Genomic DNA, 62,343 nt, shown 5'->3' with positions numbered 1-62,343 from the left:
TCGTGTGTGTGTGTTTAGGGGGGAGTTTTACACTTGTGTTTCCACGTCTCAACTTTTTTCTATGCACCATGTCTTTCTCCAATGCTTGTACACACACATCAAAGTCTTTGCACACACACACACACACACACACACACACACACGGCTGGAATATGTATGTATGGAAGTCGACATAGTCCCTAAACCTGTCGCCAGAGTCCCATATGTAGGAGAGTAGTTCGGGAGGCCAAGTGTCCGCAAGCAAATATTCAGGATCATGGATGAGGAAACATTTAGCAAGCTGTTTGCATCTTCCATTAGGCCAATAGAATCTCTGGTTCGGTCAGGTCACTGCACCTAATGGAAACATGATCAATGCAGACAGCAAACAGTTTTGAGTTAGTCTGATAGCAGAGAATCTTATAAAGACGGGGCCCTAAGTGTAAAACTCCCTCCTCCTACAGGACAGATAAGTAAACACACATCCCAAGCTAAGCCTAAGTATGTGTGTACTTTTAAAGAATGGCCGAGGCTAAACCTAGCACGGGGTTCTTGTCCACAATTACTTGTTCTTTGGGTGCCATTACTGGCACAATTCGTGCGTGGCTGAGAGTGTAGTAGGCTGGTGTAAGTGGATGTGCGTTCTTTTTTTTTTTTTAAGATCTACCTGCGACACGTCCTAATCTATCCACACAAGTAGCACAGTACTGAACGCAAAGAACTAATGAACTAAAGGTTCCTGAGGAGGACAAGAAGATTGGTATCAGAGGTAAGAGAGCTGAGTTACAATAAGTTAAGAAAACAGGCAAACAGAAGCTTTGACAAGATAGGCAACCAAACGTTCTAACAAGAATCCTGTTATAAAAGGGTGAGGAAAAGTCCTTACATTTTATCAGAGCAGTGAATGGATGGAATAAGCTAGTAGATGAAATTCCAAACACCGACAGTACACAGTTTGATAGCTGTGTTATGGAGATAAGGACACGCGGATGTAGAACCCCCTCTCTGCACTGGGCAGTTGGGTAATTACAGAGAATTACAGTTCATAATTGCTTTAACTTCAAAACTCTCCAGTTTGACATCGATTTCAGAGATAGAAAGTTACTCAAGGGAGGATTTACCTATGGCATTAAGCCTACCAACCCTGCACTGGCTTATGTCGTCATTTCTTCCACCCGCAGTAATAATAATTTGACCCAGATAATCGAAGCTCCCCATAAGTCAACCATATATAAAGTATCTGACATTAATCCATGATAATACTTTATAGATAGATCTCTTTAATAACTCTATAAACGCTCACACACGTTAGAGGTCGTTAATTTATCCTTCGTGGAAGAGAGCTGATCACCACCTTTTTAAGCTTTTAAACCCGTTTGATGTACATACACAAAGCAAGGACACAACAACTAGAGGCCATGATATGAAATTAAGCAATAAACTTTAAAAGATTTAGAGAAAACCACTTTTGTAACTAGGTGGAAGGGGACTTCGTGTAATGGGGAATGTAAGAGAAAAGAATTTGTGCTCAGCTTTAAGAGAGGCTGTAGGGACAATGCCATTAAACGCAGGCCAGTTTCACTGAGCAAAATGTTATGTAGCAACAAAAGAGAAACTAAATCAGAGGCAAAGTGGGTTCTATGAGAAAATTTCATATACAATTATTGCTGAATTTGTATAATAGAATGAATATTAGTCTTGGAAATAGAAATGGACATGTGGGTGGTGTGTTCTTAGACTGCTAAAGAAGGAAAAATATCTGATACCCTCTTACGAGGCCATGATGAAAAAGAATCTGGATTTTTCGGCAGATATGAAGAGGAGGCCTCCAGTGGATGGAAAGCTACCTAACCCTAATGGGATGGGAACAAAGGTGTTCATACCTCAGTGCTGCCAATTCGAAGCAATTAAAAGTAGTCTGGTGTTCCTCAGAACTTATTCTTGGGTCCACTGCTATTCATGGCCTGTGTGAATAATTTTAAAACTTAAATCATACTGTATTAGACTTCTTTGAAGAATTAGTTGCCTTCGGGATTGCAATGATCTATATAAAGATCAAGACAGTCTCTAAAAGTGGTCAGATATATGGTTAATGAGATTCATTTAGCTCAAAACTGTAAAGTGATGAAGCTGGGAAAGTGAAATGAGGCCAGACTATGGCTAGATAATGAGCAATTACAGAGCATCCTACTATATATATATATATATATATATATATATATATATATATATATATATATATATATATATATATATATATATATATATATATATATGTGTGTGTGTGTGTGTGTGTGTGTATATCCCTTCATGTAGGTATACACCTGTGCAGGATTATCACCTGTGGCCAAGTCGCCACGCTGACAGTATGCTGGAAAAGGCTCATCACCACACCTTTGCACATTTCCGTGACGGCCATCGCCATCAACCACACTCGAAATCAATCACACGCAGCCTAAAACAACCTTCCCATTGTGGAGAATACTGAAGAAAAAAAAAATCTTGAGGTTGTGAAATAATAGTTGGACGATAGGTTGTATTGTGGGCGACGATCTTCATTCCGTTTGTTATGTTGGCAGACAGGCAGACCTGAGGCAAGTGCGGCGGAAGCTGCTTCACGATAACACTTCATATATGATTTAACGTCGCTATAGAGACAATCTGACATTATGTGGTACAGTACTTTGTTACTGACTTTTTTAGTGCAAATTTCGTGGGGGTTTTATGTCCCCGGAGTAGCTCCTGTGGAGTTTCAACGGAAATCCCCAGTGGAGGTGAAGGCTGTCAAAATGACTAGTTCACAGACTCAACTCCCGTACGAGTATTACTCTCTGCGGTTCTGTCGACCGAAAAACGGCACGATATACAAATCCGAGAATCTGGGTGAAGTGTTGCGGGGGGACAGAATCGTAAATACACCCTATGAAGTGTTCATGGCCGTTGACTCGCCGTGCCGAGTCCTGTGCAATGACGTGACAAAACCAGTTAACTGGGATGAACACGACTCCAAGGAAGTGGCCGACAGGATCAGGCATGAATACTATGTTCACTTGTTGGTAGATAATCTGCCCTGTGCCACCAAGTTTGAGATGATGGACACCCATGAACAGGTGTACGAGCGAGGGTACAAGCTGGGTTACATGCATGACAACAAAGTTTACATCAACAACCACCTCAGGATCATCCTCTCCTACCACACTGATGATGATGTCAACTTCCGTGTGGTCAGGTTCGAGGTGGAAGCATCAAGTGTGGATGTCTCAGAATATAAGGTATGTATGTAATGCAATGTCTCGCTTAATTCTTTTTTTTTTTATTGCACCTGCAAAAGATGTGATATAGTGATATAGTCATTGACTTACTTTGTGCCACTTTCTTCCTATGTTTGCCAACAGTTGTCTAAAATAGCCTCAACGCAGTGTTAATTTTCAATAATAGCTGATTGTGGTTCTGCAGTACTGATAACTTGCGGAGCATAACTTGGAGCGTTATATTGAGTGTTATTGAAGAAAGTGACAAAGGTAATACCTGACATACGTATGGTATAATGAACAGTTACTTAAATCATGGAAAATATCAACTTAACCAGATTTTTAGTAAGTACTCAAAATGATAGTAGAAATATTCTATTGATATATTTGTCACCTGCTGGGAATGTTTTGGCATCCAGCACCATGTTTGCAGTGCATTTTCATGTGGTACTGGTATGATTTAACTACAGTTCTGAAAATAAGATAAATTGTGACTCAAGCTAGGGAGGTTGGGTTAATTTTTCAGTTTCTGTTAATTTTTAACAAATATTTCATATTTTCACATTAAATAACCCGTTTCCCTATTGCATTATAATAGTACTGTACTGCCTTATTTGAGATCTTTCAGTTTGAGAGATAAGATAGATTGGTCTGTCGCAAGAATTTCAGTAATCACGATGAACTGTTTAAAGTACCTGAATTATAAGTAGCTGTTTCCCAAAACTGGTTTCGATGTGGAGCTGAGGTAGACTTTTACCATTTTGTGAATCTGGTAATTATTAATTGTGCAGTGCTTTATTAATGAATTTTTTGGAAAACACTTTACAGGGCAGTTGTCTTTACGTATTTCTTATTTGACCAGACGGTCAGACATAATTTGGAGTGCTCAATTAGGAGGTAGGTAAGACTGTTTTATCTCTCTTAACTCGACACTCCATTGACCTCAGCATGGCACAGGGTGTGAAGTCTCCTGTGATCGTGGTGGAGTTAGTGAAAGTTAAATTGATCTTAGGAAGTTAACAGTTTGCCATATACACCTTTGGACATTCAATGATGTGGATCTGCAGTGCTAAGGTAGTATTCAGAGAATAGCAATTGTAAGAGTTGCGAAGTGTGACATTTTGTGTCAAATAAGGCAATACCAAAGTTATGTATGTCATGGTAAAATGTTGAGTAAATAAATGTGAAAGTAAGTAAAGTTTATAGAAAATCTGTAGAACCTATGACATCGTCATTTCAATTTGGTAAACAAGGTTGATCCTACTTTTTAATATTCAAGTCATAAGAAACCCTTCAAGCATGTGATTAAGCAGTACACCTTTTGCTCTTGAATTTCATCAAACAAATGATACCAAGTGGCCATTTTTGCCATCGCCTTACATCCCCACAGTGTACCCTTTTGTGCAATCCTTAAGAGTAGACTAATTTAATGTTGGTATCAGTATATTTTTATAATACATCTTGGCTACTAGAGGAGGTTAAGTGAGGTATTCATAGGTTCCTTTTTTCTTCTTTTTTCCAAACGCTTTACCAGTTTATAAGTGAAACCCCATTTTGCTGAGTTAGTGAGCCCATACTATTATCAGTTTGATTAACCTTATAGAATGAAATATGATTCTCCAAGTCTTGCTCTGCAGTTCATACTGTATTCTCCAGACTCTTCAGAATAAAACCACACAGTGTCCAGTGTACACTCGCAAAGTACGTTGTTTTTTCTTCTTTTTTTTTTTGCCAATTAGAATTAATGTTTAATGGATGTGAATCTCAATATTTGCTATAACTTTTCCTCTCGAGAAATTAGATAAATCCAGTAATAGAATAGAAATAATGCACGATTAATTCATCAGCAAAATAGCTGTTGAATCACTGGTAGGTGTTTTGGATTACACAAGTGTCATTTTGTTACAATAATTAACCAACATTTTCCTGGTCTTCATATCATTTCCCACTATCACCTTATTTATCATCACAGAATAAAAAAAGAATCTGGTCATGCTGTGCAGCTCTTATTTCTATAAACACTAAATAACCATTGCAAGACAGTATCATTCATATCCCAGAGTTAGTGGAGTGATACTAACACTAAATAACCATTGCAAGACAGTATCATTCAGATCCCAGAGTTAGTGGAGTGATACTAGTAGACTGATAATTTACCTACTGTTTGACCAATCAATGCCAATACCTAATTTGATAGAAAACCCACAGCCATACAGTTAATCCCACATCTTCCCCATCATCATAATTCTTAACATTTATTTATCTTTAGAGAATGATTATAAAAAAATTATCCCTATTACATAGTGCCAGGCTTATTCTATCCTACATGCACTAAACTACCATCAGAAAACGTCATGTATTTCAAAGGTACTACTGTGGTGCCTCAAAGCTGGTAATTACCATATTGTACTATTCCAACATTATTTATTTTCTTCTTGTGCTTTTTTATTACTGCATTTATTGACTCATAAAAGAAAAGTTTTTCATATGTTGAGAGTCAAACAAACATTAATTCAGATGAGTGAAACTGTGAATTCTGATTTCACTAAGTTTAACAGTTGTTGGATAGCTTTTGCCATATTGTACTATTCCATTATTATTTATTTTCTTGTGCTTTTTTATTACTGCATTTATTGACTCATAGAAGAAAAGTTTTTCATATGTTGAGACTCAAACAAACATTAATTTAGATGAGTGAAACTATGAATTCTGATTTCACTAAGTTTAACAGTTGTTGGATAGCTTTTACCTGTTGCCGTCTAGTACAAGAAAAGTGGTAGGTTGAAAAGAGTCAGACTTGTGAACGTTGTCTAACATGGGGCTCTTACCCTCGGCCACCTGTTTGGAGCCAGTTTCAGTGTAACCCAGAAGTGAACAACAGTCCAAAATATTGAATGAGAAGCCTGATAACTCCAGTGATTAAAATAGTGTGACACCATTTTTCTTGCTTCTGTCAACATATTAACATCTGTTAGCAAAATATCCACTCTGTGAATTTGCACCGAAACTACAGCTTCTTATTCACAGCCAGGCCCCACAGACCCTGGTTCTGTCCATTAACAGCAAGTCAACCCCATACACCACATTGCTCCATTTCACTTTATCCCATGCATATCTTTCACCTCCCTGCATGTAAAGGCCATGATCTCTCAAATTCTTTTTCACTCCATCCTTCCACCTTCAGTTTAGTCTCCCCATTCTCCTTGCTCCATGTTGCATTCTTCTACAGGTATTTAAAGGTTTTAGATGACTATGGGATTCTTTTGTGGTTTTCTTCTTTCTTTCAAACTATTCGCCATTTCCCGCGTTAGCGAGGTAGCGTTAAGAACAGAGGACTGGGCCTTGGAGGGAATATCTCTGTTCCTTGTTTTGGAAAATTAAAAAAAAAACGAGAGGGGAAGATTTCCAGCCCCCCGCTCCCACCCCTTTTAGTCGCCTTCTACGACACGCAGGGAATACATGGGAAGTATTCTTTCTCCCCTATCCCCAGGGTTATCTAGCTGATTTCTTGATTTATAAATTTTTATAGTGCTCTATTCTTGGTCTGTATAATAAATGAAATAATGGTAAAGGAATGTGAGTTACATGTTCACCAGATATGTTACTTTACTTGTAGGTTATTTAAGGCAGTGTAGTTCTGGTAAATGTTCTCATAGTTTCTGATATTCATTTTGGCAACAAAGTGTATAGTATTGATATGTGCATTTTTCCTGTATGTTACTGATATTTGTTATGTATCTATTACTTTTAAAGGGAACTGCAGACCATTGCTCATTCCCTGAGAAGCACAACCCCCAGGAGGTGAAGGAGACTGGGAACAACCTTTTGTTTACATATTCAGTGGAATGGCAGCGATCTGATGTGAGATGGGCATCTCGCTGGGACATCTACCTTCAAATGACAGATGTCCAGATCCATTGGTTCTCAATTGTCAATTCTTTGGTGGTGGTGTTCTTTTTGTCAGGAATTCTCACCATGATCATGATTCGAACTCTGCGTCGTGATATTGCCAGGTTAGTACAGTACTGTATGTTTCTCGTTTCAGATGTCAGTAACATTATATGCCAACTAATTTACCTTGAAAGAATTTTAGGAAAGGAAGAAGAAATTAAGGTAATGTTTATTGATTAAGAAGCGCATATTATCATTCAAATCAGAAGATTTTTTTGAATTTTATGTGTATGAGGTTGAGGAAAAGCTTCTACAAACTGTTGAGAAAACAGAGCATGACTTTTTTGGGGGGGATAATTATGGAAAAATACTGAAATATCTGTTGTTGCAATCACTGTGTAAGATATCCATAGTTCGAGTATTGATGGATTAGAATATGCGTGAAGGTTATAGAAGCTTGAGTTGTTACATAGTGTGATTTAACCAGTGTGCCTGATGTGAGGTTTGTAAGAGGGTAAAGTTGAGGGTGCTTTCAGTATTATATGTCGGTGATTGCTAGAGTTGGTCATTCATTTTACATGGTTTAGGACAAGAAAAGAGAATTGAAAAAATTGGGAGGATGATATCTAAGAAGAAAAGGGACTAAAATTAAAAACTTTTTTCAAGATAAGTTGAATGAGACCATGAGAAATATTGTTTAAACCACCAGTTGAAGTTGAGGAAGTATGGAGGAACTTCAAGAGTGTATTAGAACACTGCCACAGAGGTTTGTGGCACTGTAAGAACTGGTTGTAAAGAGAGGGAAGTGCATGCTTGTTAGAGGAATCAATATTTTAAGAACATATTTGAAGAAAAAAGCCTGTGGAAGGAGACTCTGACTCTTAATGAAAATGATGGTGAATGGAGGACAAAGAGTAGAATATAAACTACTGAATTAAAGAATCTTTCTATTTCTTTTTCATACATTTTTGCCGTTTCCTGCTTTAGCAAGGTAACACCAGGAACAGACTAAGAAATGGCCTCATTTGCCCCTATCCATTGGAGGAGTCTCCCCCTTACTCCTTCCTGGTTTTTCAGCTTCTTAATCATCCTCCCATCTGGTAATGTGTCAGATACTTTCTGGAAGTCAAGATGCAAACAATCTGCCCAGCCTCCCCTTTTGTCTAAGACAGAACTCACTCTCGCACAGAAATCTAAGAAGTTCATTACACTTGACCTTTTCCCTCAAATTGTTTTGCATCTATCTTTGATAATTTCTCACCTAGAGAAAGTCATTCATTTGCTTTCTGAGTAACTTTTCCAGTGTCTTATAGTCCACACACATCAAAGGGACGGGTCTGTACTTCACTGCCTTTTTTTTTTATCACATTTCTTAAAGATGGGTATAATGTTTGCTCTGCCACTCCCTTGGAATTTTGCCTTTCCAGTGACATCTTGGACAGTATTTCAAGAGGTCTGTCTAGTATGTGTGTGTGTGTGTTAGGAGGTTGGAGTTACTAAGAGTTAGTCAGGCCAGTGTGTGGCTGGTTTGGTGGATTCAAGTCATATACCTTGTGATTGGTGAATTCTTGATGACTGGTCAGTGAGGAGGTGCTAACTACTCTAAACACTGGTTGATATGCCCTCTTATGTATTTATTGTAATCCATCATTATTACAGGTTATGAGTTTGTAACTTGGTACAGCACTGTGTTCATTGTTAAGTACAGAAAGTCTTCTATATAAAAACTGAATTTTTCATTAATTTTCTTCAGTCCTACTTTATATTGTAATGTAATAACTGCTTCTTCTACTTGAATTGTAGTTGTATGTTGTATCTCGAAAATATTCGCTCTTCTGTCAGTTGTTACACTTATGAATATCTTTACTTACCAGGTACAATGCTGATGAGAGTCTGGAGGAAACATTGGAAGAATCTGGGTGGAAGCTGGTGCATGGTGATGTGTTTCGTCCTCCCCGCTATCCGAAGCTCTTCTCTGCTCTTGTGGGTTCAGGAGTTCAAATCTTCTGTATGGCACTCATTACCATTGTATTAGCTATGTTTGGTATGCTGTCACCTGCCTCACGTGGTGCCCTCATGACTGCTGGTATCTTACTCTATGTCTTTATGGGCCTCATCGCTGGGTATATGTCTGGTCGCTTGTATCGCACACTTCGTGGCCATCAGTGGAAGAGTGCAGCATTTTGGACAGCCACACTTTACCCTGCATTTGTCTTTAGTACTTGTTTTTTCTTGAATTTCTTTATCTGGGGTAAACAGTCTAGTGGAGCTGTACCTTTCACAACTATGATGGCTCTGTTCTCCCTTTGGATCTGTGTCTCTGTACCACTTACATTCATTGGTTATTATTTTGGATTTCGGAAGCAGCCCTACGAGCATCCAGTACGCACCAACCAGATACCCCGACAAGTGCCAGAGCAGGTCTGGTACATGCATCCTGTTTTGTGCCTACTTATGGCGGGTGTATTGCCGTTTGGAGCAATGTTTATTGAATTATTTTTCATCCTGTCCGCTATCTGGGAGAACCAGTTTTATTATTTGTTTGGGTTCTTGTTCCTGGTATTTGTGATTCTTGTGATTTCATGTGGTCAGATCAGTGTAGTGATGGTTTACTTCCAACTTTGTGGCGAAGACTATCATTGGTGGTGGCGTAGCCTTATCACTTCTGGAGGGTCAGCTGTATATGTTGCTGCTTACTCCATTTTCTACTTAACAACTAAGCTAGAGATAACAGAATTTGTTCCTCTCCTGCTCTATTTTGGATATACCACTATTATGGTTATGACCTTCTGGTTGCTAACAGGCACTATTGGCTTTTATGCAGCTTATCTTTTTATCAGGAATATTTATGGGGCAGTCAAAATAGATTGAGCGTCCCATTAGTCAAACTCTTAATAAGCCTTTTATGGGAAGTACAGATTACATGCTCATGGGTAGTTTTACATGCTCATTCTTTGCTATGCTGTAGACAAACATGAAACTCATTGAATGGTAACATATAAGTTTCTGAAATTTAAGTTCTTTAAGGACTCATTTTGATGTTATCATACATTACCATATTTTGTTTTGATTATGGCCATTTTGTCTTCAACCTGTATTTACATCAGAAGTTCATAATGCAAGTCCATAAGGGTACTTTCAATATGGTGTGTGAGTTAATGTAAAAAAGAAAAAGACATATATGAAGAACAAGTTATTCTTGTATCAAGATATGTGGTTTTGAAATGAGAATGGTGACAGCCAGATATAAGGCACAAAGGAACTCCCGAAATATTTAAGTACCACCCAAGGATTGTGTGTTGTACTCCTTTGGTTGTTCTTGTTAATGTAACTAACGTCTTTGTATGACCTTGCCATAATCTCATGCTGATCATTTTTTTTCCCTTGTAAAGAATCACATCTCTATTATGTGGCTTATACCATATGTTTAAATGATCATAAATAAAGTATTTCGATCTTTATTTTAACTAAGGACAGATTTTCTAAACAGAAAATTTATTGTTTCTTACATATGGTTTATTTATGTACAAATTAACAACACAAATCCTTACAAAGCCTTCACAACACCTTTTTAGACTGCTACACCTTCATGTACTGACCTCCATTGATTAAGGCAGCCAGCCATGTTAAGAAAAGATAAGTTAACCTTTAGATTTGATTGTATGAAATATCTAACCATAAATGATCCACAGTAGGGAATACTTCTAACTTTGATATAATACTTGCAAAGGTATATAATATTATACTCATTGGTGTATAATATTATACTCACACACACACAAAGCTAGTTAACAACAGAAAAATATATATTTCAGTCTCTTTCTATCGGAATAATTTCAGGATTTTATTATAGATTTACTCCAAACTTTATAGGAGCAAAGTGGACAGAATATGCTTTTGGAGGATTTATTATAATATTTATGATAATCATTGTGCATGTTTGAGGAGTTTTGGTACTTCGCTTTTTTCCATAATTCCTCATTTAAACTGAAATTTGACATGTAATTTGTTTTAATTGAATTTTTTGTTTGATGATATTATCTTCACATCATACATTTTGAACCATTGCACATTATTGATAGGTAGCCTTAACAGTAACATATCAATAGAAAAAAATTTAAGGTGTTAAAGTTTGTATTGAAGTGGAAGCCCCTCAGTGGTGCATACTGCAGCACACCACCACCACCATCTGGTGCACTCAAAATTTGGTTTGGCATGAGTAAGCATACTATATCTCAGCTTAGTATATTATCCTCAAAGACATCGCACTTTTGAATTGTAAAGTAAATCATATCGGGCTCAAATATTTTCTTTAGGATGTGTCTGCAGGTTTGCTTTAAAGGGTTGTTTGATCTAAGCTCATCACAATAACCATTTAACACCAGTGTCTTCAGTGCTATAGTCTTGTAATGTAATATTTTGCTCATGCCACTTGTGGTGGTTATTCGTCAAGAGTCAATAACTTTAACAAATTACCATTACAGACTATAATGAAGATAGTAAAAATTCTCACTAATACTTTTGCAAGGCTTTGAAACACTGAAAGCACTTTCCTTGTCATTACATCATAAAAGGTTATTAGTCAGAAATATGTAGTTCCTTGACTTCAGCATCATTGTCTCACACAGACTAAGTCTCTATTTCCCATGTTGCATCTCATTTCCAAACATGTTCTGTATGAGTATAACATGTATTTTCTTTTGTTTATCTTTCAGTCCAATTGATATTTTCTTTAGCTGTTCACTCTTTAAGGGTCATATTGAAAACGAAAGTGAGGGTTAAAATTTTGAAAATACTTCTTTGGTTGGTGATTGTTTTAATTCTCCAGAGATAGCAAAATAGGGCATTAATTTCCGGCACATAATCTGAAATGCTGCATCACCTAATTGAAGAATAAACCTTGTTAAGTGCTGCAGTGCTTGGATAAGCCTGTATGTTTCAGACAGTGTACCAACAAGAAATTTGAAGATTATTTATGCTGTTGTGTGACTGATTGTGCTTGGCAGTTTGTATAGGAAAGCTAAAGCTGAAGATTAGATATTCATAATATGTAGTGTGTCAAGTGAATATGCCTTTCTTTTTGGTTTTGATTATATACACCAATGCAAATTAATGTTGTGAAATATGGCATTTTTTATCACATACCTTGGTAACTTGTGGACACTGGCATGCAAAAAACTCATTTTGTAGTGAACCTGACTCTGTTAACATTTGCTCATTTCTTTCTTTGATGATTTTTTTCTTCATTCATTTTTACTGTAAAGCTGAAAAATGACACTGCACAGCATACCTAGAAACCACACTTACTTGTATTGAGTAAGTTTGGTGAATTATACACAATAGAAAATTAAGAGTAAAATTAAGTGAATGTTTTTTTTTTTTTTTTTTTAGCTTTTAATGTATTTATGTTACAAATTTTTTTTCATGTATGTAACTCCGGAGATTAAGTAAGTTGTGTCAGTTTAACCCTTAAAAGGAACTTACTGGAACTAATGGAGTTGCAGATAATTATTGTTCAGTCATGTAATGGATTATGCTGTCTTGTTACTGTCTTAGTGTGGAAAAAATAGTCATCAGTAACTGCAGAACATGAAGGAATGTGTCATTATACTGTAAACATTTGGGATATATTAGTTATTTGGTGACCAGATGATTGCTTTTCTAAATTCTGGCACCTGTGACAAGATGAAGATCCAATTTTTTATACCTCTGTCAGCATGAAGAGGCCATTTGAACAGTATTGTGGTGTCATGTTGTTGCCACTGTATATACTAGGATATGTTAAATGAACATAGGAGAGTGTTTTGAATTGATAATAAGACTTTATGTGTACTTCTGACAGTACCACTAAATAAGCATTTGTTTGTTTATTTACTTATATTTCATGATGTTCCAGTGTAAAATAAGTATTTTGCACATTTTAGGGTTTGTACTTTTATTTATTACAGTGTCCTCTTTTTGTATGTAGATTTTAATATTGGGAACATTTGTTTGCTCTAACTGTTCTGAACCTTCCATTAATAATTTTGCACTTTGAACAACTAATGCAGCTAACGATAGATTTGAGAGTTTACTTTTCCTAATGATACCTTTAATTCAAAGGCAGGTATTCTGTTTATCAAGCACTAGGGCCTATGTAGCAAATGTTCACAGAATTGTATCCACCTGATGCTGACTGTGTGAAATTGCATGCCTTTTGGAGCCCTTGCTTTAGTTTTAATTTTACCTATTATTAGTCTCAAGTGGATTTGTTCGAGTGATATTTCTCATAATGTAACCATACATTGAAATACGTACAGGTTTAATGATATATTTTATTATTATTTTTATCAGTGACATTCCATTTTTTTTTCCTTGGCCACTTTTTATTTTAGGATTGGTCTTTACAGTGTTATGGCACCAAAAAATGAAGCAAAATCTAAAGCAGTCATCCCCCAGCAGTTTGACTTTAGGACACCCAGTGTTTGAGTGTGTAAGCAAGTTCAGGAAAAAAGTATTTTTTGATATATAATTCATATATATATATATGTGTATATATATATATATATATATATATATATATATATATATATATATATATATATATATATATATATATGGAATACTTAATTGACTTGAATGAACAAGTATAAACTATCTACTAAACCCACATTTTAATTGGGTGGTGGAATAAGTTTTTCATACAGTGAATAGCAGAATTTGTTGAAGTATTTTCTATATTCTCATCTTGTAAGATTATTTACTATATTCTTTGATGCTTGAAAGAGTGATGATTTGATGAATCATCAAAGTGTGACTTTCACCAACACAGCACATTGTTGCATTTCAACCAATGGTGGTAATGTAGAATGTATAGTATATAGTGTTTGTCAACCCTTTATTTTACGGTATTGTATACAACTCAGCCTTCTCGTACTTTATGCTATATTATTGTAGATAAAAATTTTAATATCTTTAATGGATATGATCTTAATTTTCAAGTTATGGTATTTATTTTGATTGGTATGGACGTGTGGATTCTTTTGGGGTGACTGTATTGTGTAGTGTTAATTGTTTAGGTTTTTGTTGATTTTCATGCACTTTGTGATAATAAAAGGATTACTGATAAAAATCTTATGATTATCCTTTAATCTTTGGTACATTTTAGTGTAAAGATGTGTTTTACAAGACTCTGCCTGCATGAAGTTACACTGAAGTGAAGAGTCACTGTTGTTGAGGTTGCATCTATGTCAATAGACAAAAAGTACAGTCAGTGTGTGATCGTTAGTGTTTATGTACTTGGTTATGAGAAGAACGAGAAAGAGACAAGTATTTTGGGAGGATCTGTGCGAGTATGTCAGCAAATTTTGATGCTAGGGATAAAGTAATAGTTTTGTGTGACTTGAATGCACGAGTTGGGGATATAGCAATTGTGGGTATAACTGAGGGGCATGGGGTACCCATTATAAATGAAAATGAATAACTTGTTAAGTTATGCAGAAAAAGGACAGGTGATTGGGAATACCTGGTTCAAAAAGAGGGACACACATCACTTTACATAGCTGAGTGGAGTTAGTGGTAAGTGAGCGTTACTGGATTATGTTCCAATAAACATGCTAAAGATAGACAGATGTAAATCTGCTGATGGGATATCTAATCACTCCATGGTGGGGGTTTGTATGAAAGTTTGTAGAGGCTTCAGGAAAGGAGGAAATGTTATGGTTTGGAAGAGGGTGATGAAAGTGAGTGAGCTTGAAAAAGAAGCTTGTGTGAAGAGATGCAAAACAGATTGGGTGAAGAATGGCAAAAGGTGAGGGCAAACAAAACTAGGGAGTGGGCAGGGAATGGAAGGTAATTAGTGAAGCATTGCTTATATATGCAAGAGAAGTGTGTGGAAAGTGTGATGTTGATTTGCAAGAAAAGGGTGGTGAGTGTTGGGATGAAGAAGATAAGTTGTTGATGAAAGAAAAGAGAGGTGTATGGGGTTACCTGCAGGGAAAGAGTGCACATTATTGGGAGATGTAACAGAAAGCCAAAAGATGAGAAGAGGCGGCAGGGGCTGAGAAAAAGGGCAAATAGGAGTTGGGTGAGTAAGATTAAGCAAACAGAATGAGGAAAGCAAGAGAACAAGTGGGAATATTGGTTAAGAAGTCAGATGTGGAAGTGGTGACATGCAAAAAAGGATTAAAGAAGAAAGCTGTTTGATGGATAACTAACTGTGACAGGCATGTTATCAAAGGACAATCTGTATGAGATACTGTCAAATATACTAGAAAATATACTTTTGTAATGAGACAACCAGGTCATGTGAAACATCTGAGGTAAACCATAGAAAGGTCTTTGGGGCCTAGATGTGGATAGGGAGCTGTGGTTTCGGTGCATTACACATGACAGCTAGAGACTGAGTGAAAACGAATGTGGCCTTTTTTGTATGTTTTCCTGGTGCTGCCTCGCTGAAGCAAGAGGTAGCAATGCTGTTTCCTGTTGGGCGGGGTAGTGCCAGGAATGGATGAAGGCAAGCAGGTATGAATATGTGCATGTGTATGTATATGTTGATATGTATATGGGTGTTTATGAATATATATGTGTATATGAGTGGATGGGCCATTCTTCGTATGTTTCCTGGCACTACCTCGCTGATGTTGGAAACGGTGATCAAGTATGATAAAATATAGATAACAAAAATGATACACAGCTCAACTTGGTGAGACATTACGTATGCCATGCATCCTTCAATTCATGCAGCTTCACTCGTTATATGAGGCTTTACAAAAGTATATTAAGGTTTCAGATGTGTGGTATTTTGGATTTTTTTTCACAAATATGATAATGAAGGATTTTCATAAATATCTATCGTAAGAGAAACACAGCTTCAAAGATTATTATATAACAAAAGTGCAGATTTCATAAGGCTTCCATGACATCACATATACTGATCAGTGTATGGAAGAAGTTTAAGTTGAAGTGTGTGGAGACTGTTTGTGATGCCACTACATGCATTAATAGTCGTATATTTTGCCCTGAAGCAGAGATGGCTGATTAGGAAATATGTATGCCCCTTTTGCAGTGAACTGATAAAAACTACTGTGATGGCCCACCCTCAGTGAAAGGCCTAAATGACTACCAGTCCATCATTAGAGATCTTGAGGAATACATGATTAATGTTGACAAGCCAACTGGCCATTCAAACCTATTATGTTCTATGACCTACACCAAGAATGGCATTTAATACCTCTGCAAAATAGACATTGAATGTCACGAGACAAACATGTATCTTCCTTCTAACTTGAAAAATAAGGCTACAGTAGCCTAGAGCTACTGAAAAAGGTATGTACCACCATTCCTTCCTCTGTGAAATACAACAATGTTCCTAAGTCAAGTATTATGGGCACATACCAAGTAGATACAACAGCGAGCAAGCCAAAATATTTCTTTGTCTTGTAATAATGATAACTGAGTGAATGCCCTAAATATACGATTTAAAAATCAAGGCAAGACTGATTGACGTCCTTTTTTAAATTGAACAACATGGCATAAGCAAAATATATGCTCATCAAGGCCATTTTGGATGAAAAGAGTGAATGAAAAAGATACTGAAGAAAATTGAACCAGCAACTAAAGTGTTTGTAAAAAGTTAAAGATGAGGGAAAGACTGAAGAAGGAAGAAAATTTCACAACTCTGCTGTTTGAGGAAAGGAGGAAGAGGTTTTATAATAGTCAAAACTCATTTGGTTGGTCTCCATCAAAAAACTAGCTGGCAGGTGCCAAACAGCATACGGGCACAAGCCTTGGTGGCATAGCTCACGACTCACGAGAGTAGTGGTCAAAATATCACTTGTAGAAGAAGGTGAGGGTGGCAGCAACAACTTTGTGGAGTGAATGGGATGGTCAAAGAGTTATGATGGAAGGCCTCTGATTCTACTCTGGCTAAAAATAAATGTGAAATACCCTAGATATGCGAGTCGCGTTCAATGCCCGTGAAATACTTCCGTAGTTTGTCACTAATATTTATTGTGTTAATTCACATTGTAAAGTAATCACAAGCAAGCGGCATCCAATAACACACAACAAAGTAGTGAATAATACAAAAAAAACGTTACAAGAAAAGGTTAAAGGCTTTGAATATGCACACTCTGGTCAAGAGTGAGGGGTGACATTATCACAACCTAATGTTTTACATCAGCTTGACATAAATCATGACCATTTTACGAAAGATTCAAGGATAGGAGAACCATAGGCCATGACAATAAGCGGAAACTTGTTAGAAAGGATGTAAAGATTACTTTCGCAGTATGAGCCGTGGATGAATGAAATAAAGTTAATAATGGAACAGTGAATGTGGGCAGCATACAAGATTTCAAACAGTTGTATGGGAGTAAAGTTCAAGAAATGGGTCTCCACGAGAACAGAGCTCCCTTCCCGTACAGTACAAATCATTAAGGAAATGAGAGAGAGAGAGAGAGAGAGAGAGAGAGAGAGAGAGAGAGAGAGAGAGAGAGAGAGAGAGAGAGAGAGAGAGAGAGAGAGAGAGAGAGAGAGAGAGAGAGCATATATTTACAAAGCGGTCACGATTGGGAAACTTGCAGTAACCTGAAATATCCCAACATTTCCAAATGGAACCTGTGTTCATGATCACCTACTTCAAGCATCATCCACTGGAATCCTGTTTACCATCTGTAATCACAGGTGTAACTTCTTAGTATTAACGGTTGCATCTACCCTCCCATAATCCCCAATTTATTTATGGATTTACTAATTTTGCACTCCTATCTACATACAGCAGCCCACCTACCGATCACCATCCCTTTCTCTGTTCACTGTGAACAGCAAGAAAAAAGAAATTGTGAAATAGTAAGATTACGTGGACTCTCCCTGCCTTTGGCAAAATGTCATCGTAGATACTCGTATTTGGTATGAATTTTCTTTGAGTTGGTTACTTTTAATTAAGGCCACAAAGCTCCATACCAAAAGTTAAAACAGAAGCAAGAATCCTCAAATGGTCAGTGACCTGGATGGTATCCCGTTTTCTGCCCACCGTATGGAAACCTAAGAAACGAATGTGGATTTTTGCACAGGGTTATTTAATCTTTGCAACGATGTGGATCGTAATTTCTGAATGATTAGAAAACAATCGCGATGGAGAATGAGAAGAAACCTATACCTAAAAAAAAAAAAAACGTTAGTTATGCCACATCTCATGCATGTTGGATGGGAAGCGTCTAGGAAAAAAAAAAAAGGAAAAGCAAACAAGTTCCAGTGATGCCAGTTTAGCTGAAAAGCTGCTATATGGTGGATAGCAAGGTCTCTGCTTCCTTTCAACGCTTGAAACTCTCGAGAAGGAGAGTAAGAAATCGTCTAATGTTAATAAGATAGCACGCACTTTCACTACAAATTTTATAAGTCTTATAGACTGTAACACATTAATCAGATACTAGAGAAAGATTAGGAAATCGAGCAAGTTTGACTACAGCGTTGTGTTTTTTTTTACCGCTACGTATAGCGATACCTCAGTTATAGTTGGCATCAGTGAAGAAAACAGTGGAGGCTGATCGCCTCGCTCCCCCTGCTATCAGGAATACTTTATATATTTTGTCAACTGGCTTCTCCCTCCAATTTCTTGTCTGTTCACCGTCTGGATCCTGGTGTTTCATCATGACACATTTATGGAGCTGTATAGTGGGCCCTCGACTCTATAAGATCTACGGGAAGATTCCTCATCATATTGAGGTGAGAACACATACCAGGACCTAATTTAGTCTCGTGTTAATTTCAGCTTATGTTCAGACGTAAACACCAAATGAAATCCAGTTTCATATCTCTGGGCTGTGTATGCTTGGCCTAATGGCATGCTGCAGTCATGACAAGGGTTGTTTGTACATTGTGTTATTGACGTTGGCCAGGTAAATGTCACATGAGAAGCCCAAATTAATTATTTACCTGGGAGAGTCATACGGGTCCTGTTGATTAAAGTGGTTTCACACGTTTGGGAAGGGTTGTCATTTCATTTCTACCTATGGAGGGACCAGTATAACTGCTAAGGGATGAGTAGACAAGAACCTTTAGCTCGATATAAAGATTGAAATAAGGTTAAGAGCATGAGGTCATGTACACTTACACTAAAGACTTTTAAAAAGGTTTGTATTGGCAAATCATGATATTCGTCCTAGAGTAGTCGATACCTATCAAGTCTGTTTTTTTAATTCATTTGCAACTTTGGTATCACTTACATGTTATGGTGGACCTCCGTTTGGGTTCAATTCTCTGGTTGAAGAAATCTTGTCTCAACTCTAGTTTGAACCTCTCCTTGTATATTTTCATTGAGTTTCCTTTTCAATTACTGGAATTTTGCCAGTTTGAAGAGGACATAACAGTCAATTTCCACTCTAGCTACCTGTCACATTTCCTCCCAGCTTTTGCTTTGTAGCCCAACAGCAAGTTTGATAGATTTCCATTGGATGTTATTCAGATGAGTACCAGTAATATTGGTACCATTCTTGTACAGTGGCCTAGCTTGAGTTCAGTATTTGATATGACACATAAATGTTTTTATAACAGAAATCTTATTTCCATCTGATTTGAAGTTTTCCTTACAGAACTCATAATACTGTCACTCTTCAGGCAGCTTTGATTCATTACATTTTTTGTTTCATGTTAAGTATCCACACTCCACCAGTGTACTTCTCTTCACTTCATTCATTATTTCCTGTTGTCTCCGTATGTCAGTTTGCATACATTACTTTCATTTTCTCTCTCAGTATGCATCCTTTCTTCATTTTCTTTCATAGAATTTCAGGTACAAGTCTATGGACCAGTCACTTGTCTAATTCATCCTGTATCCACCTATCGTCATTGATACTCTTAATTCCTTTTTAGATTTTGGTGTCATCCACATTCCAGTTTACAATATCATTTCTGTCATTTACGTATACTAGAATCAAAATAAGTCCCAAAACTGATCCTTGTGGCTTATCAACATCTGTTACTGTAATGTGAGTTCTCTCCATGTATTAAAACATTTTTCTGTTAGTCAGAAAGCTCTAAGTCCATTTTAGTATTTATGGTCTGAGTATCATATCACTGTTTCATCCTTTGTCTAATGTTGACATATTTACAGAAGTATCTGACAGGTTAGTGATACAACTTTCATTAAACATGAATCAAAGATGATAAGTTATAAACCACTTGTTCAACTGCTGGCTTCATTGCTATGCACACTTTACATGTTAATGCTACTGGTCCATGGTTTTTTGCAGTAGACCCTTTTCCTTTCTTGAAATTGGTGATACCTGTGAGAGTTTCTAATATGTATATATATCTTTCATACTATTTGCCATTTCCCGCGTTAGCAAGGTAGCGTTAAGAACAGAGGACTGGGCCTCTGAGGGAATATCCTCACCTGGCCTCGTTCTCTGTTCCTTCTTTTGGAAAATCAAAAAAAAAAAAAAAACGAGAGGGGAGGAAAGGGAGCTGTGGTTTCAGGCATTATTGCACGGCAGCTAGAGACTGAGTGTGAACGAATGGGACCTTTGTTGTCTTTTCCTAGTGCTACCTCGCACACATGAGGGGGGAGGGGGATGGTATTCCATGTGCGGCGAGGTGGCAATGGGAGTGAATGGGGGCAGACAGTGTGAATTGTGTGCATGGGTATATATGTATGTGTCTGTGTATGTATATATAAGTGTACATTGAGATGTATAGGTATGTATATTTGCGTGTGTGGACGTGTGTGTGTGTATACATTGTGTATGGGGGTGGGTTGGGCCATTTCTTTCGTCTGTTTCCTTGCGTTACCTCGCAAACGCGGGAGACAGCGACAAAGCAAAATAAATAAATAAATATATATATATACTCTGTGGAAGGTATTAAGAATATATGGTGTGGGAGGCAAGTTGTTAGAAGCAGTGAAAAGTTTTTATCGAGGATGTAAGGCATGTGTACGTGTAGGAAGAGAGGAAAGTGATTGGTTCTCAGTGAATGTAGGTTTGCGGCAGGGGTGTGTGATGTCTCCATGGTTGTTTAATTTGTTTATGGATGGGGTTGTAAGGGAGGTAAATGCAAGAGTCCTGGAAAGAGGGGCAAGTATGAAGTCTGTTGGGGATGAGAGAGCTTGGGAAGTGAGTCAGTTGTTGTTCGCTGATGATACAGCGCTGGTGGCTGATTCATGTGAGAAACTGCAGAAGCTGGTGACTGAGTTTGGTAAAGTGTGTGGAAGAAGAAAGTTGAGAGTAAATGTGAATAAGAGCAAGGTTATTAGGTACAGTAGGGGTGAGGGTCAAGTCAATTGGGAGGTGAGTTTGAATGGAGAAAAACTGGAGGAAGTGAAGTGTTTTAGATATCTGGGAGTGGATCTGTCAGCGGATGGAACCATGGAAGCGGAAGTGGATCATAGGGTGGGGGAGGGGGCGAAAATTTTGGGAGCCTTGAAAAATGTGTGGAAGTCGAGAACATTATCTCGGAAAGCGAAAATGGGTATGTTTGAGGGAATAGTGGTTCCAACAATGTTGTATGGTTGCGAGGCGTGGGCTATGGATAGAGATGTGCGCAGGAGGATGGATGTGCTGGAAATGAGATGTTTGAGGACAATGTGTGGTGTGAGGTGGTTTGATCGAGTAAGTAACGTAAGGGTAAGAGAGATGTGTGGAAATAAAAAGAGCGTGGTTGAGAGAGCAGAAGAGGGTGTTTTGAAATGGTTTGGGCACATGGAGAGAATGAGTGAGGAGAGATTGACCAAGAGGATATATGTGTCGGAGGTGGAGGGAACGAGGAGAAGAGGGAGACCAAATTGGAGGTGGAAAGATGGAGTGAAAAAGATTTTGTGTGATCGGGGCCTGAACATGCAGGAGGGTGAAAGATATATATATATATATATATTCCCTGGGGATAGGGGAGAAAGAATACTTCCCACGTATTCCCTGCGTGTCGTAGAAGGCGACTAAAAGGGAAGGGAGCGGGAGGCTGGAAATCCTCCCCTCTCGTTTTTTTTTTTTTTTTTTTTTTTCCAAAAGAAGGAACAGAGAAGAGGGCCAGGTGAGGATATTCCCTCAAAGACCCAGTCCTCTGTTCTTAACGCTACCTCGCTATCGCGGGAAATGGCGAATAGTATGAAAGAAGAAAAGATATATATATATATATATATATATATATATATATATATATATATATATATATATATATATATATATATTTTTTTTTTTTTTTTTTTTTTTCAAACTATTCGCCATTTCCTGCATTAGCGAGGAAGTGTTAAGAACAGAGGACTGGGCCTTTTTTGGAATATCCTCACCTGGCCCCCTCTGTTCCTTCTTTTGGAAAATTATATATATATATTATCCCTGAGGATAGGGGAGAAAGAATACTTCCCACGTATTCCCTGCGTGTCGTAGAAGGCGACTAAAAGGAGAGGGAATGGGGGGCTGGAAATCCTCCCCTCTCGTTTTTTTTTTTTAATTTTTCCAAAAGAAGGAACAGAGAACGAGGCCAGGTGAGGATATTCTCTCAGAGGCCCAGTCCTCTGTTCTTAACGCTACCTCGCTATATATATCTATATATTTTTTTTTTCATATGACTGTGCAGTAGAGGGTTGTATCAATGGATTGTGGTTCCATTTCACTCCTTTAGTAACTTTTGGGGAGGTTTTTAGAGATACTTGTTCTCTTATTGGAACTTTGCATGTGCATAGTAGGAAGTGTATATATAATGTAATCTTAAGAAAGAGGATTACCCCATAGAGAAGATATTAAGAACCCTGTGTTGGTATAGAAGTCAATGTTCATTTAAGCACAGATGGTATGAGCAGGATAGGCATGAGTTAAGTGAAAGGTTTTATGCACTTAATGTACCACAGGTAACTGGGAATGTAGTTAGATATAATTGATAGATAGATATTTGATGAACTTTTCGTGCATCCTAAAGTGAGGAAATACACTTTAATCATAATTATCTAGTCATATAATTTGTGTTTACTTCTCTATTCCAGAGTCATGTGTATGTACCTAATGCTTTGGAGAAGATAGGAAACAAAATTATACAAGGGGTAAGTTTTAGATTGGCTTCCACAGTATGTCAGTCTTGTTAACACATTTTAATAGAAGAGCATCTCTCGTAGTGTAATAATATCTTCATTGAAATATAACATGATGTTTATGTGTATATTGCTCATGTTATTGTATTTTTAGAATGTGCATTAAGTTTATAACATAATAAGACATGTTTTAGGTGGAAAACACTGATATATCTGCTTTTTGTATGACAGATCTTTCCTTAGTGTTTATATGTATAAGGCACGATGACCCACTTAAAATCCAAGCATTTACAGATATCTTCAAGATCGGGATACATAACCTAATCCCCAGTATATTGAAATTTGCCAACATAATACCTGTCCCATCTCATCCTCCTACTTCAGTCCCCAGTATTCAAATTCTGTGTAAAAATAATTGTGGACACAATCAAACATAAATCCCAATCTCACCCACACAGCATGGCTTCATACCCAAATACTTCACCACCACACTGAGATCAAACAACATATACTAGATGGAGTCAACCAACCACAGCCTAAATCCATCAAACCATTATTTATTTATTAGTATATTTATTTCATTATACTTTGTTGCTATCTCCCGTGTTAGCGAGGTAGCGCACATATACATACATATACATTTCAACGTATACATACATATTCTTACACAGACATGTACATATATACACATGTATATAATTCATACTTGCTGCCCTTATTCATTCCCTTCGCCACCCTGCCACACATAAAATGACAACCCCCTCCCCCTGCATGCGCGCAAGGTAGTGCTAGGAAGAGATAACAAAGGCCATATTCATTCACACTCAGTCTCTAGCTGTCATGTATAATGCACTGAAGCCACAGCTCCCTTTCCACATCTAGGCCCCACAAAACTTTCCATGGTTTACCCCAGATGCTTCACATGCCCTGGTTCAGTCCATTGACAGCATGTCGACCCCGATATACCACATCATTCCAATTCACTCAATTCCTTGCACGCCTTTCATCGTCCTGCATGTTCAGGCCCTGATCGCTCAAAATCTTTTTCACTCCATCTTTCCACCCCCAATATGGTCTCCCACTTCTCGTTCCCTCTGCCTCTGACACACATATCTTCTTTGTCAATCTTTTCTCACTCATTTATTTGTATTATTTTTTTACAAGTGTGGATGAAGGCAAGCAAGTATGAATATGGACATGTGAGTATATGTATGTGTCTGCATATGTGTATATGTATGTATGTATATGTGTGTGTATGGGCATTTATGTATATGTCTTGTATGGTTGCGAGGCGTGGGCTATGGATAGAGTTGTATATATATATATGTATATATATATATATATATATATATATATATATATATATATATATATATATATATATGTGGCATATGAGTGGATTGGCCATTCTTTATCTGTTTCTTGGTGCTACCTCGCTGATGTGGGAAACGACGATCAAGTATGATAAATGATTAGTGAATACATATATATTTTTATATATTCTATTTTTTATTTAAAAACAAAGATATGTTTTAACTTTCTAAAAGGGGAATATATATTTGTTTATTTATTTAATATACTTGATCGCCGTTTCCTGCATCAGCGAGGTGGTGCCAGGAAACAGCCGAAAGAACAACCCATCCAATCATATACACAGACATATACATATATACATATGTACATATTCTTACTTCCTTGCCTTTAATCCATTCCTTGGGCCACCCTGCATAGGAAACAGCATTGTTGCCCTTGCTTCTGTGAGGAAGCGCCAGGGAAACAGACAAAAAAGAGGCCTCATTCGGTCGCACTGAGTCTCTAGTTTTCATGTGTAATATACTGAAACCACAGCTCCTTGTCCATGTCCAGGCCCCACAAATCTTTCCATGGTTTGCCCCAGACATTTCACATGCCTTGGTTCAGTCCAGTGACAGCATGCCATCCCCAGTATACCAGTTGTTCCAGTTCACTCTATCTCTTGCACGCCCTTCACCCTCCTGCATGTTCAAGCCCTGATCACTCAAAATAGTTTTCACTGCATCCTTCTATCTCCAGTTTGGTCTCTCTTTTCTCCTTGTCCCCTCCACTTCTTACACATTTATCTTCTTTGTTAGCCTTTCCTGTCTCATTTCGTCTATATTTCTGAACAATGTAAGCACACCATCTCTGTCAACCTTGCCCTTTTTATAATCACATGCCCCTCTTACACTATCATTACTTATTTGATCAAACTACCTCACACTACATATCGTCCTCATACTTTCCAACACATCTACCCTTCTCTGCACAGCCTTATCTCTAGCCCAAGCCTCATATCCATATAATATTGTTGGAACTACTATTCCTTCAAACATACCCCTTTTTGCCCTTCCAGATAACACCCTTTCCACATTCTTCAGTGCTCCAAGAGCCTTCACCCCTTCCCCCACCCTGTGATTTACTTCTGTTTCCATGGTATCATTTGCTGCCATGTCCACTCCCAGATATCTAAGTTACTTCACATCCTCCAATTTGTTCCAATTTTTCTCGTTTTCCCTCCACTGTGGTGACCAGTTGAGTGCCACTCCACTGGTCACCTCGACCCATTTGGAAAAGGCTCCTGTGGTGTGTGTCCTTTCTCTTGCATTGAGATAATCTACTATCCTTTGAAGGAAAAACCCCCTTATCCCTGCCTGATGATTCAGCTTGTTAATCAGCCTCCCATGTATTACTGTCAATTTTTGTGTGTGTAATTACCTGTTTATTATTACCTATTTGTAATTGCCTATTTTGTATTGTAAGGTAAGTGAGGAATTTTACACTCATGGGGCCCCATCTCTTGAAGATTCACCACTATCATACAACTTTTTAAGATTTATGTATGCTGTCTGCAGTAACCATATTTGCAGTCATGTTGTTCCATTCATCCACTACCCATGAAATATAAAAATACATATTCACTTTTTTTTACAAGTTTCTTGCATAATTTCATGTTATGTCCTCTCTCAATATGTGAGTGTGTGTGTGTGTATGGTAATCGTAGTCAAAAAGGTTGAATTCATTAATTTTTATATATTTCCTACCATTTCAGTTGAATATCTTGTACAATATTGGCTTTTACACTTCACCGTTTCTTGTGCTGTCTTTGTACCGATGGGAGCATTTCACCAACTCCTCTGTGGCAAAGGTGAGGTTTCTTTTCCCTGATGCAGTATATTTGTGTTAGCATAATAACTTAAGGTGTTGAAGTGATTACATTTTGGGCAACATAGTTGCATAAATTTGTATGTTGATCAGGGAAAATTATGAATTTCTGGCAAGTGCTATAACTCAGGAGTGCTGAATGATGGCAGACATGAATATCATCACATAAGAATTAAAAATCTTTCTAAACTGATTATTTTTTTCTTTTCTCTTAAAGAACATTAGGCTTGACAAGTGCCTCTTGCTTTCTATAAGGATAGTGGGTGATTTGTTTGGGTATGAAGAAGTTTTAAGTTAATAAAAACTCACACATGTTAGATTTATTGCTTGTTATGTGAGCCTAGATGACTACTTTTAATAATCTCTGAGTTTCTTTATGTAGATTTTTACCATCTGTTGTTTCTGTATGTTGGCATGTATTTAATTATAAGATGAGTACCACATTTATCAAAAAAGTTTTAGACATGTTAATAACAGTTTCCTTTCGAAGTACAAGAGTTCAAAGAGACTGTCTAAGAGTAAATATGTTGTGGAAAGCCCCTTTTTGGAAAGAGAATATCAGTATTTCACTTTATCTCTTCCTTCTCCAGTTAGGCCACTGACATGTTATTTAAGCTCTTTATTTTGGAAGAATTCATCTTCTTACAGCCAATCCAATTTGAACCATCTTTGCTGTGGTGTTCATACATTATTTGCCCTCCTTCCCAACACATCCTTTGTCTACTTACAGATTTTCTATTTGGACTTCACTCATATCTTGCCTCACCAGTTGGCTTCATATGGCTTGCCATTGTAGTAATCCTATCCATAGAGTTCAAGATAGGCTTCACTTCATTTAATCTCGGTTCTGGTTCTATATTAGAGTTGTAGTGCAGATATTTCTGCTGCTAACTTATTACTGCCAGTTTTTCCTGTAAGCTTTTACATGTCAGATCTAATTCAGATGCAAGCAGTTGATGTAATATCCAGTATGTAATGCCTTCACCCATTTCAAAACATTTTTATTGCTCTGTAAAGGGTATTGCAAATATAACTCAGTTATCTGTACATGTCATTTATTTCTGTACCTATTATCCATCTCTGTTAAAGCTTACTTCCAGATTTTTGAAGTCATTATTGTTATTCAGCTTTCCACACTTGCCCAGATCTCATGATCTGCTTTCATGTTATTGATAGCACTGCACCTGTATAAATTCAGCTTCATTTTAGTCCCTTCTGTTTTAGCATTCAAGCCATCCAGAGCACCTTGAAGGTTTTGTATGTCTTTGGAAATCCTTGTGATGTCATCTGCATAAGCATATGTAATACAGTTTGGATCACCCTGGCATGATAATATATTTCTTCAACAGTAGCTATTAACCTTCTTTTGAAATAACCCTAACTTAGGCCTTCCATAATTCTTTGGTGAAGTTGCTATCTTACATCAGGAAGTTTCAACCTTCTATCTCGAAATGTGTGTATTTGGGTAAGGAGTTGATTTAGGCTTCATGATCTTTACTCATTTTACTACAAGTCTTTAAACAAATTACATCACTAAAGGAGTAGTAATTTTTACATCACTTATAGTACTCTTGTCACATGAATTTACTCATATATATCTTTTCTGCTGCACACCATATGTACTACTACTGTTTGATGAGCTCTTTGTGCTTATTGAAATTGTTTATGATTGCCTGGCAATTCGTCATAAAAAATTATTTTGTCATCTTCCAAGTTTTTGCCTGTATCAGTTCCAGCACATACATTCAGGTCTCCAATGAAGATTAATATTTGTAGATAAAGAACTCACAAATTTTTTTAAATTGATCATAATTTTAACTTTTTTCATTTGTAAAAAATTACTTTAAAGAATTAGTTTGATAGTAAAATATTCATTCCTGCTTAGTATCTGAGTAAGAAAATTCTTGAGAATTAGTGTACATGACCAGGGTTCCTTTTACAGTTCACCAGTTTTTATTGTCTTTGCAGATTTGTGCTAAAATTTAGAAAATTTTTGATATAAATTTTGAAATTTAAAGGATGTGCTTCTAATTTAATAATTTGGTGTTGGCAATGCAGTGTGGAACCGGTTTAGGACTACTTTTGATAGTGGCCCTGGTCTTTCGAGGTATTGGTCGCAGACTGAACCCCACCTACATCACCTTCATGAACACCTTGGCAAGAGTTCAGTTAAACAGACCATCAATGGAAGTAATGGTATGTAGAAATTGTATCATGTATTTTATATTAGCTGAACATATCTGCTATACCTGCTCATTTGATTAGATTTACTTTTGCATTTGTGATTTTGTTTTTCCAAAGACTGTATTTCTCCAAGCTTGGGAAGATATGTACTGTACAGAGAATTGTAAATGGTCGGATAAGGTATCTGGTTCTGTTTGTTTTTATATATCTGGTTGTTCACCAGTCTGTCTGCCTATTATTTATCTGTTAGTTGATGTATATAATTTTTATATATTTTTATTTATTATATTTATTTATTTTGCTTTGTTGCTGTCTCCTGCGTTAACAAGGTAGCGCAAGGAAACATGAAAGAATGGCCCAACCCACCCACATACTCATGTATATACATACACGTCCACACACACACATATATACATACCTATACATTTCATCGTGTACATATACATACATACACAGACATATACATATATACACCTGTACATAATTCATCCTTGCTGCTTTATTCATTCCCGTCGCCACCCTGCCTCACATGAAAAGACAACCCCCTCCCCCCTGCATGTGCGTGAGGTAGCACTAGGAAAAGACAACAAAGGCCATAATCGTTCACACTTAGTCTCTAGCTGCCATATATTGTGCACCGAAACCACAGCTCCCTTTCCACATCCAGGCCCCACAGAACTTTCCATGGTTTCCCTCAGACGCTTCACATGCCCTGGTTCAATCCATTGACAGCACGTTGACCCCGGTATACCACATCGTTCCAATTCACTCTATTCCTTGCACTCCTTTCACCCTCCTGTATGTTCAGGCCCCGATTGCTCAAAATCTTTTTCACTCCTTTATCCACCTCCAGTTTGGTCTCCCACTTCTACTTGTTCCCTTCACCTCTGACACATATATTCTCTTGGTCAATCTTTCCTCATTAATTCTCTCTATGTGACCAAACTATTTCAAAACACCCTCTTCTGCTCTCTCAACCAGACTCTTTTTATTACCACACATCTCTCTTACCCTTTCATTACTTACTCGATCAAACCACCTCACACCACGTCCTCAAATATCTCATTTCCGACACATCCACCCTCCTCCGCACAACTCTATCTATGGCCCACGCCTTGCAACCATACAACATTGTTGGAACCACTATGCCTTCAAACATACCCAGTTTTGCTTTCCGAGATAATGGTCTCGCCTTCCACACATTTTTCAGTGCTCCCAGAACTTTCACCCCCTCCCCCACCCTGTGACTCACTTCCGTTTCCATGGTTCCATTCGTTGCCAAATCCACTCCCAGATATCTAACACACTTCACTTCCTCCAGCTTTTCTTTATTCAAACTTACCTCCCAGTTGACTTTTCCGTCAACCCTACTGTACCTAATAACCTTGCTGTTATTCACATTTCCTCTCAGCATTCTTTCACGCACTTTACCAAACTCAGTCACCAGCTTCTGTAGTTTCTCACCCGAATCAGCCAACAGCGCTGCATCATCAGTGAACAAGAAATGACTCACTTCCCAAGCTCTCTCATCCACAACAGAGTGCATACTTGCTCCTCTCTCCAAAACTCTTGCAGTTACCTCCCTAACAACCCCATCCATAAACAAATTAAACATCCATGGCGACATCACACATCCTTGCGTGATATATATATCGTTATTATTATATCTATTATACTTTCTCGGTCTCCCGCATTAGCGAGGTAGCGCAAAGAACAAATGAAAGAATGGCCCAACCCACCCACATACACATGTATATACATACAAGTCCACACACTCACATATGCATATATGTATATACATGTGTATGTAGGTGGGTTGAGCCATTCTTTCGTATATTTCTTTGTGCTACCTTGCTGACGCAGGAGACAGTGAGAAAGTATGATGAATAATACAAATAAGTATATACAAGCATTTCATTAACTTCCTGGGCAAGATATTAAATGTAAGTTTGCTATTTCAGAGACCTTTGCGAGAGTATGAGTTTGATTTCTCAGCATGGCCCATTAACTTTGATTGGAGTGATGCTGAAGCGTAAGTTTGTGTTTATCTTTCAACTGTATGCATTATTTAGATAGGCTGACAAAGTAATTTTTTCATGTATATTAACACACTGCTACCTGCCATACAATTGTAAGCATTTTGCATTCATTTTATGTTTCATGGTATCATTGTGAAATTAATTTAGCATCTGTCATCAAGTATTTGGTAATTTTAAGTAGCATGTTCATCAATTGTCCATCTTATTCTTTTTCCACATGTACATCAAGGGGTAGCCATGATGCCACTGTATTGTTAAAGCTGAGTTATCACACTGTATGTAATTAGATGTAACACCAGTCCTACATGAGTTATATATGATAATCGTATCTGAATAGCCAGAAATGAATTATCTAAGACACTCATGGAAACCTCTTTAACAGTGGTTCCCAGTCTGGTGGTTGTGACCATGTGGGAGGTCATTTGGCAAATTCTTGAGGGGTGTGATGCTGGCCTAACAGATTATCCCATGACTTCTTTGTAAAAGAGTCCAAATATAACCGAGTACCTCCTTCCAGAAGCCATTGTGGCCCAAGGCTGCACTACTTTCAGTAGCAGGAAATGTGGACTTTGGTGTGAAACTTTCTTTCATGAGACTACTCCTACTGACACAGCCTTGCCAAAGGTGGTTTTTTGCTCACATTCTAAGAAAGAGTCATGATGTTATCCTGGAATGACACAAAGATCTTCCTAATACAGTTCCGCCTCAACATGCTTGGCATACAGATTTATGCAGACCACGATAACTAACCACCAAGCCCTAAGTAGAAATAAAAAGTGTGCCCTTGCCTCACATTTGAGTAATCTGTATGCACAGATCCCACTACCTTCAGCTGACAGATTACATACACACTGAAATAATCCAACAAGCACTAAACATTGTACCTCCCAACTCTGTCTTAAACTCCATCTCACCGGACATACACCTTTCACACATCACTCTCCCCAGACACAGAAATCACATTTTTCTAGCTATTCTCTGGATATCACCCATCTCATTGCACTCTGAAAATGTTCTGCTGCTTAAATAGATGATGTACAGGTACAGGTTTTCTTATTCCATATTCTTTTTCAGAGATGACCGTAAACCTCGTGTATATGTGGACAGAGGGTTGGCTCGACGGAAGGGTGGGATTATCAATCATGTCATGATGTTACCATGCCAGGTAATGGCATGGATACTCACTTTTCTAATTGGGAAACAGTTAGTTTATCCTGGCTGCATACAGTTACTTCAAGTTGCTCTTGGTAAGTACCATATAAAGATGAAACCTGAATAAATTTGTATCGTTTACAGCAGACTTGTACATATGATAATGATAGCAGATAGGGAATAGGTGACAGGCAGAAAAGAGTTAAAGAGGGTATAGATGGAATACTCTGAAGGAGTCTTGAATATATTGATGAACAGAATGGCAGTTTTGGGATATTTGGGATGAGGAGATATACAGAGCAAGAGTGTCACGACAAATGGTTCAGTGAAAAGAGAAGAGGTAGTGAAAGCCCTATGTAAGGTGAAGTGTGGCAAAGCAGTTGGAGTGGATGGCATTGCAGTTGAATATTTCAAGAAAGGAGGTGACAGTGTTGTTGATTGGATAGCCAGGATTTTCATTGTATGTATGGCCCCAGGTGAGTTGCTTGTGGACTGGCAAGAATGCCTGTATAGTGCCACTGAATAAAGGCAGATGGGTCAAAAGTAATGCCTATATTACATAAGTATATGAGTCTGTTGAATATACTTAGTAAGTTATATGTGAGGGTGGTGGTGTGCACATAGCATTAGAATGGTGAGGAACAGTGTTGCTTCAGGAGTGGCTTTGGGTTTGTGGACTAGGTTTGTTTTGATGAATTTGTGTGAGAAATATATGGGGAAATAGAGGGATTTGTATTTGGCATTTATGTATCTATAGAAAGTATACAATAGGGTGACACAGATGCTTTTTGGAAGGTGTTGCAAATATATTGTGTGGGAGGAAATTTGATAGATGCAGCGAGGAGTAATTATAAAGAGAGTAAGGTGTGTGTTTGTGTGTAGAAAGGAAGGAGAGTGAGTGGTTTCAAGTGAAGTTGGGTTTGCTTCAGGGGTTTATGATGTCTTCATAGCTTTTTAGTATGTTTATTGATGGACTGGTGAGGGAGTTGTATGGAGGGATCTTAGAGGAAGGGGATGAGTTTACAGTATGCTGGTAGTGGGGGTGACATGGGAGGTAAGTCAGTTGCTTTTTACAGATGATATGGATCTGTTAGCAGATTCTAGAGGAAGTTGATGTCTCAGTTTTGGAGAGTGTATGAAAAGAGAATGTTGAGAGTTAATGTGACTAAAAGTAAGGTTAGATTGATTTGGGCGTGAATTTGAATGGAGAGAATCAGAAGGAAGTGGGGTGGTTTAGATACATGGGTGTGGAAATGGTAGTGGATGGAAGTACTGAAGCTGAATTGAACCATAAGGTAGATGAAGGTGCAAAGGTCCTGGGAGCAATGAGGACTGTGTGGAAAGATAAGATGGGTATGTTTGGTGATGTGGTATTTCTGATATAATGTTTTTTTGGGTGTGAGTCATAGGCTGTTCTCTTAATTCAGAAGAATGGAAAAGGGTAGGTGTGTTGGGAATTAAATGCCCAATAAGGGTGTTTGATGTAATGAGGGTTGAGCATGTAAGGAATGACAGTGTAAGAGAGGCAGTTAAGCATGACTGAAAGAACTGGAGGATTTGCTGAAATGGTTTGGATGTTTGGAGGGTGTGCATTATGAAATACTAAGGGGATAAATTAGTCAGAAGTGGTGGAAGCAGAGGGTAGGAGAGGTTGAGAAGATGGAAGAATAGGATGAAAGAGGCTTTGAGTTATTGTAGTTTGAATATTCAAGAGGGGCGAGAGGTATGCATAACATAGAATGGATTAGAGCGATGTGATATATAAGGGTGGGGGAATGCATTGCTATCAGATGGCTAAACCAAAGCATATGAGCCAGTCAGAATAAACTGCTGAATTGGTGTGTGGGGCTTTGTTATGGATTATTGGCTCTGGTCTCTAATTATACATGATAGCCAGAGTGTAGATGTGAGTAAATGAAATCTTTATTCATCTATTCCTGATGCTTCCTCATTAAGATGAGAGAGGTACTTGTGTGTAAAATGTAAAGCATATTTTTTTCTTCATTTACAACTCATAGAGCTGGATTACCTGCACACAACAACATGATTTCATTTTTCACAGTTATATAGTTTTACTCTTTTTACTTCTGTGAGGAGAAAGTTTCTCTGCAGGAAAGTCTTATGACTTTTTATAACATATTTCTAACAGTTCATGTCTGTTTCATCTTGGAGTAAAGAATTATTTCATTACAGAACAGTACCTTCTCCAGGGAAGAGAAAAATTGATACGAGAACAGAGTGGACTTCGCAATAAGGTCACGTCAAGAGATGGAAATAGCATTGACACAATGCTAGTAGACAGGAGAGAAAGGTTAGTTTACGTACTCTTTTAACTTTCTTTTACTTGGACTCAGTGGACAGACTATCCTTTTTGTGGAAGGGATGTATTATAGCAAAAATCAATGCTAAAAAGCAGTGAGATTATGATTATCCCTTGAGGACTTGACTTTTTGAGAGAGAAGTTTCTTTTACTGAAAAGTCCTTGTTGTGGGAAAGTTTTTGTGGCATTGGTATTGTTCGGGTCTGCATTTAAGTAATGTATCATATTTTTTTTGTTTATGTGATTTTTTGGCATAAGTATTGAAGTGTAGTAAGCGTTGATACCTGAGATATGAGGGGTAAAGCAGAAGTCATTACATTGGGAAGTATGTTGTAAATAATACTTATTTTAATACTGTTAGGAATTGTGTATATGTAAATGAGTGAGTGGGTTAAATGTGATTGAAAGGCACATCAAAGCTTGGTATGTTAGCAAGTGTAAGATCTGTGAAATTTTCAATTATATTTTTTTTCACCATTTCAGAAGTCAGTACCCAAATGGGAAGACCCTAGTGGTTTGCTGTGAAGGAAATGCTGGTTTCTATGAGGTTGGAATAATGGCAACCCCACTAGAGGCAGGTTACTCTGTCCTTGGTTGGAATCATCCAGGATTTGCAGCCAGTACAGTAAGTACTATAAATGAGTTATACCTAATTTTTGCAAAGTTCCTTTTGAATTTCTTGATTATCATAAAAAAGAAAAAAGATGCAAGGAAATGTCTCAGAGTTGGTGACAGCAGTTCCTAGAAAATATAACTAAGTACAGTCACTCATTATAAGGGGTACTTTTACATTATAGTTGAGTATTATGGTTTGGTTCAGCACATTATGAGACCCATTTTAGTTGTCTTCTATGACACACAGGGAATACATAGGCAGTATTCTTCCCCCATCCTGAAGGGCAATATATATATGATATATATATATATATATATATATATATATATATATATATATATATATATATTTTCTTTCTTTCAAACTATTCGCCATTTCCTGCGTTAGCGAGGTATATATATATATATATATATATATATATATATATATATATATATATTTTCTTTTTTTTCTTTCAAACTATTCGCCATTTCCCGCATTAGCGAGGTAGCGTTAAGAACAGAGGACTGGGCCTTTGAGGGAATACCCTCACCTGGCCCAGTTCTCTGTTCCTTCTTTTGGAAAATTAAAAAAAACGTGAGGGGAGGATTTCCAGCCCCCTGCTCCCTCCCCTTTTAGTCGCCTTCTACGACACGCAGGGAATACGTGGGAAGTATTCTTTCTCCCCTATCCCCAGGGATATATATATATATATATATATATTTTTCTTTCTTTCAAACTATTCGCCATTTCCCGTGTTAGCGAGGTAGCGTTAAGAACAGAGAACTGGGCCTTTAAGGGAATATCCTTACCTGGCCCCCTTCTCTATTCCTTCTTTTGGAAAATTAAAAAAAAAATAATGAGAGGGGAGGATTTCCAGCCCCCCCGCTCCCTCCCCTTTTAGTCGCCTTCTAAGACACGCAGGGAATACGTGGGAAGTATTATTTCTCCCCATCCCCAGTGTTTTAGATATCTGGGAGTGGATCTGGCAGTGGATGGAACCATGGAAGCGGAAGTGAATCATAGGGTGGGGGAGGGGGCGAAAATCCTGGGAGCCTTGAAGAATGTGTGGAAGTCGAGAACATTATCTCGGAAAGCAAAAATGGGTATGTTTGAAGGAATAGTGGTTCCAACAATGTTGTATGGTTGCGAGGCGTGGGCTATGGATAGAGTTGTGCGCAGGAGGATGGATGTGCTGGAAATGAGATGTGGGCACATGGAGAGAATGAGTGAGGAAAGATTGACCAAGAGGATATATGTGTCGGAGGTGGAGGGAACGAGGAGAAGTGGGAGACCAAATTGGAGGTGGAAAGATGGAGTGAAAAAGATTTTGAGTGATCGGGGCCTGAACATGCAGGAGGGTGAAAGGCGGGCAAGGAATAGAGTGAATTGGAACGATGTGGTATACCGGGGTTGACGTGCTGTCAGTGGATTGAACCAGGGCATGTGAAGCGTCTGGGGTAAACCATGGAAAGTTGTGTGGGGCCTGGATGTGGAAAGGGAGCTGTGGTTTGGTGCATTATTACATGACAGCTAGAGACTGAGTGTGAACGAATGGGGCCTTTGTTGTCTTTTCCTAGCGCTACCTCGCACACATGAGGGGGGAGGGGGAAGTTATTCCATGTGTGGCGAGGTGGCGATGGAAATGAATAAAGGCATACAGTGTGGATTGTGTGCATGGGTATATATGTATGTGTCTGTGTGTATATATATATGTGTACATTGAGATGTATAGGTATGTATATTTGCTTGTGTGGACGTGTATGTATATACATGTGTATGGGGGTGGGTTGGGCCATTTCTTTCGTCTGTTTCCTTGCGCTACCTCGCAAACGCGGGAGACAGCGACAAAGCAAAATATAATAAATAAAATATATATATATGTATGTAGCATTTATGGATCTGGAGAAGGCATATGATAGAGTTGATAGAGATGCTCTGTGGAAGGTATTAAGAATATATGGTGTGGGAGGCAAGTTGTTAGAAGCAGTGAAAAGTTTTTATCGAGGATGTAAGACATGTGTACGTGTAGGAAGAGAGGAAAGTGATTGGTTCTCAGTGAATGTAGGTTTGCGGCAGGGGTGTGTGATGTCTCCATGGTTGTTTAATTTGTTTATGGATGGGGTTGTTAGGGAGGTGAATGCAAGAGTTTTGGAAAGAGGGGCAAGTATGAAGTCTGTTGGGGATGAGAGAGCTTGGGAAGTGAGTCAGTTGTTGTTCGCTGATGATACAGCGCTGGTGGCTGATTCATGTGAGAAACTGCAAAAGCTGGTGACTGAGTTTGGTAAAGTGTGTGAAAGAAGAAAGTTAAGAGTAAATGTGAATAAGAGCAAGGTTATTAGGTACAGTAGGGTTGAGGGTCAATTCAATTGGGAGGTGAGTTTGAATGGAGAAAAACTGGAGGAAGTAAAGTGTTTTAGATATCTGGGAGTGGATCTGGCAGCGGATGGAACCATGGAAGCGGAAGTGGATCATAGGGTGGGGGAGGGGGCGAAAATTCTGGGAGCCTTGAAGAATGTGTGGAAGTTCTCGACTTCCACACATTCTTCAAGGCCCCCAGAATTTTCGCCCCCTCCCCCACCCTATGATCCACTTCCGCTTCCATGGTTCCATCCACTGCCAGATCCACTCCCAGATATCTAAAACACTTCACTTCCTCCAGTTTTTCTCCATTCAAACTCACCTCCCAATTGACTTGACCCTCAACCCTACTGTACCTAATAACCTTGCTCTTATTCACATTTACTCTTAACTTTCTTCTTCCACACACTTTACCAAACTCAGTCACCAGCTTCTGCAGTTTCTCACATGAATCAGCCACCAGGGCTGTATCATCAGCGAACAACAACTGACTCACTTCCCAAGCTCTCTCATCCCCAACAGACTTCATACTTGCCCCTCTTTCCAAAACTCTTGCATTTACCTCCCTAACAACCCCATCCATAAACAAATTAAACAACCATGGAGACATCACACACCCCTGCCGCAAACCTACATTCACTGAGAACCAATCACTTTCCTCTCTTCCTACACGTACACATGCCTGGAACCACTATATTATATATATATATATATATATATATATATATATATATATATATATATATATATGTGTGTGTGTGTGTGTGTGTGTGTGTGTGTGTGTGGAAGTCGAGAACATTATCTCGGAAAGCAAAAATGGGTATTTTTGAAGGAATAGTGGTTCCAACAATGTTGTATGGTTGTGAGGCGTGGACTATGGATAGAGTTGTGTGCAGGAGGATGGATGTGCTGGAAATGAGATGTTTGAGGACAATGTGTGGTGTGAGGTGGTTTGATCGAGTAAGTAACGTAAAGGTAAGAGAGATGTGTGGAAATAAAAAGAGCGTGGTTGAGAGAGCAGAAGAGGGTGTTTTGAAATGGTTTGGTCACATGGAGAGAATGAGTGAGGAAAGATTGACCAAGAGGATATACGTGTCGGAGGTGGAGGGAACGAGGAGAAGAGGGAGACCAAATTGGAGGTGGAAAGATGGAGTGAAAAGGATTTTGTGTGATTGGGGCCTGAACATGCAGGAGGGTGAAAGGAGGGCAAAGAATAGAGTGAATTGGAGCGATGTGGTATACCGGGGTTGACGTGCTGTCAGTGGATTGAATCAAGGCATGTGTATGGGGGTGGGTTGGGCCATTTCTTTCGTCTGTTTCCTTGCGCTACCTCGCAAACGCGGAAGACAGCGACAAAGCAAAAAAAAAAAAAAAAATATATGTGTATATATATATATATATATATATATATATATATATATATATATACACACATATATATATATATATATATATATATATTCCCTGGGGATAGGGGAGAAAGAATACTTCCCACGTATTCCCTGCGTGTCGTAGAAGGCGACTAAAAGGGAAGGGAGCGGGGGGCTGGAAATCCTCCCCTCTCGTTTTTTTTTTTTTTTTTTTTATTTTCCAAAAGAAGGAACAGAGAAGAGGTCCAGGTGAGGATATTCCCTCAAAGGCCCAGTCCTCTGTTCTTAACGCTACCTCGCTATCGCGGGAAATAGTGAATAGTATGAAAAAAAAATATATATATATTATCCCTTGGGATAGGGGAGAAAGAATACTTCCCATGTATTCTTAGCATGTCATAGAAGGCAACTAAAGGGGTGAGAACAGGAGGGCTGGAAATCCTCACCTCATGTTTAACTTTTCCAAAAGAAGGAACAGAGAAAGGGACCAAGTGAGGATTTTTTTCCCTCTAAGGCTCAGTCATTTGTTCTTGATGCTACCTCACTAATTACTTATGTGTGAGTAAGTGTAAGAAAATGGTTGCTTATCAGTAGCATATAAATTCATTCAGGAATGAAGGTGATGCCAAACTACCTCAGATTTTCCCAGTGGGCAGCTGAGGTTGTGACACCTTAGGTTTCTGATGGTTCAGTGCTACACAGATTTTGTATCATGAACAAATTTATTAAAAATATTGTATGAATTACCTTCAGGCTATGTGTATAAGGTGTATATGAAACAAATGGATTTTGCATATACTAGTTAGGTTGATGAAAAAAATTAAAGTTTTATCAATACAGCAAGAGGACTGAAGTATTGCATTGTATTTCCAGGGTTCCCCATATCCAAACCAAGAGCAGAATGCTGTAGATGCAGTGATGCAGTTTGCAATCCATGGTTTAGGCTTCAAAGAAGAGGATATCATCATCTACGGTTGGAGTATTGGAGGTTACACCAGCACTTGGGCAGCCATGAACTACCCTCAGGTACATTCTTTACATGACAATTTTCAAGTATTTAGACTTATTTGAACAAGCTTTCATGTTTATTTTTAATGGCCAAAAGATGAATGGTATACCGGGGGTGACTTGCTGTCAATGGATTGAACTGGGGCATGTGAAGCGTCTTGGGTAAACCATGGAAAGTTTTGTGGGGCCTGGATGTGGAAAGGGAGCTGTGGTTTTGGTGCATTACACATGACAGCTAGAGGCTGAGTGTGGATGAAGGTGGCCTTTATTGCCTTTTCGTGGTGCTGCCTTGTGCCGTCACCCCGCCATTTCATGTGTGGCAGGGTGATGAAGGGAATGGATGGGGGCAGCAAGAATGAGTGTATATATATGTATATGTTGAAATGTATAGGTATGTATGTGTTGAAATGTATAGGTATGTATATGTGCATGTGTGGGCGTTTATGTATATACATGTGTATGTGGGTGGGTTGGGCCATTCTTTCGTCTGTTTCCTTGCACTACCTCACAAACGTGGGAGACAGCAAATAAGTATAATAAAAGAATGATGATAAGATGAATTTCTCCTGTGTGTTGTGAAATCCCCCTCCACCATGCATTTTACTTTTTAAAAGTTGGAACAGAAGTAGCAGCCCCTCCACCATGTATTTTACTTTTTAAAAGTTGGAACAGAGGAAGCTAAGTTATGTCTAACCGTTTTTGGGCTTGACTATTAATCCCAACTCTTTGTTTACTGCCAGTTAACCAGTTTCATATCCACTGAAGTACAACTCCTTCACTGCCATGTGATTTGATTATTGCTGGTAACCTTTGATGCAGAGCCTTATCACAAGCTTTTTGAAAGTCTAGGTAGATATCATCAAGTGCTTTACTTTTGTTTCCTACTTTTGTCTTACGTATTGATTATGTCAAAAAAGAAATCCAACAAGATTTGTCGGATGAGCGATTTTTTTGAAAACCATGTTGAGAATCATTTATCTTATTAAGTGGTGGTCCTTTAAATGGTTTACAATTCTATCTCAAATGATGATTTTCATAAGTTTTCCAACTACAGATGTTAAGCTAATAGGACGATAATTTCCAAGCACTGACTTATTACACCTTTTGAATATCATTGTTACTTCTGCAAACTACCATTCCTGTAGGACTTTTCTGGTAGCAAGTGACTTATTGAAAAGGGTAATCAGTGGCATAACTACCTCATTTTTTGCCACTTTCATTGTTCTTGAATAAAACTTGTCGGCCTGCCGTTTTATATATTTTCATTCCTTTTTTTTTTTTTGCTGAAAGTTTGTCTTTCTCTTTTAAGTCAATTTGTTGAAGAATGTTCCTCTCCTATTAATGAAACTGAACTGGGGACATGGGTTGTGTCTCTGATCATAAATCCAGATTCAAAAAGGTGGTTTGATATATTTGTCATGGTTTCATTGTCTTGAACCAAGTCACTGTTTTCTGTAATTGATAGACCTATTGACTGGGTGATGAATCTTGCTTATAACATAAGTGTAAAACTTCTTTTGGATTCTTTTGCTATTTTCAGCCGTATATGCTTCATATTGATGTTACTTTGTCATATAACTCTCTTACTTTTTTTTACAAAGTATATCTTTGATCTATATATCTATATCTCCAATGCTCATTCCCTCCAGGAACTCCCTTTAAGGTGTGGCCATGGCAAAAGAATCTCCACTTATCCCTGTACCTACATGCCTCCCTTGCTTACACCATTCCACACTTTCTTCCTCTGTTTCTCTCCCTCCAGTATTCCTCCATCGTATTTGCATATGTCACAGGTGGTCTTCCACTCACACAAACCTCTGTTATTGTAATATTATACACTCTTCTTGTAAACTCCCAGTCTTGCATTCTTTCCACATGCCCAAACCACCTCAGAATGTTATGTTTCACCCATTCTACTGCTCACAATTCACTCCCTTTGCATTTCTTGCCTTTCACATCTCTAGTACACCCTTTCTTTTCTTTCTTCATTCCATCTAGTTGCGCCACATACTGTTCTCGAATAGCTAATTTCCACAGCCTTCATTCTTGACCTCTGTGCCTCATTCCATGTTCATATTTTGGTTGCATAGGTCAGGGTAGGGGGGACTATGCTATTTTCCCTAATCCTCTCAATACTTCCATACTTACACCTCTACCCTTCATTATTTTATAAAGGGACCCAATGTTCTACCCTGTACTGATTTCTTATCTCTCCTTCCATATCACCACACCTACCTAAGACAGCTACCAGATACTTGAACTCCCCCACTTCTTCCAGTCTTCCCCCCCTTCCTCCCGTCCACAGCACAGTTTAGTACACTTTCTCCTTTCACTCTATATGGTTTTACAAAATCTATATTTCACTCCATTTCCTTTCAAACACCATTACTTTACTTGTACTTGCATTTACCTTATATCTCCTATACTTACACACATCATAAAACACACAACCTTTTGCAACTTCTCTTCACTCTCCACAGACAATGCAGTGTCATCTGCAAACAGGATTGCCACTAGCCACCATATCTCACTGCCATACTCCAATTCTGCACCTCTTTTCCTTAGTTTTGCTTTTGTCTTTCTTATCACTCCATGGTGACATCTTACAACCCTGCCTCACACCTACATGTATTCCAAAACTTTCTCTCATCTCTCCATCCACTCTTACACATATTTGCTCCTCAGTAGAAGGCTTTTACATCAGCCAACAGTTGTCCCCTTATACCATATATTTTTAACACATCTCACAAAGCATTCCACTGATCTCTGTCATACACTTTTTCAGGATCCATAAAAGCTGCATACTTCTTACCTTTCACTAAATACTACTCCCTGGTCATCTTTACTACAAAAATCTGAGCCACACATCTCTGACCTTTCCTAAAAACCCCTTGCTCTTCACTTATTCTATAAAATGATGCTGGCTTTCCCTACGGCTACATAATCGGGATGGATGTCTGTGTTTAATATGCCTTTCAGAATAGTAGTGGCAACCTGAGTGTAGCATAATACCACTGTCACTGGTAACTGCTTATTTGTCTTTGTGATTGGTTCATGATTGTTGAGCCATTTGCTGTTAGTCATTTAGGTTGGTTAGACAGTCATTATGTCTAGTGATCTTGCTCTTGTTTGATTTGTTGTGTATGCCACCTGTATTTACAGGTTTTAAAGGCTTATGTCTTCTCTTTTTATGTCAAAAAGTGTATTGAAATCTGAATTCATAATTTGACTTGTTTGTTTAGTACCTGAATTTGGTTGTTGTTATTGTTTATTTTTTTAAACTCTAATAACAGTTCTGGCATAAATGATTGTTTTGTTAGTCTGTCTATGAATTTTATATACTCCCACTCAAAAATTGATCAAGAATGACAGTATGATGAATGGTAAAACCAAACTCTCCTTGAAATGAATTCTGATTGCAAACTCTCATTTTTTCCAGTTTTTGTTTATAGAAGTTGATTATTAAGAATTTGTGTAAATTTCTATTTTTTTTATGTTAGGCATTCTTTTGATCATATAAACCAATACTTTACAGATTGAACTTGTTCAGTTGTCAAATATTTTCACAGAAGTTGTAGTTTCATGTGGCTTCATCAGTTATGTTTATTTGTATTATATTGTTTACCTGTATGATGCTGTTTCAGAAGTCTAATATAATGAAATAATACGTTTGTAATGTAGCCTGTATATGTAAAGCTTTTGAATAGATTTTTTTTTTTTTTGCAATCCCAGGTATGTGGGTTGATTCTTGATGCTACATTTGATGATATTCTCCCATTGGCTTTACCTCGAATGCCGTCATGCATGGGTAGCATTGTTACTTCTGCCATTCGCAACCACATCAATCTGAACCCTGGAGATCAACTCTGCCGCTACTTTGGTCCTGTCACCATAATCCGACGAACAAGGGATGAGATCATCACTACTGAGTGAGTATTTTCCTTTACTGTAGAGGAAATTTATCAAGTAAAGTAGAAAGGATGAACAGGATACAGTTTAGGGAAAAAAGTAAGGCACAAAGCTCCGTAAGGTCACCCATGAAAGTTTTCCTTTCAGACAATTGGTAAAGTTTTTTAGCAAAATTAGTTTAGTTTTGATGTAGTTGGATTTTTTGTATATGGATGTGAAATGTAGCAATAAGTAATATATGTTTCATTACTACCTAAAGTATCCATTATCTTTATGAAATTATGAATCGTTATGTTGTGATCATATATACCCATTACTTTTTCACACTGAATACTTTGTTAAGTTGCCCTCATCTGATTTTACCATCAGATTTCCTTTCTGGTGTTTCTGTGCAATTTTTTGTTGAATTAGAATAGTCCCTAACCCTCTGTTAACCTTGTTTTATAGGATCATTATAATAGGTAAAGAACCGGGATGTGAATGCTGTAAACACATATTTTGTTCTCCAGATAGATGATATTGTGAATTATATGTCATACTTTTATGTAATTGACACTTTACATAAAAGTATGACATGTAATTCACAATATCATCTATCTGGAGAACAAAATATGTGTTTACAGCATTCTTTCGTCTGTTTCCTTGCGCTACCTCGCTAATGCGGGAGACAGCGACAAAGTATGATAAATGAATAAATATAATAAGTATGCTTTTATGTAACTGAATAAGATAGTAGAAATTGAAAGTCATAATAGTTTCCACTGACTCAAAGGATGAAGCTGTTTATTTGTATACTGGAAAGTAAGTCAGCTTTTGTTTGCTGATGACACTGTGTTGGTGACAGATTAAGGTGAGAGACTGCAGAAGCTAATGTCTGAGTTTGGGAGAGAGTATGAAGGAGAAAGATGTAGATACACCTGATTAAGAGCAAAGTTATAAAGTTTAGCAGAGGAGGGAGACAGGTTAGTTAGGTTGTGAGTTTGAATGGCAAAAGCTTGAAGGGAGTGGAGTGTTTTAGATACCTGGAAGCAGCCATAGCAGCGCATGAAATTATGAGCTGAAGTGCGTCGTGGGATGGGGGAGGGTGAAGATGAGCACATTTGAAGGTTCGAGAATTTATGGAAGAGGGTTGATATGTTGGAAATGAAATGTTTAAGGACAATATATGGCATGAAAAAGGGTTGTGAAATGGTTTTGATGTATGGAAAGAATGAGTGAGAAGAGGTTGACAGAGATGTATGTGTCAGAAGTGAATGAGACAAGGAGACAAAAATGAAGTTGGAAGGGTAGAGTGAATATTGTTTTGAGGGGCCTGAACATGTAGGACGATGTAAGGCATACATTGGATAGAGAGAATTTGAACAGTGTGTTATACAGGGGTTGATGTGATGTCATTGGACTGAACCAGAGCATATGAAGCATCTAGGGAAACTACTAAAACATTTGTGGAGCCTGGTTGTGAATAGAGGGATGTTGTTTTGGTGTATTATATTTGATAACTAGAGAATGAATGTGAGCAAGTAAGGCATTTTTGTTTGTTTCCTGGCGCTACCTCGCTGAAGTGGGGAGCAGCGATGCTGTTTCCTCTGGTGTGGGGTAGCGATGGGAATGGACGAAGGCAAGTAAGTATGAATATGTCCATGGGTGTATATGTATATGTATATGTCCTCCTTGGTTTTATTTCTTGAGAAAACTCTCCTTGTTGATGTTCAGAGGCAGACATTTTCTAATGCATCCAAGTGGTGACTACTACATATGCATAAGTCAGACCATTATGTAGAGATTTGTCACTGAGTATTTCATCAAGAATAAGCATGGGAAAAAAAGAAGGGAAGCAGAAACCAAAAAGGAAAGTGGTAAAAGATGACGAAATGTGAAAATAGTTATCTTTGAAGAATGGTATAGAATGTGTAGCAGATTACAAAATGATACTGCACTTGAATGTAACCAAGACAGGAATTGCAGTGATTTAACATGGGTTAACTGTACCCAGTATTTAGATTTTAACTCCTCAAAAATATTATTCATGCACATGGCAACCCCCTTGCTTTTTGCATGATTATTAGTCTGTAAGAACTTAACCTGTACATGAATATATATGGTATATGGAATTTTTATTTTTCCAAATCCTTACATATTGATGTTATTGGTCTTTCCAGTGAAACTCAGTTACGCTGTAACCGTAGCAATGACTTGTTGATGAAACTTCTGCGAGCTAGATATCCAGAGCTGTTGTGCATTAAGTCGTGTGAAGTACTCATGCAGTGGTTGTCAGAGGACCCCACTTTTCAAGGTAAGGAAATAAGTGTGAAGATCAGTTTTGTTTGTAAAGTTTTGCATTTTGGTAATGTTACAGTATGGATGCAATTGCTATGATATTATGTCCAATGATTATAATGAACTTATCTATGTTCTTTCAACACATGAAGTGGATTTTTTGTTGCAAGTCTTACTATATTGATGGGCTGGTACTTCACAAATTTGCATCCCTACCATGCTTCCAGACATTGTTCCTGTAGGACATCTCCCCTTAATAGTACTTCATTCGAGTTCCCTTTGTTAGATTCTGTAAGAGCACACTGCTTCAGCCTTTCTTCTGTGTAATGTTTGTTGCAGTTGTTCATAAACTTCTTGTAAGTTTTTATAGAAGTTATCACACCTGCAAATTATGTGGTTTGTGCATTCACAAAGCTACGATGAAGTCATATAGTGAAGATTATAGATTTAGGTTGTGAAAGGATTATAGATTTAGGTATTGAAAGTATAGAAATTAAGGAAAACAAGTATGCACACTTTTCAACTTAATTTACAAAATTACCAGAATTTGAATCATGTTACGTGACATATTTACATGATTCCATAAATTGATCCCGGCTGCTTCAAAGTTTACAAATTACTGATGATGTGTTTTACTTTGATAGTGCTAAACTACATTTTGAAAAATACCTACATATGAATTGCTAACCAGTAATGAAATGTAAATTATGATAACTGAACCTAAATTGAATTGAATGTATTTGTGATTTTCATATATATGTCAATGGACTGAACCTGGGCATGTGAAGCATCTGGGGTAAACCATGGAAAGGTTTGTGGGGCCTGGATTCGATAGGGAGCTGTGGTTCTGGTGCATTATACATGAAAGCTAGAGACTGAGTGTGAATGAATGTGGCCTTTGTTGTCTTTTCCTAGCTCTACCTCGCTATATATTCGCCGTTTCCCGCATCACCGAGGTAGCACCATGGAAGAAATGAAGAATGGCCCATCCACTCATAAACACATATATATACATAAGCGCCCATACACGGACATATATATATATATATATATATATATATATATACATTTGAATACCAACATATACATACAAAGACATATATACACATGTCCATGTTCATACTTGCTTGCCCTCATCCCTTCCTTGCGCTACCCCACCCCACAGGAAACAGCATGTTCTTCAAGTCCTGCATGGTAGTATACTGGCACTGCTGTCTTCACCTTTCATTATGGAACTTTGTGTTTGGTACAGTATAGACTGAATTTAGTTTCACTGCATTCTCTTTGCTGTTGGGCTCTTATTACTTTACAGTCCTGTTTGGTTGCAGTTGAAGTATTCAGGTTGAATATTTTTTCTTAGATTAAACTGTGCATGGATATTTTTTTCTTGTCTTAGTTCTACAAGATCTACAAGATCTACAAGATCACAAGTAACTGAAATGTGATAAAGCATCATGAGTAAATCAGGACAAAAGAGATGCTTGTTAGGGTTTGGCTGTCAGGGAGTGTATCTTCAGTTTTGTTACGGAAGACATTATGCATGTCTGAATATAAATGTTTCTTTCAGTACTGATTTAAGGTATCTTACCCCTTGAGTTTAAAAGGTTTGCTACCTTATTATATCATTTGTGAAGTAGAGCACATCCATGTAAACACGAACATGAAATTCACCACGACTAATGTTTCATTTTGTAGTGATTTTAATGGAATTGATTTAGATATTTGAGGTATAAACAAGATAAAATGTGATTTTTATATTTTTACTCATTTTCAGTGATATTAGTACAGTTTATAAAGGTAGTTAAGGATTTTCATTTGGGGGTAACAGTTCGTTCCATATGGTTCATATTGGCCAAGTTGAAGTATATGATATCTCATAAATGTGGTATAGATTCCACAACATAAGTCATATACATATGACTCCTGGATTGGATATGTACCTATTAATTTTAGATCTCACAAATTATGTCATTTGTATAATGGCATAGTAATAACATTATGTAGAAAATTTGTAGGATTATTACAAGGATTAGCAATATTGTTGTGATTAATATTTTTCAGTGAATTAATTAGTCATAATCAAAACATTTACAGGTGTATTTATTTGGTTACAGGAGCCTTAATAAATGAATTTGGGGTAGATGGTGACTTGTGCTCAACCCTCCTTGCCACTTACATCACAGAGCATGGTGAATGTTACCCTTTCACAATTGGTGAGGATATGACTGATGATGACAAGACCAAATTACTGCTATACCTTGTAAGTTTAGGCATCTTGTTATAACTGTATGCATCATTTCTCTCCCCTCCACATGTTCAGAATTGTTTTTATCTAATATGAATGGTGAGCATTTAGGAACATTTCTAAAGCAAAATTCTTCATATGATATGTCTAACATTTCTTCATCCATTGTTCTTTGACCAGTATTTGTTAAAACAAGTTAGAATTGCTCAGCCATCATTGTACATGTTGTTGTGAGGCACATGTTCCATTTGAATGTTGGCAACATACAGATTTAAAGGCCTAAGCATTGCATCAAGGTTTAAGTATTTGTGATGTTTTAGTTTTAATTAGCTGTTGCTGTTTAACACATCATAGGCAGATGATATTTTTTTTATAAATCTGTGTAAGGCAGCATATTTTAGGAATAATAAAGTATCAAGGAGTAAGCCAATACATTCATAGATAGATAAAATTGGATGAAAAATGAAGGTAAGAGGTTTTACTTAGGTAATACTGCATCATAGCTGGCTGTGGGAGGAAGGGAGGACTACTAGACAGGGGAAAGCACAATCTAGGTGAGCATGGATGGCGGTTTACAGGTGTTTCCAAACAGAGAGCATGATAGTACATGTCAGAGATGCCACATCACCCAATTTCGCCATATGATTATGTTGCAAAAGGGCCCAACCTTACGTAACTTTGCCTGCCTACTTCTGTACAAACGTTAGATAACAGCTAATACTGGCACTGACCTCTGGGTAAACAGAGATCATGATTGTAGATGACAGTGATGACACATTGCCAAAATTCAAAAAACATTACAATGCAAAATATCACAATGTAACGTAATGTTGCCCGGCTTCTACTATGTAAACGTTAGATAATGTTGCCTACTATCAGTGGTTTAAATGGCTCATATTGTATTTCATTTTAGTATTTCAAATTCTGTTTATTTTGCCCATCATGGTGAGATGCATTTTTTACCCTGGGTAAGGACTCTTTCATTGGCAAGATTTTGATGTGCAGGTATGGAATTTATGATTCCTGAAACTGATGTGAGCAGCAGTCACCCTGCCTTCTTGCATCTGCCTTTTGATGTGCAGAGGAAATAATTTCAGAACCGTATAAGCTAAGATTTGACATAGAAATGGCTCATATTCTTGTGGATTTGGTGTCACTCAATTTACAGGGGCAAAAATTTATAATGCTATACATTTATGTTATATTATTTGACACACGTTGGTACTTAACGTATGTCACTTTCTGAAAGAGCCTTTAAGGTTTATCAATCTGCCTCTGGTTTTTTCATAGGCTAGCAAGTACCTGATGGATTTCAATAGTTCTCACAACAACCCTTTGGATCCTAGCTATTTCCGTAAACCATGGAGGCCACTCACTGATTCTTCATATGTGCAGGTCTGTGGTGTTTGTGTATTAAAAGCTTTTTTTAGAATTAAAAGACAAACATATATGTCTTCCATACTCAATGATTCCTTTCTTTATGTGCAGTATTTTACATCTGGTAAGGTCATTGATTTTATATTCATAAATATTATTCTATTCCCATTTTAGAAAGTTAATACAAGGAGGGGAGGATTTCTGGCCCCCCGCTCCCGTCCCCTCTAGTCGCTTTCTATGACACGCGAGGAATACGTGGGAAGTATTCTTTCACCCCTATCCCCAGGGATAATATACATATATATATACATATACACACACACACACACACACACATACATACGCACATATACACACACACACACACACACATACATATATATACATATGAGAAATGTAAGAAACAATTTTGAAAACTGAAACTTCTAGCTTGAAATGAATGAAAAAAATGAATGTCACATAATGGTTCAACCTCTGGCTATGGAAAAAAGGAAATGTATAATTTATTTACACCTCGCAAACGCGGGAGACAGCGACAAAGTATAATAAAAAAAAAAAAATTATTCTATATCTGATATTTTTAGATACTGTCTTCATCTTTCTTCAGTTTCTTGTACAATTTCTATGCAAATGATTACAAAGAGATGCAAACAACATTAGACCAGTGGTTCCTCTTGAGGCTCTCTGTGGTAGTGGAGGAGATCAGAAATATAAAGCTTAGTATAGTAAGAATAGGAAAGCATATAAACATGACATTAGGATACCTGTTAACTTTGTCTTTAGAGTTTTTATGTGCTATTATATAGGCCAACAGGCATCTCTTTATTTCACTGTTCCACTCTTTTGTCTTAGTTTTGAAAAATGACTGTCAGCAATGCATTGGCACATGTTTATTTTATTATACTTTGTTGCTGTCTCCCGCTTGAGCTAGGTAGTGCAAGGAAACAGACGAAAGAATGGACCAACCCACCCACATACACATGTATACATACACCACCCCGCCATCCATGAAATGGCACTCCCCCCTCCCCCCATGCATGTGTGAAGTAGCACTAGGGAAAGACAACAAAGGTCACGTTCGTTCACACTCAGTCTCTAGCTGTCGTGTGTAATGCACCGAAACCACAGCTCCCTTTCCACATCCAGACCCAAAAAAACTTTCCATGGTTTACCTCAGATGCTTCACATGGCCTAGTTCAATCCATTGACAGCACATTGACCCCGGTATACCACATCGTTCCAATTCACTCTATTCCTTGCATTCCTTTCACCCTCCTGTATGTTCAGGCCCCGATTGCTCAGAACCTTTTTCACTCCATCCTTCCACCTCCAATTTAGTGTCCCACTTCTCGCTCCACCTCTGACACATATATCCTCTTTGTCAATCTTTCCTCACTCATTCTCTCCATGTGACCAAACCATTACAATACACCCTCTTCTGCTCTCTCAACCACACTCTTTTTATTACCACACATCTCTCTTACCCTTTCATTACTTACTCGATCAAACCACCTCACACCACATATTGTCCTCAAACATTTCATTTCCAACACACACACACACTCCTCCGCACAACCCTATCTATAGCCCATGCCTCGCAACCACATAACATTGTTGGAACCACTATTCCTTCAAACATACCCAATTTTGCTCTCCGGGATAACGTTCTCACCTTCGACATGTTCTTCAACTTTCCCAGAATTTTCGCCCCCTCCCACATCCCGTGACTCACTTCTGTTTCCATGGGCCCATCCTCTGCTAAATCCACTCCCAGATATCTATAACGCTTCTCTTCCTCTCAGTTTTTCTCCATTCAAACTTACTTCCCAGTTGACTCATCCCTCAACCTTACTGAACCTAATAACCTTGCTCTTATTCACGTTTACTCTCAGCTTTTGTCTTGCACACTTTTTACCAAACTCAGTCACCAGCTTCTGCAGTTTCTCCCTCGAATCAGCCACCAGCGCTGTATCGTCAGCGAACAACAATTGACTCCCTTCTCAAGCCCTCTCATCCACAACAGACTGCCTACTTGCCCCTCTCTCCAAAACTCTTACATTCACCTCCCTGACAACCCCATCCATAAACAAACTAAACAACCATGGAGACATCACGCACCCTGCTGCAAACCAACATTCAATGAGAACCAGTTTTTTCTTCTAACTCGTACACTTGCTTCTAGCAACTTACCTTCCACACCATATACTCTTAATACCTTCCACAGAGCATCTATCAACTCATTCATATGCCTTCTTCAGATCCATAAATGCTACATACAAATCCATCTGTTTTTCCAAGTATTTCTCACATACATTCTTCAAAGCATACACCTGATCCATACATTCTTCAAAGCATACACCTGATCCACACATCCTCTACCACTTCTGAAACCACACTCCTCTTCCCCAATCTGATGCTTTGTACATGCCTTCACCCTCTCAATCAATACCCTCCCATATAATTTCCCAGGAATATACCTGTGTAATTTGAACACTCACTTTTATCCCCTTTGTCCTTATACAATGGCACTATGCATGCATCTCGCCAATCCTCAGGCACTTCACCATGAACCATACATACATTGAATATTTTCACCAACTAGTCAACAACACAGTCACCCCATTTAATAAATTCCACTGCAGTACCATCCAAACCCACCGCCTTGCCAGCTTTCATCTTCCGCAAAGCTTTTACGACCTCTTATCTGCTTACCAAACCATTCTCCCTGACCTCACTTTGCACACCACCTCGACCAAAATACCCTATATCTGCCACTCAGTCATCAAACACGTTCAACAAACCTTCAAAATACTCACTCCATCTCCTTCTTACTTCACCACTATTTGTTATTACTTCCCCATTAGCCCCCTTCACCGATGTTCTCATCTGTTCTCTTGTCTTACGCACTTTATTTACCTCCTTCCAAAACATCTTTTCATTCTCCCTAAAATTTAACGATACTCTCATCCTAGCTCTCAATTGCCCTCTTTTTTACCTCTTGCACCTTTCTCTTAACTTCGTGCCTCTTTCTTTTATACATCTCCCAGTCATTTGCACTATTTCCAAGCAAAAATCATCCAAATGCCTCTCTCTTCTCTTTTACTAACAATCTTACTTCTTCATCCCACCACTCACTACCCTTTCTAATCTGCCCACCTCCCACCTTTCTCATGTCACAGGCATCTTTTACGCAAGCCATCACTGCTTCCCTAAATACATCCCATTCCTCCCCCACTCCCCTTATGCCATTTGCTCTCATATTGGCACATATGTTCACTTTAATGCTTTGAATATCTTGTTGAACCTGTTACATGATAAGTCCATTTCATTTTCATTGATAATGTCATCCCAGCTTAGCCTGTCATGAGTAATGCAATTATGAAAATTCAGATGTCTAAAATATGGTATTTTATCATGATTATCATATCAATTAAAATTAAAAACAGTATTGGAAACCTGCCTCAAATCGTATCAGTCGGTGATTGCATGTATAAAAAATTTATTACCCATGACATTCTTGATGAGCTCCCTGTTTGTGGTTAGAACTATGTCCAATAATTCACATTAGGAGAAGGTTTTTCTCATAATTACATTGTCGCAATCAAGCAAGTTTTGGGGTATATTGGGCTGCTGGAAAGGAATGTTTTCCTTCTTTGATTTTGGAATGTTAATGAAGTCTCCCATTATTACAAATTGTGCTCATCGCAGATTTTGATTTACTGGTCATAAAATCTTCTGTGTACGTCTGGTGTCTGTGCAAGGGAACTTGTAAATTAATACATCTACCTACCTTTATTTCTCACACCTGTTCCCACCTGAAAATAAGGAGAAATTAAGAGCTGGAAGTGAAACTGATGCTAGTTAACCCTACACCATTTCATTTCTTGGCTTCATTACCTAACCTAACCTAACCTAACCTGTAGATGTTATGACAAGACTTTAGAATTTCTGAACATTAGGCAAGCATTAGTTTGTATAATTTTTATCCATATAATTTTTTTTGTTAAATGAAAAAATTTTCCTTCATATTCCAGGTTGACTGAAAGTGTTCTTTGCTTTGGAAATGCTGCTGAGATATCAAGTGAAGTTCAAAATGTCAGAAGTACTGTAATGAGTACACTTATTTCTTGATGTGGATGTGAAGTGTCATCACTTAATACAGGATTCTTGTTGGTGGTTAACCGAGTTGAATTGCCATTCCAAGGGGCGTTTGGTGGTAAACTGTACTCACAGTAGAAATATGTAGGAGATACCTCACTAGTGTATATAATATTTGTGTTATTGAATATATTAATTAGACTTATAGATTACTTGGGTACATGCATTGCTCTTAAGAGATGCAGACTAGGAAAAATTTAGTTTTTTAAGAACTTTTAAATCAAGAATTGATATAGTTAGTAACCATTTAAATTTCAAACTCATGAATTTTTGGTGAAAGTTGATATTAAAAAATTGGGAGTGAAAAAGGAATTACGATAGAGATGTTTATCTGTACTCACATCAGTCTACTGATAGTTGATGATCCAGTATTAGAAATATTGACATTTGTTTCATAGATGAGAAAAGGAAAATTTTTGCATAGTTGTTAGTGTAGTATTTGTATCTCATCACAGTTGTAGTAAGTACAGTAGTAGAAAAGACTTACTATATAAGTCGAAGGAAAGGTCTTGAAATGATTGTCTTCAAGAGTCCTGGTTTGACGTAGATATGCATGACAGACCGCTCAAGTTTTGAATGGTGTGTTGCTGCAAGTGATGTTTTTATTAAACTGCAGTAGAATGGAGTATCCCTGGAGTAATTTATCATTGAGTGGGATTATTCATGTGGTAAATATGATTTTGAATTACAGCATAATTTGTTTCTTTAAAGGGCTAGTAGTGTTAGTTGATGTTGTATATGTTTATTTATTAAGCCTTTAAGGGAACTGTAAACTGATATTGTTTTGTACCTAATTGCTTCGTTGCACCAAACACGAGGAAAAAATGAAGTGGCCAAGTTAGTACACATGCGCTCCAGCTTTCAAGACAAATATGTAAGTATGAAAATTTGCATGTGTTCGGAGATGCTCTTTGGCAAGCCCCTGTCAAACAGCATTACCATCTAAGAATTCTATTGTATGATTTTAACTCTCTTTACATCTCTGCTGCAGTGCATTTCCTGGCTGGGCAGAGGTTACCATATTGTAGAGAGGTTGCCATCTCTCAGAACTAAGGAATGATGTGCTAAAAGCATTTCTTTTTCTTCAAAACCAGCATAAACTTTATACTTGGCAATCCTTGCTACACACAAGTGGAACAGTATCCCTTTGCTTTGTGTGACATTGAGAAGGGTGTAATCAATATGGGTTTAGTAAGATTTATTTTCTAATTTTGTATCTGTTGCGGTGCTTTGACAAGCGAGTCTCAAAGAAACTCCTTAATATAGGAATGTGTGTGCAAGTCATTATTCATGTGATTATTATCAGAAATAAATACACACTAGTCCTTGTTATCTGGATCAGTTGGGACCAGACCCCATTTAGATGAACGAGTTTTTTTCGAGGCATGTATTTAAGATTTTACCCTATGTAATACATAAAAAACACCTTTGGTATTGAAAATTATTAAACAAATTTATGAGCTTATTTTGCTCAAACAAAATACTGCACTAAACATAACAAAATAGGAAATATATTATTACACTTGTGTATTTTTATTATAATTTGTAGTAATTCACATTAATAGTGTGTGTTATTTTTGAAACAAGTATATTCTTCTCAGGTAATATTATAAAGCATTTTATGAAGTGTAAAAGTGATGAAATACAGTAAAAACATGAAATAAGTGAGGTACTTATGAGAGAATACCTAGAACATCAGGAAACTTTGAAATGCCATACATGTTGGTGTGGCCTTGAACATGGGAAGGATGACGTGTGCATATTTGATTGGTTTATTTAATTAGTTTAAATAACGTCAATATTGATGAAAAAAATTCTTTAAACCTTATGTAATTTGTAATAAAAGGAAATATGAAACATGACAAACAATGGCTAACAAGTTTAAAAGAAGTAGTAACTAGCCTCAAGCAGTCCTTCATACTGTGATTGTTTGTTATTGTTTGTCTGACCAGGAGCAGAGAAATTTTTAAAATACAAGATGGGACAAAACCTAAATTTTTTTAAATTTAATTTTTCAGAAGTAGGTAATTGGTTCAGGATAGTTTACTCATGTTCATTTATTTTGTATGCCTAACCACAAAAAAGCAAGGTAATGATCAGACAAACAAATACATATGAGGCAAAGGACAGTAATGTACCAGTAGTATAGGGGATGGCTGTGATCCACCCACATTCACTTTATCTGTACTGAGAGTTAGTGAAATCATAGGGAAACTTTAAAAAACAAGAATCAAGTTTAAGGGAATTGACCAAAAAAGGAACAAGTGTGACAAAAGTAGTCATTAACTAATATAGACAAATATCTGTATGCATTAGGTGCAAGCTTCAGCAAATACTGTGTTAGAGTTGCCCTCTGCCAGTGGCCTTTTAAGGATGAAGCACTAAGGGCTAAGAAGTGTCACTGGAGTTTCTCTAGCTATGGAGACTATTGCCGTGGCCACCCCTTAAAAGAGTTCCAGTTGGGAACAGGTGTCAGAAGTATAGAATATATATATTGATCTGCATGCACAGCATCCCACCTTGACCTCACACTTGTTTGTTTGTTCATTTATCTTTACAGATTTGCAGTCTTTTATAATGTATATATGAACATATGTATATTGTCATTAACCAGAAATTTACTCTTGCTGAATTTCTGAAAAGATGTGGTGTTTGCACTGCCTTGTCCACAATCCAGTAATCTCTGTTTATAGTTTCTCTGACTGTACTGTGTTCGCTATCTTGTGGAACATTCCTACTAGGTATAGATCGTATTCATGTTTTTCATATAAATACTTTATATGGTACAGTCTCTCCTTATTGTATGTAACACCTGACAACTCTTAACTCATGCAGCTCATTCTTCATAACTAGATTTTCCTGCAGTGAGCACAATGTGCCAGCCTTGGCTTTTGGCAAAATGGTAGGAGCAGTAGATAGTAGTGGGTAGGAGGACTTAGCAATTACTCTTAAGTAGAAGCATTAGATAGTAGTCATTAGTAATATTAGGTAGGAGCCTCTGCAAACACTGTGCTGGACTTGCCAGTTGGAACACGTGTGAGAGATACAGATAGGTAGATAGAACATTTAGGAGCATTAGGTAGAAGTATTAGGTAGGAGCATTAGATAGAAGTCATTAGGAACATTAGGTAGGAACCTTTGCAAACACTTTGCTAGACTTATCCTCTGCCAGAAGCTTGTTAAGGGTGAGGCACTAAAGATTAAGAAGTGGCACTGGAGTTCTTTAGTTATGGAGACTCTGTTGCCTTGGCCACCCCTTTGAGGGATATCCAGTTGGAACAGGCATCATAGATAGATAGATATGGTATGCATTGCCATGATTACGTAATTATTTTTGAAATACTACAAGGTGCTCCTTAAGCAGCATAAGTTGACCAAGATGTATCTGGCCATTTTTTGTCTGTTCCATCTGGAGATCTAGATGAATAGGTCTGGATAACTGGGACTAGAATGTATAAAAACTGGTGTGTTATGGTGAGGTGAGAGAATGTGGTCATTGATTTGGCTCAGTACCAATTGTATTGTCTCTCTATTTTGCTGTACAGATGCTCCCTGACTTATGATGGTTTGACTTACAATGTTTTGACTTTATGATAGTGTGATAGTGATAGGCATTCAACAGAAATCATATTTTGAATTTTGATCTTTTCCCAGGTTAGTAATATGTGGTACGATACTCTTTCTGATGTTGCGCAGCGACAGTGAGGCGCAGCTTCCAATCAGCCACACAATCATGAGTGTAAACAACCATTACTCTACAGTGTACTGTGTTGCCAGCATTTTTTTGATTTTTTGTTTTTGCATCCCATCATGTTTATGAAGCATCCATCTGTGTCCCCTGCCTCTGGTGAGAAGAAGAGGAGGAATGCAATTACTCTTGAAAGGAAATTAAAGATAATTGTACAGCATGAAGGTGGAAGCCATTAATGGCCATTGCATGCGAGTTAGGACTTTTTGCAGTCGACAGTCTCGACCATCGTAAAGGATAAGAAGTGAATCAGTGATGCAGTGAAATCCACTGTCATCACTAAGAAAAGAGCTGGACCGATTAATGATATGGAAAAATTGTCACATGCCCACTAATGTTCCAGGCTAAGGCAGGAAGTCATTTGGATTCACTAAAATGGCATGCCGACGATCCTAAGTGTATGCAAATGTTTACAGCGTCATGGGTTTTTACTATGCTTCAAAAGGCCTCATGATTTTTATAATGTAAAGGTTAGTGGTGAGGCAGCAAGTGCCAATACTGAGGGTGCTGAAGCTTTTAAGGAAGAGCTGCGTAAGATAATAGTAGATGAGAAATATTTGCCAGAACAAATATTTAATGTCGATGAAACGAGCTTGTTCTGGAAGCATGTGCCAGAGCATATATACATTCATCAAGAGTCCAAGACAGTGCCAGGATTCAAGGTATTCAAAGACCTTGCAATCCTGCTTTTGGGTGGAAATGTTGCAGGGTTCAAATTAAAGCCTTTCCTTATCTACCATTCAGAGAACCCAAGCACTTAAAGAATGTGAGCAAGCATGTGCTTTCCATTTATTATCTCCATAACAAGAAAGCCTGGATGACATTAGCATTGTTTAAAGACTGGTTTTTGAAGTTTTATTCTTCGGGCAAAAGTATATTGTAGGCAGAACTGTGTCCCATTCAAGATTCTTCTTATCATAGACAATCCTCCAAGGCATCTACTGCGTATCAGCAATATGAATTGTGATGTAAAGGTTGTGTATATGCCAATGAACATAACCGTGCTCATTCAACCTGTAAATCAAGACGCAATAGTTGTGTTCAAAGTGTACTGTTTATGTCAAACACTTGTGCAGGCTGTTGAAGCAACTGAATTTGGTGGAACACTCCGATCCTTCTGGAAAGGTTTTAACACTAAATCCTATCCAGAATATTGCTGCAGCAAGGGAAGAAGTCGCACAGCAATGCATGAAAGGCATATGGCAGAAAGTTTTGAAGACGTGTGAACACATTCAAAGCCTTTAACAAAGATTCTGCTGTTGAGGAAACAGTAACAAGATATCAGTGCTTGGGAAACAGCTAGAATTGGATGTTGATGAAGAGGATATTCATGAGATTGTTGGAATTAAGGCTGAAGAGTTTTCCAATGAGGAGCTGATCGAATTGGAGGAAGAAAGAAGTTAAGGCAGAGGAAGAAGTTATACCTGAGGCTCCACGAAAGTTCACAGCAAGGAAACTGGCAGAGGCTTTTGCTACTATCTTTAGAGGCATACGGATGTTGGAAGAAATGGATCCATTTACAAGAGATTCACAAGAAGTGACAGGCAGATACTAGATGCTCTTGCTTGTTATAGAGAACTACATAATGAAAAGAAGAAACAAACTGTACAGTCATCATTTGATATCTTCCTGAAGAAATCTAAACCATCAACAAGTGTTGATGCCTCAGTACCTTCTACCAGCTATTCTCAAGCCTCATCAGAAGAGAGAAATTGATGACTGTAGATGTAGCATCCTCATCATTTAGCAATTAATTTTAGGTATTATATGCTTCTAACATTCTTTAGGCCCAGTTTGCTTTCAGCTGTGTACGTTAATGGTGATACTCATCACTTTTTTTTTCAGTACATGTTCAATAAATTATATGAGACATTCAACACTATTATAAAACAGGCTCTGTGTTTTAAATTATTTTGTTAACTGTATGCTAATGAATGTAAGTGTTCTGAGCACATTTAAGGTAGGCTAGGCTAAGCTCTGATGTTTTGTAGGTTAGATGCACAGTATTATATGTATTTTTAATATGCTATTTTCAGTTATTTTCAACTTGCAATGGGTTTATCAGAATGTAACCTCATCATAAGTCAAGGAGCATCTGTATATTAATTTTGTAAGCAAAGTGGTGCTTTAGCACAGTGAGATCCAAAGAAACGCCTATATATAGAAGTTTCAGTGCAAGTCATTATATATTGATTATTGTAAATAAGGAAAAGCAGTGATACACCTTGGTGAAGTGTCACCTGCATTGCCATGCTGTGCTTCTGGAAGCATTGCAGATCATTATTTAATGATCATGGTAAGAAAATATATATTAGGTTTCTGCTTATATGAACAAATTTAAAGAAAAAATATCCGTAAGAACTATACATACGATGTTTGCCGCACTGTATTGGTATTGTGACTGGTATAAAAAACAAGTACATTTTTTTGCAAGGATTTTAGTTGAAATGAGTTCCATTTATGTTTTTTCTAGTTATAAGTCCTTTAGTGAATCATTATTTATTGATAGAAATTTTAGTAAAATGATCTAGATTTTTTACATTTTCCAAAAATTTTCATTTATTTTCTACAAGTATTTTGTGGATATACCTTTTAATTGTACGTTTCATTTATTTCATAGGGAAATGACTTTCCTCTTTCTATCTTGACATATAATGTTTTTAGATTTTTTGATAAGTACCTGCTCAGTAGGAATAAAACGATAAAAAGAATCATTTTTTGACGTAAATTGATGCAAATTAAGCCAAAGAGGAATGTCTGAAATAAAAGTAACAATGGAGAATGTATGTACAATGAAAATTGTAAGTAAACAAAATTTGCTAATGTTTTCTACTTCAGATGAATGGAACTCCATTGTTTATTATCCAGTTTGTAATTATCAGACATTATTGTGATCCTCACTTATTTGTTCATATTTATACCATGATAAATTATTATACATATTAGGGGCGATCATAGCCTAGCGTTAGCACTCCTGCCTGTTGCACAGGGGTCCCTGGTTCGATCTTGACTGTTGGAGGTTATGTTTTATGAAGATGTGCATTCATATGCACTCTGTATTCATATACTTCCGCATTGTATAGTTAGGTTCGGTAAAATGCTTTTTGCTGGCTGTGTGAACCTGATGGGAAATGACTGGTGTAGACCCCATTGCTAACCAGCGTGAGACGAAGGGTATTCGAGTACATAGTATTCGAATAGTCAATTCCCCATTAGGGCAATCATAGCCTAGTGGTAGCACTTCTGCCTGTTGCACAGGGGTCCCGGTTCGATCCTGGCTGTTGGAGGTTTGTATGTCCTATGAAGGTGCACGTTCATATGCACTTTGTGTGTATATATATATATATATATATATATATATATATATATATATAATTTCATTTTTCGGAAAATTTTGATTTTTCTTATATTTTTAAGGTGTATTTCAAAAAATCTATCTCAAGCATCATGCAGAAATCTCTATGAGGTTTATTTTGTGTGTATGTTAGAGGAAAGTGACTTTCATTGTTTTTGTGCAATACATTTAACTTCTGGTACTTTTTCATAATTTTCAGCCTTACAAAATATAGTACTGTTGGTCTGCATGAAAGCTTTATTGTAACTTTTCAAAAGTTGGGCATTCACTGGTATTTAATGAAATTGGTCCTTGAATAATGATTACTGCATTCAGATTCCTGTGAAATATTTCTATTTTCTAATGCATTGTGTGTTTTTGTTTATTGGTCTAATATTGTAATGCATAACCAAATTTCCCTCCGAAACCTGAATAAAATGTTACTTGAGCCTTTGTAAAATGTCATGAGAGCATCTCAATGTTATCAACACAGTTGTTTGTATTAATGTACTACAGTGTTATGTGCTCTTTTGAATTATGTACGTTCTAGACAGAACTAATAATTATGAAAGAGTTTTAGATGAACAAATATATTTTCAAAATGAGGAAACAGACGAAGAATGGCCCATCCACTCATATACACTTACATATACAAACACCATTACACGTACATATACATATCAATATATACAACACATAAACATACATGTACACAGACATATACACTTGTACGTATTAATACTTGCTTGCCCTGCCCTCATCCATTCCTGGCTCCACCCTGCACCACAGGAAACAGCATTTCTATCCCCCACTTCAGCAAGGTAGTGCCAGGAAAACAGACAAAAAAGCCACATTTGTTCACACTCAAGTCTCTCTCTGCCATGTGTAATGCACCAAAATTTCAGCTCTATCCACATCCAGGCCCCACCTTACTATTATTCACATTTACTCTCAACTTTCTCCTTTCACACAAACTTTTTCAAACTCTGTCACTAACCTCTGCAGTTTCTTTCTCGAATCAGTCACCAGTGCTGTATCATCAGCAAACAACAACTGACTGACTTCTCAAGCCCTTTCATCCCTAACAGACTTCATACTCACCCCTCTTTCCCAAAACTCTCGCATATACTCTTGGAAAGAGAGAGTTTTCTCGTCTCTATCTCAAATGCCTTTAAGTCACTCTTGCCACCAACCTCTGCTATATCCCTTTGATAACCTTCAGTACAAGGCATATGAAACATCTCACCATTTGTAAAACATACAAGTTATTTGCTGTTTATGGAGGCTGAGAATGTTTGAATACCATAGTTGGCAGTTTTAGTTGACCCATTCAACCCAGACCCAATGGAAGCTTATCTGAAATTAAATTCAGAAATGCTGTATACATGTATATGTGTATTTTGATTTTTTAAATTTATTTTGTCATGACAGTGTGGTATATAACCTGAAGAAACAGTTATATATATTGTACAACAAATGTACCTCCTTGTCATAAATAAACTCTGCTTCATGTTCATTTTATGGGTTCTCTTTGGTGTTAGACCAAAGCAGTACCTGTATAGAATTTTTTTTATCCTACATTTAAATTATACCAAGCAAGGATTTGCACTTGCCCATTAGTGTGTAAGAAATGTATTAGAAAAAAGTTTATATTACATATCAATTATGTGCATGCATATGTGGGTGGGTTGGGCCATTCTTTCGTCTGTTACCTTGCGCTACCTCGCTAATGCGGGAGACAGCGACAAAGTAAATAAAAAATAATCAATTAGATGCTGTGTTAAAAGAAAAACTTTCATTTTTATATGGCTTTAAGTCATGGGAAGCATATCCTGTAACTACATTACCACAAGGTGCATATTCATGTTTTGAGTAAATATGTAAAGTAAAATGTTAGTATTGCCTACTAGTGAGAAATAAAGCATATCAAACTTGTTTGCTTACTAATAAAAGTGAAAAAAATTT

General features: G+C 37.5%; 2 protein-coding genes across 2 annotated transcripts; both read left to right on the top strand.

The window, feature by feature from the left end:
* Window positions 1–2,521: 2,521 nt before the first annotated feature.
* Window positions 2,522–10,295, top strand: TM9SF4 (transmembrane 9 superfamily protein member 4). Its single transcript, XM_071675724.1, has 3 exons — window positions 2,522–3,251; window positions 6,984–7,243; window positions 8,996–10,295. Exons 1-3 carry the CDS (start codon window positions 2,649–2,651, stop codon window positions 9,990–9,992), a joined length of 1,860 nt encoding a protein of 619 aa, XP_071531825.1. The 5' UTR covers window positions 2,522–2,648; the 3' UTR covers window positions 9,993–10,295.
* Window positions 10,296–18,612: 8,317 nt separating this feature from the next.
* Window positions 18,613–61,894, top strand: LOC139756357 (phosphatidylserine lipase ABHD16A). Its single transcript, XM_071675723.1, has 14 exons — window positions 18,613–18,827; window positions 23,077–23,133; window positions 26,189–26,284; window positions 28,360–28,497; window positions 30,447–30,517; window positions 31,599–31,771; window positions 33,870–33,987; window positions 34,480–34,621; window positions 39,196–39,348; window positions 43,063–43,259; window positions 45,399–45,532; window positions 47,631–47,776; window positions 49,052–49,156; window positions 53,173–61,894. The coding sequence occupies exons 1-14, from the start codon at window positions 18,753–18,755 to the stop codon at window positions 53,179–53,181; spliced, it is 1,614 nt and encodes a 537-aa protein (XP_071531824.1). The 5' UTR covers window positions 18,613–18,752; the 3' UTR covers window positions 53,182–61,894.
* The last annotated feature ends 449 nt before the right edge of the window (window positions 61,895–62,343 follow it).

Source organism: Panulirus ornatus, chromosome 21 (genome assembly GCF_036320965.1).
Source record: "Panulirus ornatus isolate Po-2019 chromosome 21, ASM3632096v1, whole genome shotgun sequence".
Taxonomy (NCBI): domain Eukaryota; kingdom Metazoa; phylum Arthropoda; class Malacostraca; order Decapoda; family Palinuridae; genus Panulirus; species Panulirus ornatus.
This window is presented reverse-complemented; position numbering and strand designations above follow the sequence as displayed.

Excerpts from the sequence above, each read along its gene's own strand:
- TM9SF4 (XM_071675724.1), top strand. The coding sequence starts at position 2,649 with ATGTGGTACAGTACTTTGTTACTGACTTTTTTAGTGCAAATTTCGTGG. Across the intron at positions 3,252-6,983 it reads TGGATGTCTCAGAATATAAG|GGAACTGCAGACCATTGCTC; the intron begins GTATGTATGTAA and ends TTACTTTTAAAG. Across the intron at positions 7,244-8,995 it reads CTGCGTCGTGATATTGCCAG|GTACAATGCTGATGAGAGTC; the intron begins GTTAGTACAGTA and ends TTTACTTACCAG.
- LOC139756357 (XM_071675723.1), top strand. The coding sequence starts at position 18,753 with ATGACACATTTATGGAGCTGTATAGTGGGCCCTCGACTCTATAAGATC. Across the intron at positions 34,622-39,195 it reads CAGGATTTGCAGCCAGTACA|GGTTCCCCATATCCAAACCA; the intron begins GTAAGTACTATA and ends TTGTATTTCCAG. Across the intron at positions 39,349-43,062 it reads CAGCCATGAACTACCCTCAG|GTATGTGGGTTGATTCTTGA; the intron begins GTACATTCTTTA and ends TTGCAATCCCAG.